The following is a 72,089-nucleotide window of genomic DNA, read 5'->3' as shown; positions in this document are numbered from 1 at the left end:
ATATGATGGATCGGCGTATTCCTTTCCGGATCAGGATCGTAACGTCCGTTTATGTAGGCATATGTGCTCTGCTACCCGTGCAAAGCCGGGGCGGGTTTCTGGTTTTTAACATTACTTAATCGATTCGCGTCAAATCAGGCATGCAATTAGTTATATGATATTCGACATTTACGTTTTGATTTAAGAAAGACACTTTTATTTTCAAAATAACAAACCTTCAAGCGTATTTCTACCAAACTGATGGGTACTCAGCCATTGTATACTTAAGTATTATTATTTTCGTTTTACTATAGCTTTGTAGTGCCCATGGTTCCCTAGCAGGGTTCACTGTTCAACTCCTAGTGCCAGTAGGCTACAAGGGGACCATGGAATAATTAATAATAATAATTACTGTTTAATTTAAAACTATATTATGGTAGTTAATAATTAAATAACTTAAAATGTTTTATAAGGTTTCGAAAAATGTAATCATAAAACGTAGTTGTGCCGTAATAAAAAAAAACGCCGAATGCCTAATTGTCCACAACGCCAAATCACGAAGTGATATCAACGTCGAATCACGAAGTGACCTCAACACCGAATCATAAAGTGAACTCAACACCGAATAATGAAGTTACCACAATGCTGAATCATGAATTTATTGTCCTCAACGGCCAATCCTTAACTGACCACAACGCTGAAGTCTATATTAACTACAACGCCAAATGCTTATTCCGAATCTTGAGTGGGCCACAACGTCAAATTTTAATCTAGTTACTTACCTCCCAAGCTTTTAAACTCTGTTCTGAAACCAAAGTAGGCCTATGCATTTCATTGTGAACAAGTAATTCTGAAGATGTTACAACTTCAGTATTTTCTACAAGATAAAATAGCTTTCTGCCTAGCAAATAAACTGGTGCTGAATTTTTAGATCACATTTTTCTCTTATCTAAGTTATTTAAGAATAATTTGTAACATTTTATAATTTTAAAGCGGCATAGGCTTGCTTTAAACAAATAAATTATAATATGAATTAAAATGTAAGCTGTATTTCAATATGTGTTTACACCAGAACACGGTTCGTTCCTAGAAATATTAAACATTTCACTTGTTAGTATTTAAACGAAGTAGAGCATGTAATAAAATAGTGATGCGGACAACGATGATGGTATTACTTTGGACATGTTGGAGATAATATTGAAAATACCAAAACAATATTCTTACGTTAATATTAGTGTCTTCAATTTTTTTAAGAAGGGTGCTTGGTGGAAATACATATGTGCAACATGTAGTACTTAAGGATTTGGTAATTTTACTTGTAAACAACTTAAGAATAATTGCTTCGTAATTTAATGTTAATTTTAAGCGTTGCCATGCAGAATTAAAAGTAATGCTCGGTAATATCTAAAAGTGTGCATCTCTTATATGAGAGTTCCGAATTTTTCAAAGGTCCATATAGTATCGTAAAAAGATAATGTATTGTATTTTGACGAGATCCATATAAGAGGTGATGGAGTGAAAATACCATAACTTGTTTGACACTTTTGTGACTCGGAGTTCTAATATATTTTTTTGATAAATAAAACCAAAATGTAAAGAGATGTAACAGCGATAATATATAAACAGGAAAATAATAATCACAACATATTTTTTCACTGTTCAAGTTATAATATGTAGTGTTTTATACAATATAAGTTAATATATTGTAATCGTGGTGCTGTGCTCAGGATAAAACCATAATTATTAATAATAAAAGTCCGGTGGAAGCGTCAGGCTAATTATCTAAAAGGACTTGCCAGAGGGGCACAGCCCACTTACAAACACAATTTAAAATTAACCTCCCTGACAGTAGGAAAGGTTACGTGGATTGTGGTTTCAAGTAGCAGCAAATGAAAACAATCGTATGGTTTGGTTTCATTAGAGGCTTTTACTGTCGATTAGTAGTTTGGTATCTTTTCATTGCCGGTTTCTTACATTTGAAAATATCTTACGGCATTACCGCCATTACAAACAAAACTGGTAACAATGTTAGATTCTTATTTTTGATACATTACATTGAGTACACTAACGAATAAAATAAAAAAAAAGGTTGGCCGGGGGGGGGGGGATCATGCTATACTAAGTTCAACTGTTTAGGAACATTGAGCTCGCAGGCTCATAAAACAAATATATGTGTTTAAAATACAATATTGTATAATAATAAGGAAAAAGTCCTACAACTGGCGGAGTTATAAAGCTGTTCTTCACTTCTTTTTGAGGGGTGCCGAAAGATGGAGGAAGACTCCGTTATAGAGGCTCATGAGTTACATTTTGAAGTGCAAAATCTGGCGCCGGAACTGGGCCACCATCTTGAACTGGTCTGGGGTCCTTGAAGCACTCTGGAATTCTTGAGTACTCTGGGATTCTGGAACCTTCTGGGATTCTGGAACCCTGCCTATAACCAATAATCCAAATGGATTAGCTTGGTTAGCAGGCAGTTATTGCCGGGTGAAGTTAAGTCCAAAAAAAAGGCAACCTAACAGGTTTGTGTGGGACGAAGTGCAGCTTACCTTAGCTGGCAGGGTGAAGTAGATAGTGGCTGTCCCTGGGGGTGATCCGGGGACGCGCGGCGCAGGAGCTCGCGGTAGCAATAGAAGAAATAATTATGACGAAAACCAAAAAAAAAATTAAGTTAAACTTAACTATTTGGGCAGCTACTAAGAAAAACTAAAAAAAAAAAAAAAATCTAGGCGACATGGCCTGGCTCAAAAAGCAAATACATTATTTCCGAAAGCGGATCACGATAGCTGCTGGTCGTTACTGTGACCTGTTGCGAAGATGCGCGCTGGACGAGAGCTGCCCTAAAAATCCCTGAAATGGCGCCGGGGCGCTAACTTAAAATTAAGCCCGGTCGTCTGTTCCTCTGGAGGAGGGGATCGGGGAACCCGAAGTGCTCCGAAGGGCTCCGAAAGAAAAAAAAGGCTCCTGCGACCTATCGACTGAGTGTGAGATCGACTGTTTCTCCTGGTGGGGATAGGATGGTCCGTAGTGCGCTCTCGCTCTCAGCTGGTTCGTCCTTTCGCCTATAGATGGTGTGGGCATGCGGATCGGAGTCTCGCAGAGACCATTGCGGCACTTGGTGGCCGCCATTTTGCAAGGGGGGGGGGATTTTTGGCCTTGAAGTTGGTCATTGCCGCGGCTGGCCGATGACCGCTGTGGACCATGACAGGGTGGGGTGTATGTCCGGTGAATGACCTGCCCTGGGAGAGTTCGCCGGCTAGACGTTGGGACATGCGGCGGAGCTTGAAAAAAGGACACCAAAACGTGTTAGAGACCGCAAACTTCAGCACACCTCCGAGAAGGGGTGGAGGCGACCATGGGAAGCTTAGGGCGGCTACTTTCGTCACGTGTAGTGCTAAACTCGTGACGAAACGCAACGGCCAGTGGATACCATTGCTGATGATAGCCCTGTAGTCGGCTAGACCCAGCAAATTTGGTGGGAAACGGCGGTGAGAGCACTATACTGCTCAACAAGCTAACCTGCCAGTACACTCGACCGAACAAGTTTGGATGGGGCGAAAGCAGCGGGCGAAAGAGTAAAATTAAAGTTATAAAAAAATTTAAAATTTTGTAAAACTAAGAAAATAAAAAAAATTCGTGCCTAAAGTAGCACTGATTCGGCACATACTTCCCTCCTGAAAGACGGAGTCAGGGTGGCCAACTTGAGCCACCACAAACCTAAGTGACTTACCCTGTACCAGGATCTACTGTAGTAAACTACTTACAACCGATAAGAATTCTTACACGTTTAAATAAGAGCTAAAACTTACAGATAACTTATTGAATAAGTGGCGCCACTTAATACTAGACATCTTAATTGAATACACCTTAATTTAAACATCTTATAAACTAGTACCATGGTTTTTTATATTACTTATAATTATGACCTAGGGTTTTTGATAACAACACTGTGTTTTGAGTTTGGCATGCCGAAGAATTGGAGCTGTTCCTCGCAGGAGGAAAACAGTGAAGAGAGCCCCTACTTTAGGTTCGGGTGCACTTTCTTCAGCTGAGATATGTGCGCACGCGCGCGATATTCGCCGGAGGTGGGGTCGGCTAAAGCGACCGTGACTGGTGTGAGGTATCGTTGTATCTGCCAGGGGCCATTCCAACGATACGAAAGCTTGGCTGATCTCTTGTCGATCGCCTTGCTGAGTGTGTGTGCTCTGCACAACACTAAATCGCCTACTCTGTAGGGATTGGAATAACGTCTTTTGTTATATTGTTGCCTGCTTGCCTCGTGGGCCAAGTTCAGGTTTTTACGAGCTCTACTCCAGACTTCCTTAATGTTCCTGGGGTCGTCTGGTAGTAACTCTTTTAACGTCCATTGATTAGACAGTGGGGTGTTGGGCTGGTATGTAAACATGAGTTCAAACGGTGTTGTTTTGTGACTTTCATGTCTGGCGGAATTGAATGCCATTTGCAACCACACGAGATTGGAATCCCACCTATCCTGCGAGTTCGCATGGAATGCTATTAAGGCAGACCGGAGGTTTTGGTTGAAACGCTCCGCATGTGAAGGCTGGGGGTAGTAGGGAGTCGTGTTCACATGCTGAATCCCGTGTGAAAAGCACATGTTTTTGAAAATTGTCAAATTGAAGTTTGTGGCGTTATCGGAAACGATGATGGAAGGAACTCCAGAAATTTTGAAAATGTTGTTTCTATTTGTTTCCTCTCCGACATAATTGATGTAGCTGTGTAGGTCATAGAACTTTCTACAAACACAATTAAACTCAATGGGTCTAGGTTTGTGAGGTGTGTAATGTGTGGTTGTATTTCCTCGGCGCAAGCAGCTCGGAGTCTTTTCCAGAGCGTGGCCACGTCGCCGAGGTATGATAAGCCTCGAAACTTGAGTTTGTATGTTAGCTCGTCACGGAGGAGGTACTCCGGGGTGGGCATGATTGCAATTTAGTTTTTTTTTGAAGTTGGTACAATCATAAAAATACAAAACAAATAAACTAAATTTTTGGTGTGAGTTTTTCAAAACTAACCCACATAGAACTTAAACTTATTGTTTAAAATTACCTTAAACTCTATACATAAGACACTCTTAAATTAGCTCATTTTAATAATATCATCAGTACTACAGCAGGTCGGGAAGTATGTGCCCAAAATAATGAAAAATATATTAGTTTAGTCAACATTAATTTGGTACTTCTGCTGCTCGAGAAAAGAAAAGAACAAGGCCACGGCGGGCGGACAGTGGTCTGCGAAGGTCGTGCAGGACGCACAGGGCGGTGAACTGAAGACGAGACCACGAACGTGCGCCATGAGAGATAAGCGGCGCGCAGGGACGGGGGAGGGGTGGCTGGGATATGTCCTCAAGATAATCTCACAGCTGGGGGTCCGACGTTCGCGGGCGACCTCGGGCCGCGTAAGAACGACGTCGCTGGAAGTTAACTGAAATTTTAACTTACAAACTTACTAGTAAAAACTTAAGCCAGTTTTAGGACTTACAATAATACTATATAACGAAAATATTAGTGACAAACAAAAAAAATATTATACCAAATAAATTTAAAGCATTCTCATAAATCAAACCAAAATACAGTTAACAATTTAAGAGTAACCATAACCACACAAACTGCTACCATATTGTAACCGTAACCACGCTCTACTACCAATTTGTAATCGTGGTGCTGTGCTCAGGATAAAACCATAATTATTAATAATAAAAGTCCGGTGGAAGCGTCAGGCTAATTATCTAAAAGGACTTGCCAGAGGGGCACAGCCCACTTACAAACACAATTTAAAATTAACCTCCCTGACAGTAGGAAAGGTTACGTGGATTGTGGTTTCAAGTAGCAGCAAATGAAAACAATCGTATGGTTTGGTTTCATTAGAGGCTTTTACTGTCGATTAGTAGTTTAGTATCTTTTCATTGCCGGTTTCTTACATTTGAAAATATCTTACGGCATTACCGCCATTACAAACAAAACTGGTAACAATGTTAGATTCTTATTTTTGATACCTTACATTGAGTACACTAACGAATAATAAAAAAAAGGGTTGGCCGGGTGGGGGGGGGGGATCATGCTATACTAAGTTCAACTGTTTAGGAACATTGAGCTCGCAGGCTCATAAAACAAATATATGTGTTTAAAATACAATATTGTATAATAATAAGGAAAACATCCTAAAACTGGTGGAGTTATAAAGCTGTTCTTCACTTCTTTTTGAGGGGTGCTGAAAGATGGAGGGAGACTCCATTATAGAGGCTCACAAGTTACATTTTGAGGTGCAAAATCTGGCACTGAAACAGGGCCACCATCTTGAACTGGTCTGGGGTCCTTGAAGCACTCTGGAATTCTTGAGTACTCTGGGATTCTGGAACCATCTGGGATTCTGGAACCCTGCCTATAACCAATAATCCACATGGATTAGCTTGGTTAGCAGGCAGTTTATGCCGGGCGAAGTTAAGCCCAAAAAAACGGCAACCTAACAGGTTTGTGTGGGACGAAGTGCAGCTTACCTTAGCTGGCAGGGTGAAGTAGATAGTGGCTGTCCCTGGGGGTTATCCGGGGACGCGCGGCGCAGGAGCTCGCGGTAGCCATAGAATATATAATTATGCCGAAAACAAAAAAAAACTAAAGTTAAACTTAACTATTTGGGCAACTACTAAGAAAAACTAAAAAAAAACTAGGCGACATGGCCTGGCTCAGAAAGTAACTACATTATTGCCGAAAGCGGATCACGATAGCTGCTGGTCGTTACTGCGACCTGTTGCGAAGATGCGCGCTGGACGAGAGCTGCCCTAAAAATCCCTGAAATGGCGCCGGGGCGCTAACTTAAAATTAAGCCCGGTCGTCTGTTCCTCTGGAGGAGGGGATCGGGGAACCCGAAGTGCTCCGAAGGGCTCCGAAAGAAAAAAAAGGCTCCTGCGACCTATCGACTGAGTGTGAGATCGACTGTTTCTCCTGGTGGGGATAGGATGGTCCGTAGTGCGCTCTCGCTCTCAGCTGGTTCGTCTTTTCGCCTATAGATGGTGTGGGCATGCGGATCGGAGTCTCGCAGAGACCATTGCGGCACTTGGTGGCCGCCATTTTGCAAGGGGGGGGGATTTTTGGCCTTGAAGTTGGTCATTGCCGCGGCTGGCCGATGACCGCTGTGGAACAGGACGGGGTGGGGGGTATGTCCGGTGAATGACCTGCCCTGGGAGAGTTCGCCAGCTAGACGTTGGGACGTGCGGCGGAGCTTGAAAAAAGGACACCAAAATGTGTTAGTAAATTTCGCTCGTGAATTAAAACCGTCAGTGGCCTCTTCAGTGAGCTTAATTAGGGGGTGAGAGGTAGAGTGGCCACTTCTAAAACCAAATTGGTTATCTGGAATGACTTCGTGTTCGTCCGAATGGTGTTGAAGTCGTTTGAGTAAAATTTTTTCGAAAATTTTACTCATGCTATTTAGAAGGCTAATAGGTCGCCTGTTTTGTGGTAGGGACACATTTTTTCCCGGTTTCGGAATGGTTATAACTTTAGCTAGTTTCCATGACGATGGGTAGGATTTAAGAATAAAAATAGCATTTATTATTTTAAGAAAATATTGTATAGTTTGAAAAGATAATTTCTTTAAAGTGTCAAAATTTATTCCGTCAGGTCCGCCTGCTTTATTTTTTGGTCGCGAGTGAATAGCTTCTAAGAGCTCTTTAATTGTTACGAGTTCCGGCTCGGCTTGTGGAACGATTTGTAAATAGTTATTAACAGCTACTGTCGTGGTCCTAGTAAACTGAGGCTCATTAATGTCCTTGTTTGTTGAAAATTGTTTTTCAAAAATGTCTGCTATAGCATTTGCTTTATCTATCGCGTCATATTTAATGCCCGCATTTGTAACAATGGCAGGTGTAGAGATAAATTTATTTTTTCCTCGTAAATTGCGTGTGAGCCGCCACATTTGCCGAGGTTGAGTTGCGCACTCTGTTATTAGGTTTCCGTATTTTTCTATTTTTAAATCTTTAAGTTTTCGCGAGACTTGAGCTTTAAGGCGATTGTATTCAGTCCTAGCTTGCGGTGTTCTCGTTCGTTGATAAGTGTTGCGCGCCTGACGTTTTAAAACGATTAGCATGTCTACATCGGGGTAATTTATTCGCGTAAATTGTCTTTAATTCACGATTTTCGTGTGTTTTTTTGCGCACGTCTGTAACTGTGTCGGTGAAAAGTTTTACGTGAGTTTCGAGCTCATCGGCTGTATCTATCTCTGGAGTTTCTGAAAAAGTTAATTCCAGGTCTTCGCGAAATTTTTCCCAGTCGGGAATACCAAAAGTTCGGCTAAATATCGCTGCGCAAAATTGAGCATTAAAGTTAATTGAATTAGTACCGGAAAATGATCTGAGTCAAGCTCATCTAATTTTTCTGAAGTGACCTGCGCGCCTGGTATGTTTGTAACAGCTATATCTAATATTTCAGGCATGCCACCATTCGTTGGGAAGCAAGTTGGCGAGCCTGGAGCAAATATTTCGTAGTTATTTGTTACTGAGTGATCGAATAATTTTCTGCCTGCTGGGTTAGTATTTTTGCATCCCCAGTCTTCGTGTGTGCTGTTTAAATCGCCTGCGATGAAAAAGTGTTGCTGTGGATTAATTAATTAATTTAAATCCCTAGAAAGTAGTGACTTATCTGGGGGTTTATAAACTGCCGACATGCAGACATGCACATTTTTATTACGAATATTAATGCTGGTGGCCTCTAGATGCTCTAAGCCAGTTATTTCTATTGGATGGTGATGAATCCCGTGTTTAATTAATATGGCTGTGCCGCCCCCACGAGTGGCGCGGTCAGTGCGGTAAGTGGTGTAACCACAAATAATAAAGCGATGGTGCGGTGATAGGTGAGTTTCGGTAATGAATGCCACATCAATCCCATATATTACAAGGCACTGTTCCAACTCGTAAGACCGAAGGCGGAGACCACATGCATTAAAGTTTAGGAGTTGTAGTGTTTTCCCCATGTTTACTGCCATTTACTGGAGCACTGTCGCGAGTGCTTCCAATAGAATGGTCTGGCGCTGTTTGATGCTCTCGGTGGAGCGGATGCACGTGTAGTACGGTTCGAGGGCCTTCACTAAATTCCAATAGTCGCGCATGCGCAGGAACTCTGCGAGTTCCGCGAGACTTGAAATGTTGTTCGTTGCCTGTGCTTCTAGAGCGGTTTCTGTTCTATGCTGACTCTTCTCGACGCGAGCCTGCACAATTTGCTCCGCCGAGCGCCGCGGTGCGCTTTCGCCTGACGTCGCTGCCGCGTAGGACGTGGAAGCTACTGCCTGAGATTTGTTTTTGCCCGGTTGGCTGGCCTGCTCGCTGGGCCGTGCGCTTCCCGGAATCGGCGCGCCGCGCGGACTGCGCTCTGCAGCAGGCCGAGGCACGTGGTCCCTGATGGGCGCGGGGGGAGGGCGCGTCGGTGCGGCCGGCTGCGCGCGCAGCTCTCTGTGCTGCCTGTTCCGCGGCGGCCTGTCGCCTGGACTCCGCTGGGCACTGTCGCCAGGCCGCGGTGTGGCCTGTCTCCTTGCAGTTGGAGCACACCTTGGTGCCTCCTCTGGGACGGGGATGCGAACCCGCGCACCTGATGCACTTAGTCACCTCTGAGCAGTTCCCTGTGGTGTGTCCGAAGGAACTACACCGCCTACACAACGGGATGTCTTCTGCGCGGGTCGTGTAGCGCTCGATCTTGACGCCGCTTGTGTAGTACAGTCGCTTTACTGAAAATATGTATTTCTCGCTTGGTGCCACGACCACCACGAATGACGGAGCTCTTTCCCTGAATTGCGGTCTGTGAGACGCCGACTAAGCTGCTTGATAAAGTTTACCTTAAATCCGAGCGCGGTGAGCTCCTCAGAGATCGCGTCTACCGGCGTGAATTTACTGAGGTTTTTTATTACGACCTTCTCGCCTCGCTCGCTGGGCTGGGAGAAGGTGTGGTAGGCACATCGTTGGCCTTGAGCCACGCAGTCGCCGTGTCCTGATCGGTTGTCCCGTCGAAAGTTATTCGCACTTCTTGGCGCTTCGTCAGCATCATCGGGTATTTGACGCCGAGTCGCGCGAAGGCAGGGCCCAAGCTGCCGATTGCATGACTGTTGCGGATGACGAAGGGGACGCGTTTGTAGGGTGGAGCCTCGTCAGTTTGTGTCGGTTGTTGCGGTGTCGGTGCCGCTTGCGACGCAGTACTGTTTCGCCTGCGTTGTTTACGCTCAACAGTGGTGAAGCCACTGTTGTCGTCATCAGTTGTGGTGGGCTCGAGCCCTGACGGTGTTTTTTATTTGAACAGAGTGTTCCAAGTCTGAGTCGCTGCTCTCGTGCAGCCGCTTTGTCGCAGTGCCGACCTCCACCTCCTCGTCGCTGATCGCCATCGCAAGTAGGTAGCAGGGCACACAACAGGCGTTTTGACTGTATTAACTAGCGTGTTTGCCCGTAGATTGCGATGCGTCTTAACTAGCTGTCCGACCTATCACCTTAAACACTGGCCACTGACCTGAGCTTCGTTATCGGAAACCAGGCTAGGCTAAGAGATAGGACTACCTACTCCAACCAGTGCTCGGTAAAGAATCGCTGTAGCACGCACAGAGACACTCGTATTTCTGGCAGCTCGTCCAATTTAATTTTAAGAATATTATTATTTCCAGAATAAAATTATTAAGTTATAGCATTAAATATTCATCATAGGCTACTGACCATGTGCCTGACCATGTCTAGCGGCGAAAATGCCCAGGCTGGCAGCATGTGTCGGAATTAAGGCCCCCACAACCCCCAGTACACTCGCCACGCCGCTCGCTGAACTTAGTCGTGTTTTTGGCCCAGCGGGGCTCTAATGAAACCAGTCGCGTTTTGGCCCAGCGGGGCTCTAATGAAACCAGTCGCGTTTTGGCCCAGCGGGGCTCTAATGAAACCAGTCGCGTTTTGGCCCAGCGGGGCTCTAATGAATTACACACATGTGTCCTGACATTTACTGACCCTTAGATTAATATATTCAGTGAGCAGACTCACTATTGAATAATAGGTGTCTGACCATGTGCCTGACCATGTCCTGCAGCGCAAATACGCAACATTGGACTAGCCGATGATTGACATGCTCAGGCTGGCAGCACAATGAGTCGGCACACACGACCGCGGCAACTGGGGCAACCTGGGTGTTGCGGTCGTATAATTATATACAATTAATTATTCAACTATTCGGCTGGCTGGCAGCCTGGCGGGAAACGACTAAAGTCGCCCCCAAAAAAACCAGTGCCACCAAAACCAAATGCGGACAAAATGTCCAAGCTCCCGCCCATTTGCATAGTAGCCTTTCTACTCTGTCCAACTCTTCTTCCGAACCATCCTTCTGTTCCTGTAGCGAACCTGCACTAATAATGCATGAAATTTTGCATCCCGCATGTCAGTGCCCAGGGTTTGCCCTCTGTCTATGGAGGTTTTACCTGGGCCCAACTTAACTCTAGTTATAGTCTAGAATAATCAAGTGAGGGGAGTTAGTCATGGCGCCAATTGCTGCCATGGCTGGCCAATCCCCCTCCTTAGCAAATATGCATGTTCCCCTCTCTGCTTGGTACCCCCTGCATGTGTAGAGCGTATAGGCTTCGGCCTGAGACACACTTAGAGTCTCTCCCTAACCCAGACCCCTCCCAAACATACTTAGTAATAAATTAGGTTAGGAAAAAAATTAAAAAAATAAAAATAATAAAATTGCGCGCCTGCGCTGTGATTGGCCGGAGCCTCCAGCCAATCGCAGGCCACTACGGCGGCCGGTGCGCCAGGAGTGATTTCGGTCGTTTATACTTCTGATCCACGTCCTGATCATAGTTTCCAAGGGATGAAATATGCGGATTTAAGCTATTTACGCATTTATCGTAAAATTTTTGGGTTGTGCGGATATAAAAGTCTTGCAAGGTTTCAGTGTTAGTTTCACTGTGCAAGTTCTCTACTGGACAGTATATTGGGGCGTCTGCAGCGATTAGAATGCATCTATTCTGAATTCGCTGCAGTTTTATTAGATGGCAGTATGCTGCAGTAGCCCAGACTGGGGCTGCATACGTGATTATCGGGCGTATGAGAGCTTTGTAGAGCAGTAAGCCATTTTTAACTGTGCTGCCACATCGCCTGCTCATTACAGGATATAATGCGCTCTTTCTAACCTGAGCTTGGGTGCGTTTGATGTCAATGTGCTGTCTCCACAGTAGTTTTCTATCCATGTGGACACCTAGGTATTTAACTACGTCCTTGTGAGGGATTACCTCATCAAATAGGCGTAGTTGTGGCCTGTTGTCGGCTGGCGGGAGGTTTTTGGGTGTAAACACAATCGCCTCAGACTTGGTCGTGTTTACTTTTATGCGCCAGGCTGTACACCACTGTTCGATTGCAGTGAGCGCAGCCTGGAGCCTGGTAGTGGCTAGTTGTAGGTTGTGAGACCTGCTATACAGTACAGTATCGTCTGCATAGCAGCCTAGCTTGACTAGTCTATGTGCAGGGCGAGGCATGTCCCGCACATATGTATTAAATAGTACAGGGCCTAGGATGCTGCCCTGTGGCACTCCGGCTTTAATTAATTTTAGATCAGACGTTGCCCCTTCAGTTGATACACTAAAGGTTCTGCCTGCTAGATAGGATGCTATGAGTTTAGTGTAGCAATCTGGGAAGTTTGCTTCATACATTTTATATATGAGCCCTGCATGAAAAACTCTATATCAAAGGCCTTTTCTACATCTATAAACGTAGCAACTACGTAGTCTTGGATGTTAAATGCGATGGTTATCTCTTCAGTAAGACGGACCAGTTGATGGTTAGTCGAATGAGCACTGCGAAAGCCAAATTGCTCGTTCGGCAGTAGGTTCTGTTCATGTATGTGTACATTAAGTCTGTGTAAAATTATACGCTCTGCAACTTTAGACACAGTACTTAAGAGGCTTATTGGCCTATAGTTCTGGGGCAGTGTATTGTCTTTGCCCAGCTTGTGGAAAACTATTACTTTAGCTTCCTTCCACTGGGAGGGGAAAATATTCAGTCTGAGCATTGCATTAATGCATTCAGCCAGATATTCTAAGGCTTCGTCTGGGAACTGTTTGAGAACAACTGCTTGTATGCCGTCGTTCCCAGGGGCTTTTCGCGGCTTCATATTCTTGATAGCACGCTTAATTTCTTGGGCCTGGGTGGGGAGAGGCTCAGAAATTGTGGGCTGGTGCAGTTTAGCGCGGAGTTCGCGGTAAATTTGCGCTGTGAAGGGCCTGTCACAAGGCTGCAAATTGGGTTGGAATGCTGTTTCTAAGGTACTTGCGAAAGCAGGTGCCTTGTCTTGGGGAAGAAAGGCAAGTCCATTATTTGTTTGGAGGGGTGGGATTTTATCTACTTTGTTTAAAATTTGCTTAGTTATCGTCCAGGCACTTCCGTCCTGTACATTAAGCTTTGCGATTTTGGCTTCCCACTGGCTGCTTCGCCACAACGAGATTTCATCTGAAATAGCAGTTTGAAGCTCATTGATTCTGCGTTTAATAATGTGCGTTCGTCGCCGTGTGTATTCGCGGCGCAGTCTGTTCTTCTGCGATATCATATCGCAAATGTAGGCTGGCAGCTTGTCATGCACTAACTTAACCTCTTTTTCTGGGATGCACCGGCCTATTCCGTCCTGAAATGTCGTGGTAAAATTGGTTATAGCGGTTTCTATATTATCACTATTATTTATTTCATCAATATCTGAAAGATTTAAATGACAAAAAAATTTAAAACCGACCCAATCTGCATTTCTGTAGTCCCTAACTTTGCGAGGTGGGTTTGATTCGACATTTGCGTCGTCAAAAATTAAGTGAACAGGGAAGTGGTCAGACGTTAAGTCGTGTACAACTTCGAGTTCGAATCCCGAGTTCACATGTTTATTAATGACGATGTCTAGTACATCGGGGAGAATTCCCACATGCCCTGTATCGTGTGTGGGCTCTAAGGGAGCATGAATTTGATAGTTGTTATTTTGTTGGTGATTATATAGGATTGTACCATTTGGTGTGGCTCGCCTGCTGTTACACTCTCTGTGTTTAGCATTTATTTATGTCTCCTAAAGCGAGGAAGGTCGGGGCCGCCCTATACACGGCGTCCAGATCAGCCTCGCTCATGGTCGCGCATACATAGAAACAAGTTTTATGTTTTGCCTGTTAATAGTTAGATAAATTGCTATTGCTTCGAGATTCTGAAAATCGGGGAGCTGCCACTCTGTGTGTTTTATACTTTTATGGACAATAAGGGCTACTCCCCCGCCTCTATGTTTTTCTCTGTCGAGCCTATAGATTACGTAATTTAATATAGTAATTCTATCAGTCGGAATTAAGTGGGTTTCATTAATCGCAGCTATTTTTATTTTATATTTATCTAGATGGTGAATTAATTCGGGTAGTTTATTTTTAATGCCACATGAATTCCAGAATAGGAGGGACTTAAGACTATGGGCCGCGGTTGGTATACAACACTGGGCCTGATTATGAGCTGCCATTAAGCTTGGCAGCGAGCTTTTGTACGAAGCTCATCATGGCGTGGACTTTGTCGGGCAGGGAAATGGCTGGGTCGCACCATATTACCATCAGCTGGCACATGGAGACAATGGTATCGGCCAGAGTCGAGTCCGTGTTGAAGGTACTCGACTTTGTCAACACTTGCATGAAGTCAGCTATGCCAGGTTGGGCTGGCTGCTCCGTGCGCATGGGCGGGGCTGATGGCTGCTCCGGGGCCAAGTCGATCAGCATGTCAGCCTCAGGTGCAGGTGCTGCCTGAGGCTGCTTGGGCGGGGGAGTACGCTGCGCCGGTGCTGCTGGAACCAGTCTAGTGGCCAGTGGCTTGGGCTGGGCAGGCTGCTTTTCGCGAGCAGGCTGCTGAGCCCTCTCCTGGGGCTGCTGCTGGGGTTTGCCCTGGCCATTTTTGTGGCCAGTGGCATTTTTCTTGGGCCCCTATTGTCCCTTTGGCTTACGCAGCCAAGTGTTGTTGGCCAGGACTGGATACTCCAGCTCGTTGTACCCCTGGCTGCACTGCTGCAGTGGCGTCCAGGGGTTGACGCCAGCCTGGGCCATTTACTGGCCGAAGGTGGCGGGCGGTGGGTACCGGGGGGGCCCCATGGATTCTGCCTGGGGGGGCCCTGGTAGCCTGAGGGGCCTGGCTGTTGAGGCTGGGCTTGTTGCTGCAGTGCAGCCCTCCTATTGTCCCGCATGTCGCGGCGAGACTGCTGCTCGCGCCTCTTGCGGATGTCGGGGGGGAGGTGGCGGCGGGTCTCCTTTTTGTAGACCTGGCAGCCCTTGTAGTTAGCACAGTGCGCCTCATGGCAGTGTGCGCACTTTTTGTATTCCATGTTGCCTCTATTGGGACAGTCGGGTGCTCGGTGTGGCCCACTGCACCACCGACACACAGGCGCTGCATGGCAGGCCTTGCCAACATGATTGTAGCGCTGGCAAACGCTGCATTGGGATGGGACTGAGGGGCGACGGTAGTCGTCGACACGCACAAGCATGCCGGCGAACTCCTTTAGGCCATAGATGCGCTCAGAGTAGCAGCTCTGAGGCATCTCTATCACAAGTGCATCACACTTTTCTCGGCGCTGTCGGTTCTCCAGGAACCAGTAGTTCTGGACCTGCAGATTGAGTGTGTTGAATTCCTCCTGGAGGAACTCAGAGGGGGTGTGGCGGTGCACTCCGCGCAACACAAACTTCTTTGGTACTTCGTCCCTCTGAAGAAGGACGGAGTGTTGGGCACCTATGACCTGCAGTGCTTTGACTGCCCTGTGGTAGTCGGGAACGGAGGCTACATTGACCTGAATTTCATCACCACCGCGATTTTGGCACGTGAATTTCTCCTGCACTGCATGTTTCAGGGCGGTATATACCCTCGGGTACTGGTGCCCCTGGTCGAGGAAAACGAACAGGGGCTTGATGCGTGGCGCCCTCCTGGCACTCTCTGTCGTGGTTGGCTGTTGAGGGCGGGGGGCGGGGCCCGCCTCTTCGTCACTACTTGCACCGGACACCTCCGTGTGCAGGCGTTTTGCTCGTTTTCCAGCGGCCACTGTCCAGCCGCTGGATTCGTCACAGTTGCTCGGCCCTGAAGGGGCCTCGCTGGCTGCCATCTCGACAGCTTCACTTGTCATGTCGTCTTGTCACCTGGCGCTCGGGTACACCCACTGACCGTCCCCCGGGGCTAGTTAGCCGGGTTCGGGCTAGGCTACAGGGGATCTAACTCCCCGGGTGTTGCCGAGTTCGTTGGTCGTCAAAAACTTACACCTGGCGCAGGTTACTTTTACCGCCTGTGCGCATGTAGCACACAGGCACCTTTCAAAACCGCTGGGTAGCACTAAGAAGTGCTAACCACAGCTTGGGCGTCGTCGATCTAGAAGTTCACGGCGAGCAGCTCCGGGACACGTCCGTCCACCTCCGCAACGCAGCTGGAACTCCTCAAGTCGACCAAGAACCTCACGCAGCTTTACCGAAAAAGCCAGACCCCGACCAAACGGTTGCGGACTGGCGAGAAAATTCTGCCCTATACTTTAACATAGCGAGGGCAGGCGTGTTTTTAAAATGCACAGTTCTCCTAGTGCACTTCACACAAGTATGCTGGCAGCTCTTACACACATCTACAGTTAATTCTACACGCACACAAAACCATAGAAAAATAAGCATAGAAGTTGGGGCTAAAGGGCTCGCGATGAAGGAATTGGATAGTTTCGCGAACCAACCGACTGCCCTTACTGGCGACAGGCAACAAGTGCTGTGTCCTTTTCCTGAGTGATTCCTGAAGCGCCAACTCGCGGATACACAATTTAAATTAAGTATTCGTAGCTTGAAGTGTAGATGCTGTGATAATGGGTTAAGCAATGACGGACGAACTAATTTCTCTAAGTGCCGACAGCCATTGATAGGCGACAGGCGACCTGAAGCTATAGTTTCTCCGGAGTAAGGCCCTTGTCTCAGCTCGCGGGTAATTAACGTAACTTAACACATTTAATGCCCACACATGCGCTACAACACATGTCATTTAGATTTAGAATACAAAATAGCCTTAAGTTTCAGCTGGCTGGCAGCTGGGGGGAAACGACTAAGGCGGCCCTAAAAAACCAGTGCCCCTAAACACCACAAGCGGACACAACCGTCCAAGCGCCCAACCTCCGCATGGTAGACTTTTTCTACTCTGACCAACTCTTCTTCCTGAACCATCCTTCTGTTCCTTTAACCAACCTGCTCGTAATTATTGCATGCAATTTTGCATCCCGCATGAAAGTGCCCAGGGTTTTCTCTCTGTCTATGGAGGTTTTACCTGGGCCCAACTTATCTAGTTATAGTCTAGTATTAAGAAGGGGAGTTAGTCATGGCGCCAATCGCAGCAATGGCTGGCCAATCCCTGAAAAAGCACACGATGCATGTTCCCTTGTCTGCATGGCTTAAACCCAGCATGAATAGGCGTAAAGGCTTCGGCCTGGGACGCACCTAGAGTCTTCCCTAACCCAGACCCTCCCAAACAACATACACTTAGTTTTAGTTAGGTTAGGAAAAAAAAATCGTATGTGACATACCCAAACCAGAACACCGCCTCATGAAACTATGCTGCTATGCAGACGACACGGTTCTGTATAGCAGATCAAATAATCTACGCCTAGCTACGACTAGACGGCAAACCGCACTGGATACAATGCAACAGTGGTGCACAAAATGGCGCACTAAAATTAACACCACCAAGTATGAGGTTGTAATATTTACACGCAAAAACCTACCGCAACCAAATAATAGGCCACAGATTACCTTATTTGGCGGAAATATACCGCACAAGGACGCAGCTAAATACTTAAGAGTCATTATGGACCGCAAACTACTATGGCGAAACCATATAGACACCAAGCGCGGCCAAGCATATGGGAGAATGAGCGCACTCTACTCAGTAATGAGTAGGCGCCTGGGGGGCACTATGTACAATGGCTTGGCCCTGTATACTGCCCTCATCAGACCTATAATTACTTATGCTGCCCCCGTGTGGGCCACAGCAGCCAAAACACATTTACTAAAACTGCAGCGAATACAAAACAGATGCATTCGTATCGCCACAGACGCCCCCAGATACAGCCCAGTAGAGGCACTCCATCGGGAAACGGACATGGAGACATTACACGATTTCTACATTCGAACTACACAAACATTTTACGATAAATGTGCGACAAATCAAAACCCACTTGTTTCATCCCTCGGACAATATGACCCGGATGAAATAATTAAGTTTAAGCGACCGAAAATGGTACTCGCGCACCGACCACCGGTAGTGACATGTCATTGGCCGGACCCTGCGGCCAATCACAGCGCGCCTACGCGGCCACCCGGCCACGCTCGACGCAGCTTAAATTTTTTTTTTTAGATTTTTCTTTTTTTTTTTTTATTTTTCCTAACCTAACTAAAACTAAGTGTATTTGGGAGGGGTCCGGGTTAGGGAGGGACCTAAGTGCGTCTCAGGCCGAAGCCTATACGCCTTAGTCATGCTGGGATTAGCCATGCAGGGAGAGGGTCGCATGCATCGTGTGCTAGGAGGGGATTGGCCAGCCATGGCAGCGATTGGCGCCATGACTAACTCCCCTCACTCTTAACTCTAGACTAAACTACTAGATAAGTTGGGCCCAGGTAAAACCTGCATAGACACAGGGAAAACCCTGGGCACTTTCATGCGGGATGCCAAATTTCATGCATTAATTTCAGGCAGGTTCAATACGGGAGAAAGAAGGATGGTTCAGGAAGAAGAGTTGGTCAGAGCAGAAAGAGTCTACCATGCGGGGTTTGGGCGCTTGGACTTAAATGTCCGCATTGTTTGTTGTTCTGCAGTTCTGGATCTTCTGACCAGGGACGCGAGCGCCCCTGGTGGTGGCTGGCCACACCGGGCCACCCACTCCGCCTCCAGTAGCACCTAAACTAAAAGAAGAAAATTAGAACACCTTACTTACTAAACATACACAAACAGAACATATTTCACTATGTGTACGCTCTGCTAGTGCGGAGCGTAGGCTACATTATTTAAGATATCTTAAAGCTAATAACTTAATATGAATTAAACTATTATATTTTTGGTATTTTATTTGATTTTTTTGTTTTTATTATTTTTAATTTTTCTCTCTTAGCCTAATATATTATATTACTTTATTTAGTATCTTAATATCTACGCACTTAAATATAGTGGTAGAACTGCCAACATATAAAGTCACAGGCGAATGGGAACAGAGCACTCGTATTGTTTTAAATATTCAAAATTTTAAGTAGTCATGCCCTGCAGCAGTGGTACCCATCGGAAAGCAGCATGCCACTCGTATCGGCAACCCCAGCTCGATCGGTGTTTATTTGCACTAACTATCCGGGCAAACACGTATCACAGGACACGACTTCTACCACTAATTTTAAATTATATCGTCGCGACGCACCACAGGCCTACCATGCCCGGCAGCAAGCAGCATGCCACTCGTATCGGCATCCCCAGCTCGATCGGTGTTTACTTTCACTGAATGCGAGGGCAGAGGGCAGGTTTAATGCAGTACGACACTCTTTGTCGCTACGTTTGGTAGCCTAACTATTTATTATTGTAATTAAGTATAAATTAACTTGAAGTTTCATTTTAATTCACGAGTAGTATTTTCATTGGCCGGACGAGTCGGCCAACCACAGCGCAGCTACGGGGGCCTGTGAGCCAGGATTGAAACCGGCATTTTATATTTCCGATGCAAATCCGGATCTTTGTCGCCAAGGGAGGAAATAAACGGATTTTCACTTAATTTACATTTATCATAGAATTTCTGAGTAGTCCTAACATAGTAGTCCTTTAATAATTCGAGTTTTAGCTCCCTATGCATGGCCCTGACGGGACAATACACAGGTGCTTCAGTCGCGATACGAATGCTCTTGTTCTGTATTCTCTGTAGCTTTTTCAGATGGGATTCTGCTGCTGTTGCCCACACTGGTGCCGCATAGGTAATAATGGGTTTAATTAGCGCGTTATATATGGTTAATCCGTTTTTAACTGAGCTACCTCGTCGTCGACTCATGACTGGATAGAGTGTCATTAATCTCGTGAATGCCGCCTTTCTTTTTGCTTCTATATGGTCGCGCCATAGTAATTTACGATCCATATGTACGCCTAAATATTTTACTACGTTTTTGTGCGGTATTTCTGCATTGAATAGCGTTAATTGCGGCCTATTTTCTAGTGGCGGGAGATGTTTCCGCGTAAAAACAATGGCTTCGGACTTTGTAGGATTAACTTTAATTCGCCATTTCGTGCACCAATTTTCTAGTGAGTTTAACGCAGTTTGAAGCCTTTCTGTTGCAAGATTTAAGTTGCGTGACCTACTAAACAATACTGTATCGTCGGCGTATAGGCCGAACTGTACTAGGCGATGCTCAGGTTTAGGCATGTCGTGTATGTAAATGTTAAATAAAACGGGCCCCAGTATGCTACCTTGCGGAACGCCTGCTCTGATTCGTTTCTCGTCTGACAGTGCCCCCTCTGTAGTGACTCTGAACGAGCGATTGGCTAAATACGAGGCTAATAATTTTATATAGCAGTCGGGGAAATCGGCTTGGTATAGTTTATAGATTAAGCCTGCGTGGAAGACTCTATCAAAAGCTTTCTCTACATCTAGAAACGTTGCTACATTATAGCTGTTCCATGTAAACGCTGTTACTATTTCTTCCGTCATGCGTACTAGTTGTTGCGTAGTGGAATGCGCGCTGCGAAATCCGAATTGTTCATTCGGCAATATGTTGCGTTCTTTAATATGAGTATTGAGTCGTTGCAATATTATGTACTCAGCTACCTTTGACATTATACTTAGTAAGCTAATTGGCCGATAGTTTTGTGGCATTGTTTTATCTTTACCAGGCTTATGAAATACAATTACGTTGGCCTGTTTCCATTGTGAAGGGAAATATTGCAATTTAAACATGGCATTTATTAATTCAGCTAAGTACTCTAAAATTTCATCAGGCAGTTTCTTAAGGACAACTGCCTGTATGCCATCTATTCCCGGAGCTTTACGCGGTTTCATACGTTTAATAGCCTGCTTAACTTCCTGCGATTGAGTTAGATAAGGCTCTGAAGTTAAAGGCTGATTTAGTTTTATTCTTAATTCCCTATATATCATTGCATTAAATATTGGGTCGCAGGGCTCGATATTAGGTTTAAATGCTTCTTCTAATGTGTCCGCGAATGCCTGTGCTTTATCTATTGGTGTATAAGCGACTCCAGTATGGGTTTGTAATGGAGGAATTTTATCTGTCTTGTGGAGGAACCGCTTTGTCATACTCCAGGTGCTACCATCTTGCACCTGGAGCTGGGAGACTTTCGCCTCCCATTGGCTGTCCCTCCACAGAGTTATCTCATCGGAAATTATTCTTGTAATTCATTAATACGCGCTTTAATGTCACGCTGTCTACGCCTAGTATGTTCGCGCCTTAGTCTACTTTTCTGTGATATTAAGTCCCTTATGTATGCCGGCAGCTCTCCCTGCTTAAACTTAACCTCCTTTACTGGGATGCACGAGTTTATTGCAGTTTGTATATTTACTGTGAGTTCTGTTACTGCTGTTTCAATACTTTCTTTAGTTTCTAGGTTGGCAGCATCGGCTGCGGGCACGTTATCTAATAGATGCGTCTGAAAGCCTCGCCAGTCAGCTTTTTTATAGTCTTTGATTTTTCTCGGCGGATTGGTGTCAGTGTCCGCGTCATCGAATATTAAATGTACTGGGAAGTGGTCAGACGACAGTTCATGGACGACTCTGAGTTCGAATCCCGTTTGGACTCTCTTATTTAAAACGATATCTAGTATGTCGGGGGTTTGCCTTAGTGCTCCGCTATCGTGTGTGGGCTCTGAGGGAGCATAAACTTGATAATTTTTATTAGACTCATGCCGTTGCAGCAGGAAGCCATTGGCTGTGTTGCTCCGACAGTTCCAATCCTTATGCTTGGCATTAATATCGCCAACTGCTAAAAATGCAGGAGCTGAGCCATATAATATGTCCAGCTCATTCAAAGTGAGAGACCTACCCGGCCGTGCATACATGGAAATAAGTAGGGGAGAGTAGGGTATAACGGGGTACTTAGTATAAATCGCTTTAATTTATTGTTTTAATATTGCTGTATCTGTCTGAAAACATCAGCATGCGTAGATTAGAATGTGAGTTTAATTCTGCATCTAGTACCGTGTCTTCTGAAATATTATTCTTGCAGAGATATTTATTTATTTGAATGTATGCACACTACCCTGTTTTACCCAACTGGTTGGGTAAAACGGGGTACAGAAAGCAGATTTTTAAAATGATTTTACATGTGCATTATAAAAAATTCTGAACAACATGTAGTATGACAAATAAATACAAATGTCAGTAAAAATATGAGAATTTAAAAAAAAAATCAATTATAAGCCTTCACCTTACATTTTCCTCTGTATTTGCAGTAAAACTTCACAAAAACATTGGTTTGCGGAAAATCACAAACATTGTTTGAACAACAATAACACAACACTGTTAATTTTGAGGAAGTGGTTAGTCTAAAAGCATAATCTAACTATGTATAATACAAACTTGCATATGCGGTGAACCCAAATATCTGACAAAACATATGATTGTTTAATTAGCCTAATATGGAATAGTAGGCCCATCAGAACACAAAATAAGGCCAGAGTCTTTATTCCAAACTGGCAGAAATCACATTCAAATGGCCTACAGTCATCTGTGTCTACACCAGCACATCCTTCATGGCTCCAAGAATGACACTTTAATCATTGCACCCAACTTTCGGCTGATTTTGAAGTGGAGAACTGTTCAGCGCAATAAATGCAAGGAACGTCATCATCATCAGACACACGCAAAGTTACTGTTGGTATGGATTTGTTGCTGTCTTCTTTATTCTTATGTGTTTTAGAACTGTTTTGAGATTTAGACACACCAGCATTTTTCTTTTTTAAAGATGTTGGTGAAGCTGACTGAATAATAATTAGTTCGTTCTTATATGGCGAGTCGGTCAGCACAGCTGCCTTGCCACGTCGTCGTCCTCTTCCTTCTGCAGGATTCTTTTTGACATGGGAAATCGGCATCACTGTAGTCGGTGGAATTGTGAAGCTACTGTTTGATGAAGCATTTCGATTGTTTTTATCAGATAGGCCTAAACGAGATTCAGTTGGTGAAGATACCAAACCAGATGTCCCAGGAATATTACCAACACTGACATTTCCATGGGACTCTGAAGGCATTGTGTAAGCTCGATCAGTTGTTGCAGCAGTCACTGGAATATCACCTACACTGTCATTTCCACTCGGTTTTGAAGGCCTGGAGTTAGCTCGGTCAGTTGTTGCAGCAGTCAGTGAAATATCACCGACAGTGTCATTTCCACTCGGTTCTGAAGGCCTGGAGTTAGCTCGGTCAGTTGTTGCCGCTGGCTAAAACATCCAATCTGGGAAGATACTTGCATCAAGGGGAAATATTCCAGTTCTTCTGAAACCATTTACCGCAGTTTCTATAGAAGCGGCCTTCATAAATGCAGCGCCATAGAGTTTCCCGATCTGGTTAATTGTAATGGGACGTCCAGGATGTAAACGAACCCATTTCCTTGCTTCATCACTAAAATACTGCATCAATGGGGACATGAAGGAAACATCTAAGGGCTGCAACCTATGGGTGCAGTTGGGGGGAAACACAATAGGACGACATGGTTTTTTCGAGCATGGTTTTTATTTTTAAAAATAGAAAAAAAGATAAAGTCAAATTACAATTTAATTACGTGGGCCTACAACATTTTTACGTTTCCAATTTTTTTCCTCACCGATACAAGACTTTTGGTTGACTGTATAAATGTACTGTAGGTAACTCTGTATAACATTTAGTATGCATAACAAAACTGTTTTTAATTTTAAAAGTCATTTGCACAATTGATCGAAAAGATGATTAAAACAGGAAACTGGTTCGACAGAACGAGGTACTACCCCGTTTTACCCATTACCTGTGTACCCTGTTTTACCCTACATGCAGGTTCTCAAGCAAAAAGACAACAGAAAATCTTAACACCCGTCAATTACATCGGTTACTATGGCACAACATAGCAAATATAACACTTTACTTGAATACAACTTACCATAAAATATATCTGCAACCACTGATTAAATATTGTATAGCCAATACACGCTAAACATTTTAGTGAAACATCATAAATTTGTAATTTCCATTATTACGCACGAAAGAATACTGTGCGACACTTCATACTACCTCACTCTAGTGACGACGTATAGAGGAGTAACTTACCAAACGTACACACAGATAGCACCACGTGTACGGAAAATAACAGTGGTACCCCGTTCTACCCAACTACCCTGTTTTACCCAACTCTCCCCTACTATGTGTTGGTTGTTGATTTTAATATTTATTGCAACAGTTTCTAATTCATTAAATGCAGGTAAATAAAATTCTGTGTGCCTAATGCTTCTGTGGACCACTAAGGCCACCCCTCCGCTTCTGGTGTCACGGTCGCGCCTGTAAACATTATAGTTTGATATCGTTAATCTATCTGTTGGTATTAGGTGAGTCTCATTGATGGCCGCGATTTTAATCTTATATTTTAGTAAGTGATCTGTAAACTCGATTATTTTGTTTCTAATTCCTCGTGCATTCCAGTAGAGGATGGTACCTAAACTACTGTCTACGGGATTAGTGTTCGTGACAGGACCTAAATTAGGGGTGTGCGGCATTGAAGCTGGCCGCTAGTGTCTGCACGAAGCCCATGGTGGCTTGTATCTTTTCCTCAAGGGACATGGCCGCGTCGCACCAGATGGCCATGAGTTGGCACATTGGCTCAAGGGCCTGGGACAGGTTTGGGTCCTCAATAAATGTTTTGGACTGGCCCACGACCTTTAGAAATGCCTTAGGGTCGGGACCTGGCTTACGAGTGGAGCTGGGCTGCAGCGGAGCAGTTGGCAACACTGCAGGCGCTGACTCGATCTGCATTCCAGTGTCCTCGTGCTCGTGATTCACCCGGGGCGCCACTGGGATTGGCTTCGTGCGTGGTGCGATGGGTGGAGGGGGGGCGGGGTGCTGCGGGGCAGGCTGTACCTGCCTTGGAGCAGGCTGTTCCTCCGGGGCCCTCTTCCCCTTTCCATTTTTATGTCCCGAATGGTGTTTTTTCGGGGCTCTCTGGGGCTGTGGCTGCCCTCTGGGCCTCCAAGAGTTGGCCACAACAGGGTATTCCAACTCGTACCTGTCGTCCAGCACCGAGTACTGGTTGGGGCTCTGCCACTGTTGAGGAACAGGGCAGCTGGGGCCGCGCCACACCTGTCTGGGGGGCTGGGGCTGGTAGCTGGACGAGCCAGCTTGTTGTGACTGAAAGTGTGTTTGCGCCGCAGCTGCAGCTCGCTTGTTTTCGCGAATTGCACGCTTTGACTGCAGCTCCCTTTCCTTTCCGAAAAAGCCAGACCCTGACCAAACGGTTGCGGACTGGTGAGAAAATTCTGCCCTATACTTTAACATAGCGAGGGTAGGCGTGTTTTTAAAATGCACAGATCTCCTATTGAACTTCACACAAGTATGCGGGTAGCTCTTACACACATCTACAGTTAATTCTACACGCACACAAAACCGTAGAAAAATAAGTGTAGAAGTTGGAGCTAAAGGGCTCGCGATGAAGGAATTGGATAGTTTCGCGAACCGACCGACTGCCCTTACTGGCGACAGGCAACAAGTGCTGTGTCCTTTTCCTGAGTGATTCCTGACGCGCCAACTCGCGGATACACAACTTAAATTAATTATTCGTAGCTTTGAAGCGTAGATGCTGTGATAATGGGTTAAGCAATGACGGACGAACTAATTTCTCTAAGTGCCGACAGCCATTGACAGGCGACAGGCGACCTGAAGCTATAGTTTCTCCGGAGTAAGGCCCTTGTCTAAGCTCGCGGATTGTTAACGTAATTTAACACATTTAATGCCCACACATGCGCTACAACACATGTCATTTAGATTTAGAATACAAAATAGTCTTAAGTTTCAGCTGGCTGGCAGCTGCGGGGAAACGACTAAGTCGCCCCCAAACAAACCAGTGCCCCTAAACACCACAAGCGGACACAACCATCCAAGGGCCCAAGCCCCGCATGGTAGACTCTTTCTACTCTGACCAACTCTTCTTCCTGAACCATCCTTCTGTTCCTGTAACCAACCTGCTCGTAATTAATGCATGAAATTTTGCATCCCGCATGAAAGTGCCCAGGGTTTTCCCTCTGTCTATGGAGGTTTTACCTGGGCCCAACTTATCTAGTTATAGTCTAGTATTAAGAAGGGGAGTTAGTCATGGCGCCAATCGCAGCAATGGCTAGCCAATCCCCGAACAAGCACACGATGCATGCTTCCTTGTCTGCATGGCTTAAACCCAGCATGAATAGGCGTAAAGGCTTCGGCCTGGGACGCACCTAGAGTCTTCCCTAACCCAGATCTTCCCAAACAACATACACTTAGTTTTAGTTAGGTTAGGAAAAAAAAAATCGGAGATTCCATGGGTTTGCCTTGAGCCTTGGCCGAGGACGGACGTGCGAAGAGGAGCTCCGCGCCTAAAGCTGTGTGTAGCACTTCTCAGTGCTACCCAGTGTTTTTTCCTGAAAGGTAGCCAGTGCACCCAGAGTGTGCAGGCAGGTAGAGAGTGTAACGGTACCAGGTAACGGTAATATTTACGACCGACGAGCTCTGAGACACCCGGGGAGTTAGATCCCTTTCAGCCTAGCCTAAACCCGGCTAACTGAGTCCCGGGGGACAGTCAGTGGGTGCTCACGAGTGTGAGCAACTGACGCGAACTACAGCATGACAGACATGGAAGCGGCAATGCCCTCCCCTCAGGAGGACAAGACACAAGGCGACTGGCAGACAGTCGCCACAAAAAAGGTGAAGAGGTCGCACCACGAGATGGCGACATCTCCCGCGACCGAGCAGGCAGAAAACCGCCCCCCCCCCCCCCACTCAACAGCTACCTGCGGCAGCACCCAAGGCCCCGCGCGTGAAACCGCTCTTCGTGTTCCTGGACCAGGGACACCAATACCCGTGGGTCTACCACACGCTGAAAAACACCCTCACTGAGCATTTCACCTGCTCAAACCGCGGGAAGGACCAAATACTGGTCCACACAGCCACCATCGCAGAGTACACGCAAGCAATCAAGGCCCTTCAGTCCATAGGCGCGCAGCACTCGGTGCTTCTGCAGCACCATGAAGTGCCGAAAAAATTCGTGTTGCGAGGCGTGCACCGCCACACGCCCTCGGACTTCCTCCAAGAGGAGTTCGCCGCCCTCAACTTTCCAGTCCAAAACCACTGGTTCCTGGAAAACAGGCAGAGACGTGAGAAGTGCGACGCACTCGTTATCGAGGTGCCGCAATCGTGCGACAGCGAGAGGATTCAGTCTCTGAGCGAATTGGCCGGTATGCAAATCCGCATAGATGACTACCGCCGCCCAAAGGGACCAGACCAATGTAGCAGGTGCCAGCGCTTTAACCATGTGGGGAAAGGCTGCTGCGCAGAGGTTGTGTGCAGGTGGTGCAGCGGCCCACACAGCGCAACCGACTGCCCTACTGGCGGGCAGCAGGAGCACAAGAAGTGCGCCAACTGCAAGGAGCCACACTGCAGCAACTACAAGGGCTGCAGGGCATACAAAACTGAGAGTCGTAGGCACCTCCCCCCCCCCCAGGTCCGCCAGCAGCGAGAAAAACAATCCCGCCGCGACTTGCGACAGAACCAGAGGGCTACCGAACAGCCCCCCCCCCCCCCCTCAGCAGCGAGCACCACAGGGCCACCGTGGCCCTCCGAGACCCAACCCCTGGGGCCCTCAGCCCCCGACCTTTGGCCAGTCTCTGGCTCAGGCCAGTGGGAGCAGGTTCGAACCCCTGCAGCACCACTGGGAGCCCAGCTACAATGAGCTGGACTACCCAGTCCTCGCAAACAACCCGTGGCAGCGCGGGAAGAGACAGCCCCAGACCAGGACGTTCAAAATGAACGCCACTGGCCACAAGAATGGCAAGAGTAAATACCCCCAGCCTACGGAGGACAGGCCCCACCAGCCTGCCCAGGACAAACTGCTGGCAGCCAAGACTGCCCCAGCAGCCCCGACAAGGCACACGCCCGCGACCGCACAGCCACAGGCAGCTCCTGCGCCTGTGCAGACCATGGCGGTCGAAGAGGCCCCAGTGCGGCCAACTGCCCCGCCCGCGCCCCGCGAACAGCTGGCCCCGCAATTAGGTCTTGCGGACTTCATGAAAGTCCTGGAGCAATCCAAGACTTTCAGCACTGACTCGAGCCTCGCAGTGACCATAATACCCATGTGCCAACTCATGGTAATTTGGTGCGACCAATCTGTCCGTCTGGCGGACAAAATACAAGCCACAATGGGCTTCGTCCAAACCCTTGCTGCCAAGCTCAATGGCAGTAACTAATCTGGACCCGAGCTGTCACACAACTCCGGCCAATAGATTTAGGTTGCAATCCCTCCTATTCTGAAATGCACGCGGCATTAAAAATAAAATACCGGAACTAATAAACCATCTGGATAAATATAAAATAAAAATAGCTGTGATTAATGAAACGCACCTAACGCCGACAGATAGGCTGACTATACTGAATTATGTAATATGCAGGCGTGACCGCTATGCATGAGGCGGCGGAGTGGCTCTTGCTGTCCACACAAGTGTACAACACTCTGTTTGCCAGCTCCCCGACTTCCAACACCTCGAGGCTGTAGGAATCAATCTAAACATAAATAGACAACAGATTAAACTAGTCTCTATGTATGCTCCACCAGGAAGGTCCCTCAGTGAGGCGGATCTGGACGCCTTGTATGGGGCGGCCCCGAGCCTCCTCGCTGTAGGTGACATCAACGTCAAGCATAGAGTGGAACTGCAGGAGCACTACAGCGAACGGCAGACTACTCTACACCCACCAACTTAATAGAAATTACCATGTACATGCTCCCTCCGAGCCCACACATGACTCCGGCAGACTGAATAGCATGCCTGATATTTTAGATATCGCCCTGAACAAACGTGTCAACACGGGATTCAAACTCAAGGTTGTACACGACATGTCATTGGATCATTTTCCAGTTCATTTGATATTCGATGGAGCCAACGTAAATTCCAACCCACCACGAAAAATCAGGGATTACAGAAATGCGGACTGGCAAGGATTTTAAAATTACCTTACAATAAATCTCCCTGATGCGACCGAAATAAACATTGAAAATGGCGATAATTTAAATTCTGCGATCCTAGTGTTAACAAACAAAATCCAGGCTGGTATAAGCCAGTGCATCCCGGAAAAGGAGGTTAGGTTAGCACACGACGAGCTGCCAGAATACATCCGCAGCTTGATTTTACAAAAAAATCGACTGCGGCGTGAATACACACGGCGTCGCACACAGCAGACGAAACGCCGAATAAATGAATTACAAACAGTAATATCCGATGAAATTTCACTCTGGCGAAGCAGCCAGTGGGAAACTAAAATCGCAAGACTCGACACCCAGGACGGAAGCGCCTGGACAATGACAAAGCGAATCCTTACTAATATTATAAATGCGAAAGTAACTCTGTCTGTCTGTCTGTCTGTCTGTTTGTTACCTTTTCCCGGCTGAACGGCTGAACGGATCGTAATGAAATTTGGCGAGGAGATAGATTATATCCTGGGGATGGACATAGGCTATCTTATGACTGAAAAAAATAAATTTTAAACGGGTTAAAAAAATATATCTTAATTTTATGTAACGTGTGTCATAGCTTTACAAACTGTTAGTGTCATTCCTCTATATCTGCCGAGCAATAGCTTTCAAGCCATTACGTTACGTTTTGCTATTGTAAGGAACTAAGTAGAGAGTAAGAAGAAAATAAATATCTTGACAATTTGTAGTGTCGCCATATTTGTTTCAATTTTCAATACCGTTTTTGTATATTACAATTTAAATTGTCATTCCAGTTGAAATTTTTTTTTGACAAATTAGTTGTTATTTATACTTTTTGTTTCATTTTGGACTATGTTTTTTTTTTACTTAATTCAAAGATTTGTAGTATGTACAGGGAGTGATATCTCTATCAATTTCTATACTCCTTTGGATAAGCGGAATATGGCCACCACAGTTTTACATATCAACAAATCCTACAAATGTTTTAAACTTTATGACAAATAAAAAATAGTTTCACAAACATCCTTAGTTTTTTTTTGGTGTGTATAGTTTGAAGTTTAATATTATGTATGTACGTAAATTCTTAAACATAGAGTTATTTATTAATTTATTTAGAAAATTATTCATAGGTAGGTAATAAGTTTTCCTTTATATCTCTTTCGATTTGGAGTGTTTCCGAGCCATTCGGGGTCCTCAACATACACCCCCCCCCCCCCAGGTGGTTAAAGCCCCAAAATTTCGAAAGATTAAAATTTTTAAAATTCTTTCTCTTTCGATTTTAAGCGTTTTCGAGCCATTCAGGGTCCTAGAACCCCCCGCCCCCCTCTGGGAAAAAGCCCCAAAATTTCGATAATTTTAGAAATTTCAAATATCTATTCTTTCGAGATGGAGTGTTCCGAAACATTCGAGGTCCTGAACCACCCCTCATCCAGGTTTTGACGGAGGAAGCCGTTCCTTTCGGGAGGATGCAAATGTGGCGACCCTTCGTGGATTGCTCGTCAGGCATGTGCGCGGCACCTGGGAGTCGTCAGAAGAGGTACTGTCTCGGCAAGTCCCCACCTCCGTTAATCCAGTTCAGAATAATTCCAGATTTAATGAAAAGATTTTTTTTTCTAATTTGAAACTTCTCCCACTTCTTGACAGTTGTGAACCGCGTGCGGTTCTTGATGTTCTGAGTGCCGCGGCACGTTTAGCTGGTTTAAAGTTAGTCAGTGAGGCGGAGTTTTTGAAAGCTCTCCTGAGCCTGTGTGGGCCGGCATTTTTGCCACTGCTCACTGACGTCATGAATCAGAATCAGACCTTCGCACAGTTCAAGACGTCTGTGCTACAGTTTGCCTGTCCGCCTCGTGTGCTAGAAACGTGTAAACGTGAACTTGTATTCAGGTTTCAAAGGCCTGAGGAGCCCTTGTTGCAATTCATTAATTCTGTTGCGGCCTATGCCGAGGTACTGGAGTTGAACCTCGCTGAGGCGGAATTAACGCAAACTATTGTTAGCAACGTGTCTCCGCTGGTCTTACAGCATAGCGCCATGCTTAGCCCTCCCTCCAATCTGAGTACTCTCCGTAAGTGGAGCGCAGAAGTGGAAAATAGATTGTTAGCTGTCAAAAAATACCACGAGGATTTTCACTCCAAGGCCTCTCCAGGTAGTTTTGTTCCTGTTTCTAATTCTAAATTCAATTCTCCTAAATTCAATTCTCCTAATGTTAAGTTTACGTCTCACGTCAACACCGTACCCGCTCGCGCGGTGCGCGCATCGCGGCCCGTTGAGTGTGCTGCTAGTGTAAGTGATCCCTCTGTCGGGGCGAGTTTTGCCGCCGGCAGACGTCATGAGTCGGCTAATGCGCCCGGCCCGTCCTCTAACCGTCCCAGGTGTGCCAACTGCTGTACTTACGGCCACGCGGTGTCTGAGTGCACGCAGCCCGCTGTTAGGCAGCGAAATTGCTTTCGTTGTAAGCGCACTGGGCATTACAGAAATCAATGTCCGGGAAACGGGCCTTGACCGGGCGTGCGAGTGGTCGCCACGGTCGTCGCTTGAGGAAAGCCGCTCATTACTCGTACAATAATTTTGTACACGTTCGTCTGTTCGGAAATAATATTCCGGCCTTAATTGATTCCGGTGCTACCCGTTCCTTGATTAGTTCCGAATTGTTCGATGCATGTTGCATCAAACATCCGTATTTAATAAGCCGTGTTTGTACCGGCTCTGACGTGAAAATTTGTGTAGCCAACGGCGTAATTGTTACGTCAGACATAGAAGTTGAAATGCACATTAAGATCGCGGGTTTCTCTTGGAACTGGCACTTTAATGTTGTTCCCGGGTTATGTCACCCGCTTATTCTAGGTTTAGATTTTCTGGGAAAGACGCGATGTTTGTTAGACGTCGCTAACCAGGAACTGGTTTTTGGTTTTCATCCTACACGTAAAATTAAACTTATTCATCATGACTCCGCTCCTATCGTCATGTCGTGCGCCGACAAGTCTGACGTCATTAGTAGGGACGCGGTCATTGATGACGTCATGAACAGGTATTCTGACGTAATTAACAACCGGATAGGCAGGTGTGACGTCATGCCCTATAAATTTTATTTAAAGGACACGACTCCTGTTAGGGCTAAAGGACATAAAATTTCTCCTCCTAAATTGTAAAAGTTGAAAAACATTATCGATAGACTCCTAGAAGTAGGAGTTATTGCTCCGTCTGTTTCCGATTTCTGTTCGCCTTCCTTTTTAGTCCCTAAAAAGGAAGCGGGGGAATTCCGGCTGGTACACAATTACAAGGAACTGAATGACAAAATTAAGGAGGACAGCTACGAGTTGCCGACCGTAGAGAGCGCCCTTCAACATTTAGGGAAAGCCGCAATATTTTCCGTCATTGATCTAAATGCTAGTTTCCAACAATGTTTGTTGCATCCTGATTGTCGTAAATATACTGCATTTTCTACCCCGTGGGGGCAATTTCAATTTAATCGTGTGCCTATGGCTGTGTCTTTTGGTAGCCAGGCTATGAGCCGAGTGCTAGATCACATTCTAAGCGACTTAAAATTTAAGTCAGTCTCAATTACATTGACGATATTATCGTCTACAGTGATAACCTGGAAAAACACAAACAACATTTGTGTCAGGTGTTTGATTGTCTCAGAGCCGCTAATTTGACAGTTAATCCCGACAAAATTCATCTGGGAAAAGATTACGTAAAATTTTTAGGTTACATTATTTCGCAAGGCAAACTCATAATGGATCCCGATAAAGTTTCCCCCATCGTAAACTTTCCTCCTCCTAGGAATGTCAGAGGAGTTTAGAGATTTCTCGGCATGACGGGATATTATTCTCGTTTTATTTCCGATTATGCCGCAGTATGTGGTCCGCTTAATACTTTACGTAAAAAGAATGTTGTTTTTGAGTTGGGCGACGCTCAACGGAAGGCCTTTGACAGTCTTAAGGCCTTAATCTCTTCTCCCCCTGTCTTGGTTCTACCTGATTTTCAATGCAGGTTCGCCCTCCAGGTAGATGCATCAAGCATCGCGGTAGGTGCTGTATTGGGGCATATTGAAAACGATAGGTTGCGCCCTATCGCCTATGCCAGTAGAACACTTACTGACGGGGAACGACGTCTGGGTACCTATGAAAAGGAAGCCTTAGCATGTTTGTATGGCGTCGAGAAATTCGCGTCATATCTCGATTGTCACGAGTTCGATCTTTTTACGGACAATCAAGTGCTCAGTTGGCTGTTTAACCATCCGAATCAGCTCGGTAAACTAGGGCGCTGGGTGTTAAGACTTTCCCGCTTCAAATTCAAACTGCATCATATTTAGGGTAGTGACAACGTTGTGGCAGATGCGCTTTCGCGAATGTTTTCGCCCGATGAATTTGCGACTCGTGTTTCGTCCGCGGATGAAACACAGCCGATTTGTGCAGCTGTTTGCAAAATATTTCCGGAATCATTCCTTAGCATTCGTCAGTGTCAACAGGAGGATCCTTTGTGTGTTCAAATCAGGAAGGATTTGAGTGCCGGTAAGGCCGTGCCATATGTTGAGGAGCAGGGTGTTGTTTACTATACCGGGACAACTGGTAGACAAAGGAAGGCTGTTGTTCCTGCATCCCTACGTCCTATGGTTCTAAAGTATTTTCACGATTCCTTATTGGGTGCAAATTTGGGCATCAACAAAACGTTCCATCGAATTAGTGCACATTTAGCTTGGCCTGAATTGCGAGCTGATGTACAAAAACGCAAGCGAACTTGTCGAGATTGTCAAGTCTCAAAACCGCCGCAGTGTGCCAAAGTCGGCTTGTATTATGCTGATGCTCCTGTTGCCCCCTGGCATGTGCTTCACATTGACATTTTTGGTCCCCTAACACATTCTAAAAAAGGTAACAATTGTATTTTGGTTATTCTGGACATTTTTTTCGAAATTTGTGTTGCTAATCCCCTTAAAGAACATGAAAGCAAGCAGTATTGTTAAAGCCTTGCGAGATCAGGTATGGAAATGTTTTGGTGCTCCTGCCATGATCACGTGTGATAACGCACGTTACTTCCGCTCTGTACTGTTCAAAGACATGTGTTTTCAATGGGCCATTAAGCCTATTTACAGTAGTCCTTACTGTCCCCAGGGAAACCAATCAGAGCGTGTTAATAAAGTGCTTAAGAGCATTCTCACTGCTTTCTACAGGGATGATCAGTCGCTATGGGACAGCGATCTTGATTTTATCAACGTAGGCCTTAATTCAGCTGTGCATTCCGCTACTCGATTCCCTCCTTCAATTCCGTTTCTAGGTAGGGAGCTGACCCACCCTCTCCTTAACCTGTGGGGACTGCCACCCCTGGAGGCTGCCTCGGATGACGAGTCACTGGAGGCCGTGCTGGATAGTGTGGCTTGTAATCTCACGAAGGCTCGTCAAGCAGTGGCTAGTTCATATAACGCTTCCCGGAAGCCCCATGGCTTTTCTGTTGGACAGTTGGTCCTTGTAAAGAATTTTGTGCTTCCTAATTTAGCTGAAAATATTAATGTTAAATTAATCCCACCTTACGTGGGACCGTTTGTTATCAATAAATTTCTTGGTGAGAACACTGTCTTGATGTATAGTACTTCTGGATCTAAAAAATTTAGAAAGGCCCATGTGTGGCAATTGAAAAAGTTTAATGCATAATTAAAGGGTTTGCTGTTGTTTTGGCGTGCACGTCTGGTTTTGTGTTTCTTTTTTTTTCAGTTTGGTATGGTTATCGTTCCTCCCCCCCTCCTTCCTCGGCGCGGATGCCGTGCCCTCAGGAGGATCTGCGCAGCTACGGACCTGAGGCTCCTCCGCCTGCCCGCTCCGTCGTGGTCACTGGTGCCCGCCCGCTATTCGCTGCGCCTACGAGGCCGCCCGCCTCTTTCGCTGTCTGAGTCCGTGGATACGTCCATGCGACTCCGTCATTCGGAGTTCCGCATCAGCATGCTGCTGTGCGGCTCTTCCCTGGCTCGCCCTGAGGCGCCTACTGAAGTCGCTGCGGTTGATGGATGCTGTCCCTGGGTGAGCGAGCGGCCGGCTGCTTTGCTGTGTTGGCGTGCCGGCGTGCGGGTGTGAGACTTCGACCCGCCAGCCTGGAGCCGTGATGCATGCCGCATGCGAGCCTGTACGATGGCAATGGCACCTAGTTGCTCTCGTCCCCTGTCAGCATGCAACCCGCTCGACAGGGGTGCGAGGTGAAGAGTCGACCCTGCCAGGCGCCATCGGCGTCAGCTGTTGCGGGGACGCCTGCTTCGGTTACGTCCGGAATTGCGCCTGTCTGTCGACGTACGAGCTTGAGAGCTCGTTGCTACAAATTGTAACAAAAAATGAACTTTCCTGGGACGTCCCTCAAGATCAAGAAAAGTCTTCAGCGCTGAAGATGCTCCCTTTGGTCGTTGTACTAGACCTATGTAATCCTTCAAGAATCTTTGGCCATTATATACGGCGTGTAAACTTTGTATGTTTAGACTTAGACTGACAGTTGAAATTGTGTTCGTCATGAAAATAAACATTATCATTACATTACAGTAACATAATGAAGATGTAGAAGATGGAAAAGGGCGGCGGGTACCGTGGTTTAAGGGCAGGGGAGTTGTAGCGATTTGAAATGCGCGCGTCATCGCGGGCCTCCGGCACTTCGCTCCCCTCCTTCTCCCTCCTTTCCCCCACCCCTCCTAGTGTTTGTTCAATTTGTACTCGTTTCCCCCACCCTTTCAATATGCGCATGCGCGCGCTGCGGCGCGAGTTTATAAAATATGCGGCAGACATGTTGAGGATCTTCTTCTACTGGTAGCCTTTGTGAGGCTTGGTTGTCAGCAGTAGCTGACCAGTTGTTAATTTCACTAGCATGTAGTCCGAGAGCTTCGACTTAGTCTTCGTGCATGTGCGACCTCAGGGGAGAAATGTAAGTTGGTTTGAGTCGTCAGTGAGGCGGTGGCCCTCACCCTAATGTAGAATCAGTTATGTTTAAATTTGTTCTTTCTAAATTCCTTTTCGGCCGCCACCATCAAAAATTGTTTTGATTTCTGCTTTAAATTAAAATTTAACTTAACTTGTGTTTTTATGTTTGTAACTGTCTCCCCCTGAGACGTCGTCGCACGTATTTGTTTGTTAATGCTTTTTAAAGAATAATGAAACTTCTTTCTTCCGTGTACCTGCACTTTGCAGTAATTTTGTAAATGTAATTTTTTTGTAATATAACTTCATACGTGGAAATTATGTCCCTTTTTGACGATCATTGATTGGATCGTTCACTGTGTAGCCGGCTTACCCATGCAAATTATAATTTTCAACTAACTCGTTTTGTCAGTAATGTTAACGTAATATTTATTGTGTATTAATATTGAATTTGTTCTTGCTTTTTGTATTTAACTTTGCATTGACGTAACTGTATTTGCATATTAACGTAATATTAATTATGAATTAATATTGAAGTTGTTCATGCTTTTTGTATTCAACATTGTCAGAAATGTTGACGTTATATTAATTTTGAATTAATATTGAATTTGAATAAAATGTCTGTGTACCTGAAACCTTTTACCTTGATTACCAAACTGTTCCAATCACGTAAATCCCAGTCCCATGCCAGGTTCTGGACTCCCTCAAATCCCTAATAGGCCCCCACCTATTACACCCCAAAATTTCGAAAGTTTAAAATTTTTAAAAAATCTTTCTCTTTCGATTTTAAGCATTTTCAAGCCATTCAGTGTCCTAGAACCCCCCGCCCCAAAATTTCGATAATTTTAGGAATTTAAAATATCTATTCTTTCGAGATGGAGTGTTCCGAAACATTCGAGGTCCTGAACAACCACCCCCCTCCCTTTTCTCAAAAGTGAAAGCCACAAAATTTCGAAAAATTGGAGAAAATTGTATTAAAATTAAGTCATTATGAACTAAAGTGTCCGTGGCATGGTGGAACTTTTACCCAAATTCGACTTCGCACCCAATTTTGTGGGAGAGGGGGGGGGGGGGGGAGTGCAAAACTCCAAAATTACGAAAAATTTCAAAAAATTTCTTAAATTAATTATACTTTTTTACTATTTGGAGTGTTTCCTAGCCATTCGGGGTCCTCAAACTACCCTCCCTCCACAAGGAGTCAAAGACCCAATAATAAAATAATTTCCCAAACTTTCTAAAACCTATTCTCTTTCGGTTTGGAGTGCTTACGAGCCATTCGGGGTCTTCAACATCCCCCCCCCCCCTTCACAGGGGTCAAAGCCCCAAAATTTAGAAAATTTCAAAAATCATTCTCTTTCGATTTTTAGTGTTTCCCTGCCATTCAGGGTCCTCAAAATAACCCCCCCCCTCTGGGACAAACCCCCAAAATCTCGAAAATTTCAGGATTTTCAAATATCATTTCTTTCGAGATGGAGTGTTCCGAACCCATGGAGGTCCTGAACCTCCAACCCCCCCCCCCCCCAAGCTCCCTTTTCTCAAAAGTGAAAGCCACAAAATTTCGAAAAATTGGAGGAAATTGTATTAAAATTAAGTCATTACAAACTAAAGTGTCCGGGGGATGGCGAAACGTTTACCCAAAGACGTGTTCTCCAACAAATTTGAGGTAAGGGGATTAGGGGAATGAAAAAACCCAAAATTTCGAAAAATTTCTTAAATTTAAGAATACTTTTTTTACTATTTGGAGTGTTTCCGAGCCATTCGGGGTCCTCAAACTACCCTCCCCCCACAAGGAGTCAAAGACCCAGTAATTAAAAAAATTCCCAAAATTTCCAAAAACCTATTCTTTTTCGATTTGGAGTGTTTACGAGCCATTCGGGGTCCTCAACATCAGCCCCCCCCCCCTCAGGGGTCAAAACCCCAAAATTTAAAAAAATTCAAATATTATTTTTTCGATTTTTATTGTTTCCCAGCCATTCAGGGTCCTCAAAATCACCCCTACCCCTCTGGGGACAAAGCCCCAAAATTTCGACGATTTCAGGAATTTCAAATATCATTTCTTTCGAGATGGAGTGTTCCAAACCATTCGAGGTCCTGAACATCCACTTTTCGCAAAAGTGAAAGCCCCAAAATTTCGAAATATAAGAATATATATAATTGGATTTTGGTATGTATGACGTCGATAAACTCTTACACCGTTTGACCGATCGCCATGAAATTTGGCACATCGAAGTGTTTTTACTATCCATTTTTTTTGTAACTCGCCGCTAGATGGCGCTGTAGCGCATCAACTTCTAAACCTTTCAACGGATCGCCATGGGTAAACAGAAAATCATAGGTCACAGATACACAAACAGTAATTATGTGTCATTTCTTAATGTCCAACACACTGGACGTATCGCTATCCATTTTGCTGTAACTCGCGAACAATATATCACCCGGTGTTCAGCCCGGGCAAAGCCGGGTACTGCAGCTAGTTTTAAATAAATCGGATAAAATCCCGCCCCTCCAAACAATGGCATAGTCTTCCAGCCACGTGACAAGGCACAAGCTTTCGCTGACACACTGGAAACAGCATTCCAGCCAAACATGCAGCCTTGCGACAGGCTATTCACAGCGCAAATTTACCGCGAAATCCGTGTTAAATTGCGACAACCCACAATCTCTGCGCCTCTGCTCACACAGGCGCAAGAAATAAAGCGCGCTATCAAGAAAATGAAGCCGCGAAAAGCTCCCGGGAATGACGGCATTCAGGCTGTTGTTCTCAAACAACTCCCGGATGAAACACTAGAATATCTAGCCGAGTGCATAAATGCAATGTTTAGGTTAAATATTTTCCCCTCGCAGTGGAAAGAGGCTAGAGTTATAGTCTTCCACAAGCCAGGCAAAAACAAAACACTGCCACAGAATTACAGACCTATCAGTCTGCTAAGCACTGTGTCTAAAGTCGTGGAGAGTATTATACTACACAGACTGAATCTACACATTCACGAGAATAACATACTGCCGAATGAACAGTTCGGCTTTCGCAGTACACATTCGACAGTGCATCAGTTAGTGCGCCTGACTGAAGAAATCACAAGCGCATTTAACGTACAAGATTACGTTGTTGCTACGTTTATAGATGTAGAAAAAGCCCTCGACAGAGTATTTGTGCGGGGCTAATCTACAAACTCTACCAACCAGGATTCCCGGACTGCTATATCAAGCTAGTCGCGTCATACTTAGCAGGCAGAACCTTTAGAGTATTTACTGAAGGAGCTCTATCTGACCTAAAACAAATAACGAGCAGGTGTTCCACAGGGAAGCATCCTAGGCCCCGTGCTATTTAATGTTTATGTTAGCGACATGCCACGCCCCGCACACCGCCTAGTGAAGCTGAGCTGTTATGCAGATGACACAGTGCTGTATAGCAGGTCCCACAACCTCCAGCTAGCTACGAACAGATTGCAAATCGCGCTCACCGAGTTTGAACGATGGTGCACGACTTGGCGCATCAAAGTAAACACAACTAAGTCAGAAACTATTGTGTTAACCCGAAAAAATCTCCCGCCAGCACAACACAGGCCGCAATTACGTTTGTTTGACGAACTAACACCACATTAGGATGAAGTGAAATATCTATACATGGATAGGAAGCTACTCTGGCGCTACCACATTGACACTAAGCGAGCGCAAGCGCAGGCTAGGATTAGTGCACTATATCCAGTCATGAGCAGGCGATGCGGCAGCAAGGTTAAAACCGGCCTACTGCTGTACAAAGCTCTAATTCGCCCAATAATCACATATGCAGCCCCTGTCTGGGCAACAGCTGCCCCTACACACTTACTAAAATTACAGCGAATTCATAACAGGTGTATTCGAATCGCTACAGACGCCCCACGCTATTGCCCTGTAGAAGCCTTGCATCGTGAAACCGAGTCGGAAACTTTGCAAGACTTTTACACTCGTACCACACAAAATTTTTACGATAAATGCGCAAATAGTTTAAATCCGCATGTTTCCTCACTCGGGAATTATGATCACGACGAAACACAAAAATACAAACGCCCAAAATCCATCCTGGCGTACCGACCACCGTAGTGGCCCGTGATTGGCTGGAAGCTCCGGCCAATCACAGCGCACCTGCGCTCAGCCGAGCCCGGACCCCAACTCTGTGGTTGCGGACTGGCGAGAAAATTCTGCCTAAGAATCGCGCAGCTCGACACTTGTATTTCTGGCAGCACCAAAATTAGTATTAAGTATGTTATTTTTTAAGCCATAATATTAAGCTTTAATACTAGCATTAATAAAATTCTGAACACGTGCCTGACCACGTCCTGCGGTGCAAATATGCAACATTGGACTAGCCAATGATTGACATGCCCAGGCTGGCAGCTCAATGTGTCGGGCATACATGGCCGTGGTAGCTGGGGCAACCTGGGTGCTGCGGCCATATAATTATAGCTGTAACATGTACTTCTGTTTCAGCAAACCTGGCTGGCTGGCAGCCTGGTGGGAAACGACGAAAGTCGCCCCCTAAAAACCAGTCATGCCCAAAAACCTCAAATGCTAAAAAGTCCAAGTGCCCGCTCTTGCTTAGTAGATATTTTCTACTTTTCCAACTCTTCTTCCTGAGCCATCCTTCTACTCCCGTAGCCAACCCGCATGTAATTGTAACTCCCCTCGTGCCTCAAAATTGAATTATTGTGAATTAAATAAAAGAGCCTTGGAAACAAGCTGGATAAAAAAAAATAAATTAAATAAATTGATTTACCAGAGGCGACACGAGGTGGGGAACAAACACAATTTAGGAACTTCCTGTAACAAGCAAGGAGGAAGTTGGGGGATCGTTAAAATCAATAAATAAAAACTACACGATTAACTTGATCTATAGTTACCCTGTTTTATTTGCCCTGATGAATTAGCTTGTTTGCATTATTTTACACACACATAAGGTTTTGCATAACAAGTTTCAAAGATTAACAAAAGGAACACGAAATCGGGGCCGGCCCGGCTTACTGAGAATAATTTACATTTTTAGTTTGAACTATAAACATTTGAATTATGAGTTTTACACCCAAAGTTGGATGGATCTGATGATTACATTGATAATTAGTTCGATTAGTTTTACATTTTCTTGAGAAAAACACTGGTCGCTGGTGGGTTGGTCATCCGGTTAAGATAGTTCGTAGCTAGGTAAGGGGGAAATGTTGAATTTACATTACCACCCCGGGGTCTTCAAACGATCACTTCGGGTGGTAGAAAAGTTTCTTCTAATGTTTCTTCCCACGGAACAGGGAAGGGGGGGAGGCCACGAGATGAGAGCATCAATCTCTCCCGGTCATCGAACCCTGTCTGCAACAGTCCAAATCAAACCTGATTAGAACTGGTATACAGGCAGTCTATAGGGCAGAAAAATTTAAAGGGAAAAAGGGGGGGAGGGTCGCGAATTATCACTCACCAAAACAGGGGAGTTGCCCAGCACGCTGCAGTCGCGGAGTCAGCCAGGATCTGGAGCTCGCGAATTGCGCGGCAGGATGCGGATGATTTCTTCATAATAATAAATTTCAAAGAGAAAAATTTCTAAGGCAAATAACTAAACTATGCAGACAGACTAATCTACTAGAAATGACTTGAGGGATAGCATCCCTTATACAAAGCGACTACATAGCGGTCGGATGAAGTCTTGACGATTCGCCGATACTCGATGGAGGTCTGTCTGCGAACGCGACGCGAGTTGATCTGTGTCGCGGCAGTCCGCGTTTCGTAATTAAAAAGTGCCTACCGGCTCTAACAGGTGGAAGGGGGGGTGTCTGGGCCGCCGTAAAATACCGAACTTGCCCGAATACGGGCGGAGAAAAAAACTCTAGCAGGAGTCTTGAAGTTGGCCACACTGGGTGACCGTAGAGAACTCTGTCGGAGGAGGCTGAGTTGAAAAGAATCGACTCGCGCCTGGCGTCCATATAACTCAAGGGAGAGCGGTGCTGCTCTCTGGTGCCTTAGAGGGAAGGCAAGCGGAGAAGTTCGCGACTTAGTCGCTAGGTAGTGTTTGCTGTCAGTTCTGGCGCCTTTGTTTTTGCGGGTAGACCTTGAGAACGGTCACCGGTGTCCAGGGGGTTACGACCGGTCATTGGTCTTACTTGGAACAGAGAAAGGGGGGGGGAGGGTGAAAATGCAACGACGCTGAGAACAAGCGTCACTTCGTGGCTGCAGAGGAGCGAACACAATACCAATACGTGATGAAAACAGCCAATCTCAGCTCGTCTCTGCGAACTGGTCGCCTGCAAGCTACAGGCTTGCTTATGCAGTTAGGGTCACGAAGGGAAATAATATTACAGGCTTGAGGCGTGACTGAAGGCGGGGGAAATGGTAACCGGTCTGCCAGTCAGGGATTAGGCCAGCAGAATATCCGATACGCCAATGGGAAAGGGGCTCCAGAGCACTGAGACAAAGTTTAACTCAGAGGAGTACACCGGACTAACAAATTAAAATTACACTATAGTAGAGCAAATAAAATTTCCACACAAAAATTTAAAATCATAATAAAAATTTAAAATATATTGTGTCGAATTTACAAATTAACGGCACATACTTCCCCCCTGAAAGACGGAGTCAGGGTGGCCAACTTGAGCCACCAAAAACCTGGGTTCCAGAAACTTACCCTGTACCAGGATCTACTGTAGTAAACTACTTACATATAAAAAAATATCTTGATCAAATCGAAGGTATATTATAATTAATTAATTAACACTTAACGATGAATGATGTAATGAGGAAAGTTGATCTCAGATGTTGGGAATGGTGTCACGTGACAAAACTCTAAAGATGGGCGCTGTGAGGCGGGCCGAAAAGCACTGAGGCCGAAACAAGGGAAATGCGTCCTTGAGCACTCAGTGACTGATGGGGATTGTTACCCCTGTAAATGGGTATGGTAACCCGTAACTTACAAAATATATTTGGGAATAGAACCCCTGTACAATTGTCTTTCCATAAAAGGCCGAAGGCATTGGGACTTTGCCCTGCACAATCAGGCCATGGAGAAGACTGTCAAATTTGCTGCTTCCCCGAAGGTAAAACAGATCCTCAGTCCCAGAGTGACACAGGGCCTAAGGGTAAGATTCCCTTGGCGGGTTTTTAAATTATCGGGGTTGGAACCCTAAAAGATCAACAATCCGTATGAATGAATGAATTTAAAAAAATTAAATATTCGACAAAGTTAGAAATTTTAGCGCGTACAACTCTGATGTTCAATATAACTAACTAATATTTATTATTTAAAGGTTTTCTGCAAACCAAACAATAAATTAACGACTCTTCGCACTCAAAATTTAAATTATTTAAAGAAAGGTAAAATGCAATAAACCAACAATTATCAATCAAAAGGGTTATAAATTATCATGGAGCGGTTAGATCTTCCATGACTGCTGATAGGTTTCACACTGCCTGAGAGGGGGTTTGAACATAGGCCGTCCAAAGGTGACTGCTGGGGATCTAACCCAGTAACACTCTATGGTCATAGGATTTTTCACCTAGAGGACCGAGTCTCGGCTCGTTGGCTCGTAGGACCCTTCTTTTGCGCTGCTCGTTGGCTAGCTTGACCTAGCTCCTATTTTTTAAAAAAACACATAAAAGAAACCAGTTTGCCGTCTGGAAGTCACGTAGCTCTTACTTAAATAAACCATATCATCGATAGCGATGTAAAAGAAATACAGCTTTGGGGGTAGAATGCAAAGGAAACAAAAAAATGGCTAGATGTGACAGCTTCTGTGCTCAGAATCTATGTACGTCGCTGTACATCACATTTACGTACAAGGAAAAATAAAGAAATAAACACATAAAGGTTTTAACGCTAAATCAATTTAAAACAAACTACAAATATTATTCTTGCTTAATTTATGAATTATGATTATTTAAAAAAATTGAACTTAATCAAAAATTAAATAGATAAAATCGTCGAACAAAATTCATGAAGATTAAAAAAAACTGTCAGAGAAGTATTACTAAGTTAAAAAAAAAATAAAACAATTTACGGCATGCAGCTTGTTCAAGACTGAACTTACATCTGGAAAAATTAAAAATTAAAGCATCTTAAATTACATAGAGTGTGCTAGCCTAGAGACGGGATGCTAAAACGTACCCAAATTAATTTAGTGGACCTCTCGTTGGAGGTTGAAAGGATTTCACCACTCTCGGTGATTACTATAAACATTACAATGAGGCTAGTCACCTCGTAGGTACTTAATTTCGGGAAATACGTATTTTAATATGCTTCATTATATTATTATTATTTTATCACTATATTATGTTTTCAAGTATTATTACTTTAATAAAGTAAGACGTGAAATTCTTATAAGGCAAATGTCTTTCAGTATAGTTTGAAAACATTATTATGATGGGGGGGAGCCCTTGATATGTAAATTAAAATCTATATTTAAATATTATGTGCGTGTTTATTAGTAATGGCGTTAGTAGCCTAAAAAAGAACTCTTAACATATAGCTATTTGTTCATATGTAAACTTAATAATTAAATTTAAACACATTTAGCTGACTACTGCGGGATAACAGTGGAAAACAATAAACTTATTTGACGCTCAGTCATAAAGTAACTACGGCGGGCGGAGATAAACAGAGCCCGGCGTCACGACAAAGACGTCAGCTGTGGTCACCCCTCGAAGATAAGCGGGCGGCAGAGGCCGCTCGAAGAAGGAGGGGGGGGAGGAGGAAAACAAACATGACAGCTCCCATGTGGCTGTCGGGAAAAGGATGTAAGTGGAACAGTTGCTCACGTAAAAATTTGCTATGGTCCAGGATTAATTGGACAAAAACAACAAAAAAAAATATATACTTCGCGGGCATTCACCTCGCGCTACTGGGAAAGTAAGGTTCCAGGTGAGATTACAGTTGGACACCCCTACAAAGGTCGCACAGGGCGCACAGGGCGCTGAACTGAACTCGACGCGACCACACGCGCCGTGAGAGATAAGCCGCGCGCAGTGACGGGGGAGGGGGGCTACGACCTTGTCAACAGCACGTTCGGGGACGCGCGGTGGGGGAGGGGGACAGCTGGCTGGCTGAAAGACGTCTCGCGCGCTACGCGCTAGCCTAAGTCCACACGGGAATTTAACTCAATATAAATTTAAAAAATTTAACTCATTATAACTAGGGGGTGTACCAGCGATCAGTTTACAATATAATTACAAAAATGTTATTATCAAAAATTAATTAAAAAAAAGTTTTGTACTTTTATTTTTATTTTAGATATGCTTATATTGAATAGACCAAGGTAACCACGCTCTGCTACCAAGTTGTAACTCCCCTCGTGCCTCAAAATTGAATTATTGTGAATTAAATAAAAGAGCCTTGGAAACAAGCTGGATAAAAAAAAAATAAATTAAATAAATTGATTTACCAGAGGCGACACAAGGTGGGGAACAAATACAATTTAGGAACTTCCTGTAACAAGCAAGGAGGAAGTTGGGGGATCGTTAAAATCAATAAATAAAAACTACACGATTAACTTGATCTATAGTTACCCTGTTTTATTTGCCCTGATGAATTAGCTTGTTTGCATTATTTTACACACACATAAGGTTTTGCATAACAAGTTTCAAAGATTAACAAAAGGAACACGAAATCGGGGCCGGCCCGGCTTACTGAGAATAATTTACATTTTTAGTTTGAACTATAAACATTTGCATTATGAGTTTTACACCCAAAGTTGGATGGATCCGATGATTACATTGATAATTAGTTCGATTAGTTTTACATTTTCTTGAGAAAAACACTGGTCGCTGGTGGGTTGGTCATCCGGTTAAGATAGTTCGTAGCTAGGTAAGGGGGAAATGTTGAATTTACATTACCACCCCGGGGTCTTCAAACGATCACTTCGGGTGGTAGAAAAGTTTCTTCTAATGTTTCTTCCCACGGAACAGGGAAGGGGGGGAGGCCACGAGATGAGAGCATCAATCTCTCCCGGTCATCGAACCCTGTCTGCAACAGTCCAAATCAAACCTGATTAGAACTGGTATACAGGCAGTCTATAGGGCAGAAAATGCCCGGAAAAAAAAAATTTAAAGGGAAAAAGGGGGGGAGGGTCGCGAATTATCACTCACCAAAACAGGGGAGTTGCCCAGCACGCTGCAGTCGTGGAGTCAGCCAGGATCTGGAGCTCGCGAATTGCGCGGCAGGACGTGGATAATTTCTTCATAATAATAAATTTCAAAGAGAAAAATTTCTAAGGCAAATAACTAAACTATGCAGACAGACTAATCTACTAGAAATGACTTGAGGGATAGCATCCCTTATACAAAGCGACTACATAGCGGTCGGATGAAGTCTTGACGATTCGCCGATATTCGATGGAGGTCTGTCTGCGAACGCGACACGAGTTTATCTGTGTCGCGGCAGTCCGCGTTTTGTAATTAAAAAGTGCCTACCGGCTCTAACAGGTGGAAGGGGGGGTGTCTGGGCCGCCGTAAAATACCGAACTTGCCCGAATACGGGCAGAGAAAAAAACTCTAGCAGGAGTCTTGAAGTTGGCCACACTGGGCGACCATAGAGAACTCTGTCGGAGGAGGCTGAGTTGAAAAGAATCGACTCGCGCCTGGCATCCATATAACTCAAGGGAGAGCGGTGCTGCTCTCTGGTGCCTTAGAGGGTAGGCAAGCGGAGAAGTTCGCAACTTAGTCGCTAGGTAGTGTTTGCTGTCAGTTCTGGCGCCTTCGTTTTTGCGGGTAGACCTTGAGAACGGTCACCAGTGTCCAGGGGGTTACGACCGGTCATTGGTCTTACTTGGAACAGAGAAAGGGGGGGGGGAGGGTGAAAATGCAACGACGCTGAGAACAAGCGTCACTTCGTGGCTGCAGAGGAGCGAACACAATACCAATACGTGATGAAAACAGCCAATCTCAGCTCGTCTCTGCGAACTGGTCGCCTGCAAGCTACAGGCTTGCTTATGCAGTTAGGGTCACGAAGGGAAATAATATTACAGGCTTGAGGCGTGACTGAAGGCGGGGGAAATGGTAACCGGTCTGCCAGTCAGGGATTAGGCCAGCAGAATATCCGATACGCCGATGGGAAAGGGGCTCCAGAGCACTGAGACAAAGTTTAACTCAGAGGAGTACACCGGACTAACAAATTAAAATTACACTATAGTAGAGCAAATAAAATTTCCACACAAAAATTTAAAATCATAATAAAAATTTAAAATATATTGTGTCGAATTTACAAATTAACAGCACATAATAATGCATGAATTTTGCATCCCGCATGTAAGTGCCCAGGGTTTTCACTGTGTCTATGCAGGTTTTACCTGGGCCCAACTTATCTAGTATTAGTCTAGAATAGTCAGTGAGGGGAGTTAGTCATGGCGCAAATTGCTGCCATGGCTGGCCAATCCTCTCCTAGCACACGATGCATGCACCCTCTCCCTCATGGCTACCTCTGCATGATTAGAGCGTATAGGCTTCGGCCTGAGACGCACCTAGAGTCTGTCCCTAATCCAGACCTGTTACCCTAGTGATGAAATGTACGGGTTTCTGCTTATGGCACATTTATCATAAACATTTTCAGAAATTCTGACATAAAAATCTTTCAGAAGTTCCAGTTGAAGCACTCTGTGCATGGCCATGACGGGGTAATGCACAGTGCATCAGTCGCGATACGAATGATCGTATTCTGTATGTTCTGCAACTTCACTAGGTGGGGTTCAGCAGGTGCTGCGTATGTTATAATCGGTTTAAGTGACGCATTATAAATGATAAGGCCATTTTTTACGGAGCTACCTAGTCGTCTAATCATGACTGAGTAAAGGGTCATTAATCTAGCAAATGCTGCTTTTCGTTTCGCGTCTATGTGATCGCGTCATAGTAACTTTCGATCCAAATACACGCCTAGATATTTAACTACGGTTTTATGTGGCATTTCTTCAGCAATAGGGTTAAACGCGACCTATTTTCTAGTGGCGGAAGTTGTTTCCTAGTGAATACTATGGCTTTGGATTTGGTCGGATTATAATTCGCCATTTCGTACACCACTTTTCGAATGTATTTAACGCAGTTTGTGGCCTTTCTACTGCAAGATTTAAATTAAGGGACCTACTAAACAGTACTGTATCGTCCGCGTATAGCCCGAATTGTACTAGTCGATGCTCAGGCTTTGGCAGACCGTGAATGTAAATATTAAACCAAAAGGGCCCTAAAATGCTGCCTTGCGGGACCCCGGCTTTAATAAATTTAACGTCAGACTGTGCACCTTCTGTCCTGACTCTAAATGAACGATTATCTAGGTATGAGGCCAATAATTTAACATAGCAATCGGGGAAGCTTGTTTGATATAGTTTATAAATTAGCCCTGCAGGGGCTACCCTATCGAAGGCTTTTTTGACTTCTAAGAACGTTGCTACATTGTAACTATTCCATTTAATGGTTTTACTATTTTCTCGGTCATTCGAATCAACTGATGTGTGGCGGAATGCGCGTTGCGGAAACCGAATGGTTCATTAAGCAATATATCATTTTCTCTAAGATGGGTAGTGAGTCTTTGCAATAGTATATACTCGGCTACCTTTGAAACTGTACTAAGGAGGCTAATTGGTCTACAGTGAAAACGATTTCGTTAGCCTCTTTCCATTGTTTGGGAAAATATTGTAATTTAAGCATTGCGTTGATTAACTCGGTTAGATATTTTATGATTTCTTCAGGCAATTTTTTAAGTACAACTGCCTGAATTCCAAGTTTCCCGGGGCTTTGCGAGGTTTCATCCATATAATAGCTTGTTTAATTTCTTGTGATAGAGTTAAGTACGGCTCTGAAGTTAACGGTTGATTAAGTTTTATTCTAAACTCTCTTTATATTTCGGCATTAAATCGTGGGTCGCAGGGTTCGAGATTAGGTTGGAAAGATAATTCTAGGGTATTCACGAAGGTTTACGACTTATCTATAGGCGCAAAAGCGACCCCAGTGTGAGTTTGCAGAGGAGGGATTTCATCTCTCTAGTGGAGGTACCGCTTGGCCATGCTCCAGGTGCTGCCATCTTGCACCTGCAGCTGGGAAACTTTCCACTCCCATTGGCTGCTTCTCCACAAAGTTACCTCATTGGAAATTATATTTTGTAATTCATTTATGCGTGTTTTTATATCGCGCCGCTTACGTCAACTATATTCTCACCTCAAACAATTTTTTTTTTTTAGTAATTAAATGTTTGGAGTTAATTATCTTATCGCGGAATATAGGTTTTCGCTATTTTCAATATTAATTTCGGCCGCGTCAGGAAGATTTATCGTTAAGTAATTTTTAAAACGTTGCCAGTCCGCGGTTTTTTAATCCATAATTTTACGCGGTGGGTTTGAATCTATAATTTCATCATCAAAGATTAGGTGGACAGGGAAAGGGTCGGACGACATGTAATGTACAAACTCGAGTTCGAATCCCGTGTTGACACGCTTATTTAGTGCGATATATCAAATATCGGGTAAGCTATTAATGTGCCCGCCTACATGCAGTGCAAAGTGAGCTGCAGAGGTTTAACAATTAATTGTTTTTATCAAAACTATTTGACATGCGATTACCGATTTCGGGCATGATCCTAAAGTTGTTTAAGATGTCTCAGACATATAGTCTATTAGTAAATGCATGCCGAATAAGCCTAATTAGCGTACTTTCAGAGGCACGCCAAGCTCACAGTTTTCATTACTGTTGCGTAAAACCAGTTCTGGGTAGTGCACCAATCCTTTCTCTTTCGCTGAGTATGCAAATTGCACTCGGTCACAAATGAAAATCTTGAGAAAACCAGTGATTTCTACGACGTGTACTGCGCGAATGTGCTTCCCGGCATATGCCGACCTTGAATGATAAGACGGGAGGAAGGGGGGGGGGGTCTCCGCGCTGCCCCTTCTTCCCGTCCTCTTTCACTTGTGCTTCGCACGACTGGACTGAACACCCCGGCTAGGGCGGGCCTGTGGACACCAGACCGGGCTGAGTACACGCGTATTCCTCAGTTGTGTTGCGGCCGAACGGCATGGAAATTCAGCGTGACTACAGGCGGGGACATAAGGCAAGGTTACGACTGAATGCACCTCGGAAGAAGAACAAAACCATTAAAGGATGAAAACGCCAAATCGTTGGGAATAAGTAATATTTCATTATATAAGTGATATATTCAAATCAATTTTATATGGCTTTGTCAGTTATGTATTTATTAATTTTATATTATATGAGGCTATTAATATTTTTAATGGTATAAATTTATATGCAATTAACACTTTTAACCAAAATATGCATTTCACCATTTTAAAAACGTCAAATTGAAATAAATAATTTGACGTAAAATGGAAAAAGTATTTAAAAAAACTGCAATGGCGAATGAACTTAAGAATAAGAAGAGCCTTTGTGTTTATACCCGGGAGGGGTGGGGAGAGGGGTGTACTTGGTAAGCAGAATTTGGTACCCAAAGCAATTAGCTACAAACTGTTCGGCGTTTGCAAACGTGCTTAAGCATTGCAGTATTTGAGACAGTGTAAGTTTTATTTGGACATAGAAGCTTGTCACTAGTCACAATAGTTTTTTGCCGGCTGTCCGTGGCTTACAGTGACAGTTTGTAGTGGGAACACCTCTACACATTTGAAAACTTTTATACAGCTAACATGAATAATAAGAGTCATAAAAAGCATTTGTTGCATGTTATTATTGGCCGTATGATTAGTGCACACGTCTATGTTTTTCCAGTGATTCAAACGAGAAACGTCAACATACGTGCAAGGGTATCACGTGTTTCTGGAAGTCGTGTCACCAAAACCTCTCTCTGCCCTAGCGTTACGCATAGCGGAAAATGTTATCGTCTGTGCATACTCGTCTCTCGTTACATTCTCATCAAGCACCCAAGCCTGGCATTCGGACTGCATGCCTGAGTAGATTTTTGACATTATAGCCCGCAGAATAAAACCACTTGGAAATAAATGTTCACATCTTAGTTTCTTTTGCTTATGAAGAGGCGACGCCGGGCGTTTCGGCGTCTAGGATCTTATTCACAATGCGCAGTCCGCAGTTTGACAACCGGCACCCGGTAGGCGGCAGTCGGAGATAAACTGTTCCACAGTCAGCAGTCCAGCAGTCGCCAGCGGAGCAGTGGGATATCATCGAACTTCATTTCGGACTGCCAGACCGCCAGCTGCCAAAATATTCTCACCAATTGGAAAATCTTTCACGATGATGTTTACTAAACTACTCCCTTGGTCATGTTATGTAATTTTGACTGGCGAATCCGGACTGCTGACCGTCAACTGTGAATTGCCTACCGATGCTACGCTAGCTGCAATCCTAAATTTTGCTTGTTAATTTTTACTTGTGAATTATACAAAACAATTTTTCCACCCAAAACACTGTAACGAAAATATTTAGCAAATGTCTCAAATTTTAAAACTTATTTTTTATGTTAATAAAATTTTAAAGCTTTGATGAAAATCGGCCAGTTGTATACAACGTTTATTCTATTTACGATATTCATGAACACTGACTTTTTTCATGTTTTATGTATAACGAATACTATATAACAAACATTAAATAATCGAAAGATTATCAGCATTTTTTATGATACTTTCCTTTAATGCAATAATAACATGTTAAGGCTTATTGACGAAAAAATTGTTCGTTAAATTCTTGCAAATTTGAGGTAACATTCCTTTTTAAAATTGATGTGCTTATTTAAAGTAAACGTGTAATTAAAACGTATCACTAGTAATGAATTTATTTTAGGAATGTGTGTCTGAAGGAAGATGATCCGAGGATAAATCTTTCGCACATACTGTATGCTGATGTAGAATGTATCGCCGACCATAGTTCTACAGCAACAGTATCCGAGAAGAAACCATTGGAGTAAGTAACGACAACTGCACTTTGAAAATATGTCTTACGAGATACATATTGCTTATTGCACGCACCATGTAGTTAAAAGAAAATATACCCACTTTGTTTGTCTTGAACATGAAATATTCGTAAAATATCTATACACAAATTGAAGTAATTACTGAAATATTAGCGTGTTTATCATATAAAGTTCAATTTACAAACAAAAATGTTGTGCACCTCGTGCACAATATTCAGCATGGCTAATACAAAAGCACCCCGGCAATACAATCCAGGCTGGAATCGGAATGTGGTTGTCGCCGTATTTCCTTCATTATGCAAACGTGGGTTTTCTTGCAATGTTCTCTTGCGTGCTAGCATCGCAGTCTATCATCACTCATTTTAAGGCTCATATCATTACTTAACGTTCAGGGGGTCTACGCGCACATCCTACTGTGTGTGTCTGAAGTGAATAAGAAATCAATCATTTAGCTTGGGTTCAACCTCAGCACAGCACATTAATATTAATAATTCCTCTTTTAGATATTAAAATAATGAGCTATTCCATGAATCAATACAGATATGCGAGAAAATACTTGTTTCCTGTGAAGCGACGCGTAATATTAGTGCACTAAGATAATACGAATTTTTTAAAGGCCATTCAATATACATTTAGCATATTAACCCTCATCTTTAGAACTTGTTTCAGCCATTGTGTGTCATTCCACCACATGTCAAAACATATCCTCACGCAGTGGCAGTTCGCGCCTCTTGCAAGTAGAGGTCCACAGCATGATGACTTGTACATTAGGCCTAGTATTAATTCAAAATGTAATTTTTACATTACAAATTAAATTTTTTATGTAATGTTTGTGAATAGGTCAACGTCGAAGGTTTACACACAACTACAGCCAATGCTGATGGATGAATATGTTTGTCCAGTTACAGTGACAAAAAGAACAAGGGAGCCAGATGGTACAGTTTTATTACCATCTTCAAAGCATGAAGATGACGAAGATAAAGTAGCTGCTATTGACAGCTCCTCTAAAACGCATTCAAGTACACCGAATAATACTCAACATACTGATAGCAGAAGCAGTGGTGAAACACCAAATAAGGCACAACTTGACTTACTTCATGAACCAGCCGACACTGAAAAAACATTGGTGTTGACGTCGTCCCAAGTGCTCCTCCGGCTCATTGAGGCCATTATTGCCCGTTGCTGCTTCAGGCTTGAGTGTGCGCTGGCGCCCGTGCGCAAAAGTGTAACAAAGGTTTTGTTTATGTAATTATGTGAGGGTGTAAATTTATATTTGTCTTGTTGTGTACCTGTAGATGTGTTTCCCGGGCGACTGAGTCGCGTCTCCCCGCCTGTGACCATGTGGCTCCACGCACTCGCACACAAAGGGAAGAGGGGGGATTCATGTGCGCGCGGCAAGGGGGGAGGCCGCTGAGACGTCGCGGAGCATGGGTCGAGTCAGTCGCCTGAGTGGCATGAGAGAGTGCGGTCGCGAAGTTGTGAGTGAGAGTCGAACGTCACCGTCTGTCACGTCACCGTCGTTCGCGTCGGCAGTTACGTCATAGTCTTTCGTGTCATCGTCATTCGCGTCACTGTCAGTCACGTCACCGTCAGTTACGTCACAGTCGTTCGTGTCATCGTCATTCGCGTCACTGTCAGTCACGTTACTGTCTTTCACATCACCGTCAATCACGTCACCGTCAGTCACGTCACCGTCGTTCGCGTCGGCAGTTACGTCAGTCTTTCGTGTCATCGTCAGTCGCGTCACTGTCGTGTCACCGCCAGTCAGGTCACTGGTAGTGTCGTGTCGCGCTCAAAGTGCGTGGAGCCGGGCCTCGCCCTGATGGACTGTCACAGAGGGGAGCTGTGACAGCCCATGTACAGTGTGTGACGTGTGCATTAAACCCAGCTTAACGTCATAAACTCTATTATTTCACCCGAGTTAGGGTAGTTTCCTTGCCACGTGGCACGTACCCTCTCTACCGGAGTAGCTGGGCAGCGACTCCGAACCAAGGGAACGGCCCTAACGTCGACAAAATGGCGCCCAACTAGTGTGGCTGACCATGAGCTATTACATAGAAACGGACATGAAAAGTGCGGATTTTCAAAACTTTCGGGAGCCGCGAGGATGCTGCAGGGAGTCGAGCGTGGACAAAAGCGGCGCAGGAGCGGAAGCCGACGCGCCAAAATGGTGTGAGATTGCGCCGTCAAGCGATAAGAGCGCGTCACACAGGTATCGGGTTTCATTCGGCCGCGCGAGTGAGTTCGCTCTTCCCCCTTTTCCCCTTCAAGGGATCGCACCAGATGAGTGCAGCCGAATTGCGCCCTTCGGGTCGAGCGGGAGCCAAGTCCAGCCGAGCGATGATGAGTACAGCCGAGTCGGACCATTCAAGATCACTGCGCCGCTGGGTAAATGTCCGCGGGACGAAGAGCGTGCGGAAACGGGACCTCCGACTGTGGAGGGGGGGAGGCGGGCCCTGCCTGTCTGTTCCCCGCCACCTGACATCCTGGTCCGCCGCTCGGGCCGGTCAGCCGCGCAGGTCGCGGAATGCTACACACCTGTGCGCGTGAATATGGACGGGGTCTGCCAGGTGTGTCATAAGCCACACGGAGAGGGCAGCTTGCGAGGGGAGGGCACTACACTATGGTGCTCGTGTACCCCTAAGGAAAAGACTGTAAAAAAGGAAATATATAACCATGACACAGAGCGGGCCGTGATAAGGGAGCGCGTGACGTGCGCGATGGTAGGCTGTCCCGGGCGACCAGGCGAGACAGCGCGGTGCTATGTGTGCGGCACTGTCAGACACCGGATTTGCACGACTGCACGCGAATTCGCTAATTTCAGGGACGGACTATTTCTGTGCGCAGCCTGTAACGACGGTGTGCGGCGCTATGGGGAGGCACAACCGGAACCGGTACCGCGAAATGAAAGCGTGGCGGTGTCACTGCCTGTATTCACGGGGTGAGCACATGAAGATCCGCATACATTTCTGCAAGCATGCTGGGACAGACTATCAAGACACGCGGTGCCCGAGGACGAGTTCACAGACAGAGTTAGTGGACAGCTCCGGGACAGTGCCCAAGCCTGGTGGACGATGGCAGGCGAATACCGGATGTCTTGGACCGAAATCGTTACTCGGTTCGAATCCCGTTTTGATGACGCGCGTTCCCGTGCCAGCTGTCGGTACCAGCTGTACTGTCAAACACAGCGGGCCGGGGAAAGCGTGGAAGGCTTTATTTATCAAAAGCTACGCCTCCACCGATGTCTGACGACAAGCAGCTCAGTCGCCGAAATACTGCCAGTGATTGTGGAGCTACTGTCACCGGAATTACGACCTTTCATGCGTAACGCCGCGGGAAGAAGCGTGGACGATTTCCTAGCCATGGCGAGAGAAACAGAGAGAGACATCCAGGCCATACAGAGTGCAACGGAGACCATGATGCAGTGGAGGCCCAACCCCACCCCGGCGGTGCTGTCACCAGAAGATGCTGGAGCGATGGTGCGGTACACTGGCCCGCCAGCACCGCTGGACAGATCCGCCCAGTCGCCGGGGTCGCGGGGACACAACCTTGAGCCACAGGGCCAGTCGCGGCTGACCTGGCGGCAGGCTGACCGAGGGGAGCGACGCGGAGGCCCGACAGCCCGCGAAGAGCGGCCTCCCCGCTGCAGGTACTGTCCAACAGAAATGTACCACTGGCACCGTGAATGCCCCGTCAAGGCCGCTGGAGAAGGGGGAAACGGAGGTGACACAACACCATCGGGAAACGCCTAGGTGAGGGCGATGAGACAGCTGGGCCCCACTCTCCGAAACTCCAACCAGCCACGCCGCCCGACCTACCTAACGTCGGCGGGGGCGGTCCGCGCCGGCCCGACGGGCCATGCCCCGAGTCATCGGCGAGCTATGCCGCTCGCCCCATGTCGTCGGCGTCCCCGCCAGCAGCTGCGGGCGCCAGTTATCTACCGCCCCTACCCACCTGACGTCGGTGGGGGCGGTCAGTGCCGGCCCGACAGGCCTGCCCCGAGTCATCGGCGAGCTATGCCGCTCGCCCCATGTCGTCGGCGTCCCCGCCAGCAGCTGCGGGCGCCAGTGAGCTACCGCCCCGCCCACCTGACGTCGGCGGGGGTGGGCCGTGCTCTGAGTCTTAAGCGAGCTCTGCCGCTTGCCCCACGTCGTCGGCGTCCCCGCCAGCAGCTGCGGGCTCCAGTGAGCTACCGCCCCGCCCACCTGACGTCGGCGGTGGCGGTACGCGCCGGCCCGATGGGCCGTGCCCCGAGTCTTCGACGAGCTCTGCCGCTCGCCCCACGATGTCGGTGTCCCCGCCAGCAGCTGCGGGCGCCAGTGAGCTACCGCCCCGCCCACCTGACGTCGGCGGAGGCGGTACGCGCCGGCCCGATAGGCCGTGCCCCGAGTCTTCGGTGAGCTCTGCCGCTCGCCCCACGTCGTCGGCGTCCCCGCCAGCAGCTGCGGGCGCCAGTGAGCTACCGCCCTGCCCACCTGACGTCGGCGGAGGCGGTACGCGCCGGCCCGATGGGCCGTGCCCCGAGTCTTCGGTGAGCTCTGCCGCTCGCCCCACGTCGTCGGCGTCCCCGCCAGCAGCTGCGGGCTCCAGTGAGCTACCGCCCCACCCACCTGTCGTCGGCGGGGGCGGTATGCGCCGGCCCGATGGGCCGTGCCCCGAGTCTTTGGTGAGCTCTGCCGCTCTCCCTACATCGCTGGGGGCCTCGACAGTAGATGCGGGGCTAGAGGATACGCTGTCCCGGCTCGGGCGCATGGGTCCCGAGGAAGGCAGTCTACTGCGCATACCTGTCTGGGTGGACGGCCGGGAACTGGAGGCGCTGGTGGACACCGCCGCCAGCCACAGCTATAATTCCGCCCACCTCGTCGCCAGTGCTGACGTGACAGCTGAGGCTGGGACAGTCCTGCTGGCCACCAGGGGAGCTTGCTTGCCTACGTCTGGGCGCGCCCAGGTAAAAATCCACATAAGGGACCATGTTAGCCAAACGGACGCCATAGTGCTGCATGATCTACGAGAGGAGCTTATCCTGGGAGCCCCCTGGCTTGCACAGGTCGATGCTACAATCGAAGTCCGTGCCGGGCGCTTGCACGTTGGTACCCGCGGCCGTTGGACTGTCTACGGTATCCACCGGCCTATTCCATCCCCACCTATCACAGTTATAGGTATGGATGAGTTGACCCACGGAGTTCCAGCCAAGCACCACGTCGACATCGATGAGGTGATAAGGGCTCATTCGCAAGTGTTTGCAGCTGCGGACCAGTTACAGAGGACTACAATTACAGAGCATTGCATACCCCTGGTGCCCCATACCCCTCCGTTCCAGAAAGTGTTCGGGTTCGGACCCCGTGAACAGGATGCCATACAGGCGCAAATAGAGGAGATGCTGGCGAGTGGCGTCATAAAACCTAGTAATTCACCTTATAATAGTCGTATCGTAATGGCCACCAAGAAAGATGGAACGCTGAGATTTTGCGTAAATTTCAAAGCAATAAATCACCTCACCATTCCGGCACCACCACCATTAATCAACATCACGGATACCCTCGCTGGCTTGGGGAAAGCCACCATCTTTTCAAAGCTTGACCTCAAGTCGGGGTACTGGCAATTGCCAGTATGCCCCGCCGACCGCCCTAAAACAGCCTTTACCGCCCCAGACGGCAGGCGCTTCCAGTTCTGTGCGATGCCGTTCGGCCTGATGGATGCTCCTGCGACCTTCCAGATCATGATGGTCCGTGTCCTGGATGGCTACATCGGCAAGTTTGCCCAAGCCTACCTGGACGATGTGATCATCTGGTCATGTTCGTGGGAGGAACACGCACACCATCTGGCCTTGGTGTTTGAGCGGCTCGCCAGGCACGGGCTGACGTGCGCCCCGAGGAAGTGCCACATTGTGGCGGAGGAGATCGAGTTTCTGGGCCATATTGTGGACGCAGAGGGATGCCGCCCGCTGCCCAAACAGCTGTCCATTATTGAGGGCAAGCAGGCACCCAAGACACGGAAGCAGCTCCAGAAACTCATGGGGCTGTTGAATTGGTTGAGGTCATTTGTTCCCCACTTCGCCTCGATTACCGCGCCCATGACCGACCTGCTTTCACCTAAGCACAAATTCCGGTGGACCCAGGCCGCCGACCAGGCCCTGGGCGAGGTAAAACAACAGCTCCGCAACTGCCACACCCTGTCGCGGCTGGTGCCGGACAAATCACTGTTCGTGCAGACCGATGCCAGCCAGGAAGGCATGGGGGTGGTGCTGTACCAGCTGGACGGCCAAGGCCAGAGAGACGTATCATCGAGTACGCGAGTGCCAAGTTTGGCCCAGCGGAAAGACGATACCATGTCAATGAGCAAGAGTGACTCGCTGTGGTGTGGGCACTAAAAAGATACCGACACTACCTCGAGGGGCGCCCCTTCATTCTCCGCACGGACAGCCAGTGCCTCAAATGGCTGTATTCCGTGCAGGAGGGCAAGTCCAAGTTTACCCGGTGGGCCCTTCTCCTCCAGAGCTTCCACTTCACGGTGGAACATGTTCACGGCCGGGAAAATGAGCTCACTGACGAGCTTTCCCGGCATATGGACCCCAGAACCATAGTCTACGATGACCAGGGGTGGGACAACCTACTACCCCCAGTTCCGATTACCAACTATTCGGACCCGGCCCCCGACGATGCCCTACTGTACACGCTGCCTGGGCCCAGCACACCAGAGCCGGCCACCCAATTCGCCACCATGGCAGAGCTGGTGGCTCACGTGCGTGACGCCCAGCAGGACGACCCACAAACGCGAGCCCGACTGGCCGAGTGTGGCGACCAAGCATTTCCCTATCAGCGTAGTCTCGATGGCATGCTTCAGACCCGTGGTGCTCGCAGAGGAAGCCGCTGGAGTTTTCATGCACCCCCTGCTGCACGGCCAGCCATCCTACTGTTCTTCCACAGTCATGAGCTGGCGGGGCACCCTGGGGCTGAACAGACCCTGCGAGAAATCCGCAGGACGTTCCACTGGCCGGAGGTCATTGCCGATGTTAAGCAGCTCGTGCGTGAGTGCCAACGCTGCCAACAGTGTAAGGCACGTCACCTGATGGCGTGGAGCAAAAGGTTCCCCGACGCCCTGACCACCCATTCCACGAGGTGGCCCTTGACATTATGGGCCCCTACCCACGCACCTCCCGGGGAAAGCGGTTCATCATTGTAGTCACTGATGTGTTCACGCGATGGACCGAGGCGTTTGCTGTCGCCAATGTCAAGGCGGGAACAATCATCGCCTTACTGGACCGAGAAGTGTTCCCACGGTATGGGTATCCGAGAGTGCTGCTCACGGATAATGGAGTCTAATTTACGGGTCACAGCTGGCGGAAGGCATGTGGGCGGTGGGGGGTCCATCATCACACCACCCCTACCTATCATCCCAGATCAAATCCCACTGAACGCCGCAACCAAGACATTAAGACCCAGCTCCGTATCCGCCTTGACGAGGACCACACTAAGTGGGACATTCACCTCCCCACCCTCTTGTACTGCCTCCGCCGGCGCACGAACAAGGTCACGGGATATTCTCCATCTGAGCTGCTCCATGGTCACAACTTGGCATTGCCAGCCGAACTGGGCGTCATTCACACAGAAGAACCTTTCCCAGTAGAGGACCTACGGGCTGGGGCACGCAGGCATCAGGCCCAGTTTTTGGATCATCGAATGCCCCAGTCCCTAAATCCACCCCTGCAGATCATTCCAGGTCAGTTTGTGCATGTAAGGCTCAAGCATCTGTCAGCCAAGGGCCGTGGGTTTTGCGCGGGCCTCGCGCCCAAGAGGTCCAGGCCCAGGGAGGTGGTGGCTCGCTTGGGGACGACCACTTACCTGGTGTGGCAGCCGAATGGCTGAACGGCCAAAATACACCGATGCCGCAGCAGCCGTCAACCGCAGGAGCCGCGGATAGTTTTACAGACCAGGACAGCCCCAGTGACCAACCAGAGACACCACGAGGAGGCCGTTGTGCCAATTCTGACCCGATGCCCCTAGACACCGACCCTGGAAGAAACCACTGCAGTGGGGAAGGAAGGAGATCGGACTCACCTCAGGTGCCGACGAACTTCGGTGACGAAATGGTCACTGGCAATACCAACCCAGCGGGTTGCGAGGTTTCTTTAAATCCCAAAGCTCCAGTATTTTCCCGAGAAGCTACGTCCACCCAACAAGCATATGGGTATGAGCCCAACGGTTTCACCATGGACCACCTGGATGAGCTTGCTGACAGGCTGGACTCCAGATATGCCCAAAACTCCATCGTTAACATATTCCTCACCCCAATCCCTGATGAAGAGGACCCTGAGTTACCAACCATTGACACCATCCCTAAAATCATATTCCCCGAGGAAGTAATGGAAGGGTTAAACGGGGATGGGTACCACCACATAGGTTATCCACCTGAAGGGCCCTGTGGTCCCGAGGAAGGGGTCACCATTGAACTCCTTGATGAGGTGAAAGAAGGGGACAGATCCCCACCTATGCACCCAGACACCGCACCGAAATCCCAGGTTCCGGAAATAGCCCGCCATTCCACTCGTCACTGCAGGCCTCCCTCCTACCTGCTAGACTATTGGCAATGGGAACTCACCCAGCAGGTTACTCCTACTTCCGCCCATGGGATGCCAATATGAACGCCCGAGTGCCCGAGAGTTAATGGTGAAGTGCGTGTGATCGTAGCATCAGCGGGCAAAATGACCTTGGGGAGGGGGGGCATTTGACATCGTCCCAAGTGCTCCTCCGGCTCATTGAGGCCATTATTGCCCGTTTCTGCTTCAGGCTTGAGTGTGTGCTGGCGCCCGTGCGCAAAAGTGTAACAAAGGTTTTGTTTATGTAATTATGTGAGGGTGTAAATATATATTTGTCTTGTTGTGTACCTGTAGATGTGTTTCCCGGGCGACTGAGTCGCGTCTCCCCGCCTGTGACCATGTGGCTCCACGCACTAGCACACAAAGGGAAGAGGGGGGATTCATGTGCGCGCGGCAAGGGGGGAGGCCGCTGAGACGTCGCGGAGCATGGGTCGAGTCAGTCGCCTGAGTGGCATGAGAGAGTGCGGTCGCGAAGTTGTGAGTGAGAGTCGAACGTCACCGTCTGTCACGTCACCGTCGTTCGCGTCGGCAGTTACGTCATAGTCTTTTGTGTCATCGTCATTCGCGTCACTGTCAGTCACGTCACCATCAGTCACGTCACAGTTGTTCGTGTCATCGTCATTCGCGTCACTGTCAGTCACGTTACGGTCTTTCACGTCACCGTCAATCACGTCACCGTCAGTCACGTCATCGTCGTTCGCGTCGGCAGTTACGTCAGTCTTTCGTGTCATCGTCAGTCGCGTCACTGTCGTGTCACCGCCAGTCAGGTCACTGGTAGTGTCGTGTCGCGCTCAAAGTGCGTGGAGCCTGGCCTCGCCCTGATGGACTGTCACAGAGGGGAGCCGTGATAGCCCATGTACAGTGTGTGACGTGTGCATTAAACCCAGCTTAACGTCATAAACTCTATTATTTCACCCGAGTTAGGGTAGTTCCCTTGCCACGTGGCACGTACCCTCTCTACCGGAGCAGCTGGGCAGCGACTCCGAACCACGGGAACGGCCCTAACGTCGACAGTGTTATTTTACACTAATGTTGGTGGCAGCACGAATCTACACAAGAGTTGGTGTAATTTTACACCAACACGTGTACTTGCGTTAAAACATGCACAGTAGAGGGAAACATGCAACAACATAATGTAAAAATACAATACCTCTGTTAGTGTAAAACTATTCTGGGTGTTACTGTAGGGCCGCGACGTCTTGGCGTGTCGTTTTGCGGGGAAGCGGGGAAGAGCAAATGAGAAGGGAAGCAGCTGCGCGCGCACATCAGCCGCTATGCGGTTCATAGCAAAAACATCAGGCGCCACGCTCTCAGTCTGAAGTGAATTATGGAGCCCGACGCAGGACGTTCAAGATACAATAAAGTAATACATAGTGGGGAGAGAGGAATTATATGTAGTGTAATCCAGTGCTGTGATGAAGAAGCTGCCAACAAATGTCTGCTAGTACCTCTTGCAAAAGCAACCGAAAGAGCTGCGCGATACACAGATATAAGCCAAAGATCAGTTTCGCGCATCCGAAAACACAACAGAGAGACGCCAAATAAAAAACAAACAACACCAGGCAAAAAGAGGTAATTATAACTTTAAATAATAATACTTACATTATAAGTTTTTCAACGCATTCCCCGTAATTTCACCCGCGGTTTGTTTGTTTTGCATTTGGCCATTTTCCAGACTTTCTGCACCGCTTGTTAGAATATTTGTTAGCTACAAGTGTAGCCGATATTGCTACACATTATATTGCATTATATTACATGATATTATATTACATTATATTACATTACATACATTATACATAGATACATATACATTATATATTGCATTATATATTTTATGATATATATGATTTTATGATATATATTAATGTATATTATATTAATATATTATTTATTTACAATTTATATGTTTATATTTACATATATATAACACTCCTTTATTTGACCGTGAAACAGCCTCTCATGTGTAATTATTCATTTCAGGCCAAAAAAACTGGGAAACATTTGTTGTCAGTTGATGACTTTGATAGAAGAGTGATCAGAGACACTATCCACGAATTTTATGCAATAAAAAAACTGGTTCCCACAACAAGGAAACTACTGCCAGTTTTGAAAGAAAAAATCGGGTGGAGTTGGGGAAAGACTTCGCCGCATAAAATACTCAAAGAAATGGGATTTGTGTGGAGAAGAAGCCAAAATAAGCGAATGCTTCTTCTCGAAAGATCTGACGTTGTTGCTTGGCGATCATGGTACCTGACTCAGATGAAACAGTGCAGGGAGGCTGGGAAGAAGATATTTTACATGGATGAATCCTGGGTTGACACTAATTTAACCTTTCAGAAATGTTGGCAAAATAAAGGTGACGTTGAAGGTGTAATGGCAACAGGAAATGCAGCGCACAGACTGATAGTTGTAAGCGTTGGTTCTAGGCAAGGCTTCCTTCCCGGAGCCTCTCTTGTTTATAAAGCAGGCACAACAACAGGAGACTACCACGGCCAGATGAACTCTGGAAACTTTGAAAAATGGATTACGGAAAAAGTATTTCCAAATTTGCCACCCGCTTCAGTCTTGGTTATGGATAATGCTCCATACCATTGCAAGCAGGAAGACAAACCGCCATCTAAGTACGACAGCAAGTGTGCAATGATAGCTTGGTTGCAGAGAAAAGGTATAGAATGTGACGATAAAATGCGGAAAACAACACTTGCCGAACTTGTTGAAAAACATCGACCAAGAGAAAAACGTTTCAGAGTAGACAGGTTAGCTGAGCTACATGGTCATCGTGTAATTCGTCTGCCTCCCTATAATTGTGAATTAAATGCTATTGAGCTCGCGTGGGCCAAAATGAAGTGTTTAATTCGTGAGAACAATACTTATGGTGAACTTTCGTTGCAAGCGCTGCAGTCGCAAACCACCAGGGCCTTAGATTCCATCACAAGCACCGACTGGGAAGGTTACTGTTAACACGTGGTCAGTAAAGAGGACGAGTATTGGAAAAAGGACTGGGTCAGGGAGGATGTTTTGGAAGGTTTTATAATAAATGTGCGTAATGACAGCGATGACAGTGCATCTGAAAATAGTGACGCAACTTCTGACAGTAGTGATGAATCTGTTCTTGCTGTCCCATTGTGACATTCATATACATGCTGCTAGTCAAAACTGTTTATTTCAGATTCTCTAAACGGCACCTGTGTTTTCGTACCATGTGCGTCTCTGCCTGAGGACGGGAGCAGATAGCAGTTCCCGAAACGTCGCTTGTTTCTGTTTTAGAAAACTGTTTCGTCTTTTCGTTTTGTCGTGTTTTTGTCTCGTTTTGACTGTTGTGCTGAATTTTTTGGGTTCAATATTTTTGTGCTGTCATCATTTGTGTTTTTTTTTCTCGTTCTCTTCTGTTTTTGGAAAACTATTGTGTTTGTTTCGTCTTTTCGTTTTGCTGTGTTTTTGTCTCGTTTCAACTGCTGTGCTGAATTTTTTGGGTTCGGTATTTTTGTGTTGTCATCATTTGTGGTTTTTTTTTTCGTTCTGTTAGTTCATATTTCTTTGTTTTTCTTTGTTTGTTGACCATATTCCTGTTGTGGAGTATTGTGTGGTGTTTATATCCTGACAACAGCAATGTTTTGCTTAATTTGTGTTTTTGTCATTTGTGTTTTTTGTAGTTTTCTTCTACAGACATACACGTGCTTAGCAATGGCATATGTCCAAAAGCTTACATCAAGTCATGCACTCCCATTGCACTAATCTTTCAAAGATAATGGCCAAAATTCATACTTTTATGTTTGAGAGAGTTCTATTAATCTAAATACAAATGTTTTAAAACATATTTGTCAAAAAAAGTGTTTTTTTCAGAGTACTTCGGCTTTGTCTGCTAGGATATGATGTTACTATTATATTATGTTACTATTGTGTTATGACTGTGTTATTTTTTTCTGTTTTAATACTATTGTTGCCAAACAATGTTACTATTATCGTGTTTTTAATGTTAACATTATTTCACACTGCCGTCATTCATCTTAACTTAAATCTCTACTGGCTGCTAAATAGTGTTATAATAGCATGTCATTCGTGTTATTTTCTGAGTCAAAGTACTAAACGTTTTGTCAGTAGGATTGTACGTGAAAAGAATATACGTTTATCTATGGGTCAATGGTTTATAAAATACCCGAGGATGGTTTGATAGAAATATGGTTTTCGGCCCCCTCGAAATGACTAAAATAGTTCTTTCAGAGTGCTGTTATGGAAAAAATACCAACCCGAGTGCATAAAAGTGGTAAGATTCTTGACGTGCGTGAAAGTGTCATGTCGATCGTCTTCACGTTTCAGCCAAACCAAATGGAAAAGAAAGCATCAGTAAGGGAGTTACCTGCAAGTCTTAATTAATTATGTTTCCTACAGCAACCCACAATTACAAATTTAGTTCTTAATGTACTGAAACTATGTATATTTCTAGCCCAGATTAAGCTAATAATTTATTTTAATTTATATTTCTTCGTTCCATGTATATATTTTATTATTTGAAAACTCTTTGGATTTAATATGTATATCTATGTACCTAATTGAAACCCTATGACTAAAACGAACGTTTGAGACGGGCAATTGCAAGGACCCCTCTAGGAACAATTGAAATTTAAACGGTAAATTGCTAATTTGACACCGTGTTTATTAATGTAAAATGTTATTACTATATGATTTTATTTTGAATTTAATGTGAGATTTTGTGTTCCGCGCTATTGTTGCGCGCGGAATTGATGTGTTTTATTAAAAATAATGTAACTAGCATTAGTTCTCGGCCAATCAGGAGAAGTATTTTAAATGTGGCACGCATTGTTAAATTACTTAAATTAAGAAGGTTTTTAAGAAGTATGTAATGGCCTATTAATGAATGGACACGTATAAAAAATCGTTGGAAATTTATCCTGAAAAATAGCTAATTAGAATTAGGCATCCGCACCAAAGGATGAAATGAACTGATTGTTTAAGTGTCAGTGTATAGTAATAGGGCTTTATCCAAAAGGATAAAGATACTGTGAGTGTATAAATACGTAAGTAAGAAATGACTGTGTCTGTTACTCCATTTCGTTAGTACAACACGTATCACATCCATAATTAGTTATTATGCGGCCTCATTTCAAGGAAAACATTGAGAAACTGAAATATTGTAAAATTAACTTAGTACGTGAATCTAATTTGACACTCTATTTTAACACACAACTGTAATTACCCAGTGGTCTGGGAGAGAGCATCAAAGCTCTACCGACTTAAATTACTTTGATCTAGCCGAGGTAAAACTTATGTAAATCATAATTATATACTGAATCAGTGTATAAGATTTCGAACCCGAACATAAAAGACACTTGATTATTTAATAAATATGCGCATCGTCACTCCAGACATTTTCCAATATATATGTGTTCTGCAGTGCCAACAATTGTTATGATTTTGAAAGGAATAAATATTTTTTACTTTTTGATATAAACCTGAGATTCTTTGACTTTCATTAATAAATAATTAAAATTACCATTGTGTTTTTATGATATTGTAATCTAGGTACTTATTACCAACTGTATCAGAAGTATAGTTTGGCCGGTCCGAGATCAGGCTTCAGGCTGTGGTAGTGGTGTCGGAGTCCGCGCTCCTCAGGGTTCAGGGTGTGGTGTCTGTGGTGTTTTCCGCCATCTTGGATTGTGACGTCACGGCGGCCATCTTGGATGGTCGTGACCTTGACCTTTGACCTTTACCTTGACCCCGAAGGCCATTTTGGATCCGCCATCTTGGATCCGCCATTTTGGATGACGTCATTGTGTGTGTTCTCGAACATTCCGACTTTGTGTTTTCCGACAAATTGGATCCTATTAATGTTGCAATTTTTGTTACGGTCACTATCTTGAAATTTGGACGCCATCTTGAAAATCTTTAATTATTATCCGATTTTAATGAAAAAAATTCCAAAATTCATGAAAAAATTCACTAATTCGAATTCTGATTGATTATATCGAACACCGTCCTCGGTTCGAACCCGGTGAGTGCAAAAAAAAACTAAAAATGGCGACAGGCTCCTTCCTCAATGGTGGATGCAGGCAGACTGACTCCTACCACTTTTTTTTTCAAAGCATATATATCGTCAGCTGGTATGACGACATGTCCGCCATCTTGTCTTCGTTCGCTGGAGATCACCATATTGTTTTCGTCCGCTAGAGTGTGCTGATACCATGTTAGTATAATTATCTGGTCACCACACCTTTGACCTTGACCTTGAACTTTGACCTTGACCTTTGAAATTTGACCTATACCTTGAAATTTGACCTTGACCTTGGACTTTGACCTTGACCTTGAAATTTGACCTTGACATATGACCTTGAACTTTGACCTTGACCTTGTAATATGACCTTGAACTTTGACCTTGACCTTGAAATTTGACCCTGACCTTGAAATTTGACTTTGACCTTGAAATTTGATCTTGACCTTGAAATTTGACTTTGTCCTTGAAATTTTACTTTGTCCTTGTCGACCATCATGGATCCGACATTTTATGTTCAGTACATGCTACCAGGAGCTACCACCTGCTGGAGTACGCCATCTTGTGTGTGTACTTGTATTATAGAGTACATTTCCATCTGTATAATTTTATTCTTACCCACTACAGTGCAGTAATCTTGAAATTCGGCCGCCATCTTGAAATCATGTAATAATGTAGCTAGAAAAGCGGGAAAAATTCCAAAAATCATTAAATAAATCACTCATTAACATACATATCGATTCGATCAGCTCCAGTTCTTGGTTCGATCCTCGATCGATGCAATAATGTTTAATTTTATGAAAAAAATAATAATTACAATAAACCATGTTAAACATTCTTAAAGAGACATTAAATCATCTACAACCATCATCCTATCAGACATCAAGACCACCATATTGGAAATTCGTAATTGTAATGCTAGAGATTCGGGAAAAAGTTCAAAATTCATTAAATAAATTTGTAATCCATATAATGATTGATTGGATCGACTAAGGTCCTTGGTTCGATCCCTGGCCGATACAAAACAACTTTAACTAAAAAAAATACTAACAAAGTGTTAGGTTTGAGAAAATAAAAACACCACAAGTTCTTTTAAAAAAAAATTTATTACATAAATTCAATACACTACTGCAAGTACAAAAAAACACTGACAAATTACTAAAGCCTTTTGGATTCCTCGATTCAAACAGTCTTCTTATTGTACGGACTAAGCCTTTTACATGACTTTAAATGTCTATCCGATCCGGTCATCACCGCAGCCAGAGACGGACTGCAGTTCATATCACTTATATAGTCTCATTAGCCGGTACAACACATGAGTCAAATCAATAACCATGTTGATTATAGGTCTCGGAGCATTTTTTATCATGACGATGTAAGCTATCGAGACGTGAAATTAGTTTATTGCACTTATTGCACTGAAATTGTATTCTTTGAACATTATAAGAACAACCGCTTCTTTCATGTCTGCGAGCATTTGAGGTGATAGTAAATGATGCACCACAGTATTTGCACTGATGCGAAGTACGCTCTTCATTAATTGAAGTATTCAATGCTCATGAAACTTCAGCTGATGGTGGAACAGCACATATCGAAGTCTCCACCAGTGTTGTCAGAGGCGTTGCCAACGGGATCTGCTCCAACATCGTCGGCGCTGACGTCATGGTTCCCGTAGACGATGGTACATCCTCCATCGAGTTCGACGTTAAAATCGGTAAAGATGCCATTGAAGTCTCAAGAACAGGCAATTACACGACTTATGCACCAGAAGAAACAAACTAGGTGATCCGTACACCGTCGACGGCAGTAACAAACTGAGCGTCCTGCTGTCTAGGACTCGTTTATATACATGAACCGGTCGGAATAATACGCTAGTCAAATCAAGATCAATTAACTAAAATACTAGAGTCAAAACAACATTAAAAAATAGAAGCACCATCAACAAAAAAAAGGAAGCACATTTGGAAGCACCATCAAAAAAAGGAAAAACATAGGAAGCACCGTCAACGAAAAGGCAGCACATTTGTAAGCACTGACAACGAAAAGACAGCACCGCCATCGAAAAGGCAGCACATTCGGAAGCACCGACTACGAAAAGGCAGCACATTTGGAAGCACCGTCAACGAAAAGGATTTGGAAGCACCGACAACAAAAGACAACACCGCCATCGAAAAGGCAGCACATTTGGAAGCACTGACAACGAAAAGACAACACCGCCATCGAAAAGGCAGCACATTTGGAAGCACCGACAACGTAAAAGACAGCGCATTTGGAAGCACCGACAACGAAAAGGCAGCACATTTGGAAGCACCGACAACGAAAAAGCAGCACATTTGGAAGCAACGACAACGAAAAGGCAGCACATTTGGAAGCACCGACAACGAAAAGGCAGAACATTTGGAAGCACCGACAACGAAGAGGCAGCACATTTGGAAGCACCGACAACGAAAAGGCAGCACATTTGGAAGCACCAACAGCGAAAAGGCAGCAAATTTGGAAGCACCGACAACGAAAAGGCAGCACATTTGGAAGCACCGACAACAAAAAGGCAGCACATTTGGAAGCACCGACAACGAAAAGGTAGCACATTTGGAAGCACCGAAACGAAAAGTCAGCACATTTGGAAGCACCGAAAACGAAAATGCAGCACATTTGGAAGCACCGACAACGAAAAGGCAGTACATTTGGAAGCACCGAAAACGAAAAGGCAGCACATTTGGTAGCACCGACCACGAAAAGGCAGCACATTTGGAAGCACCGACAAGGAAAAGGCAGCACATTTTTAATGCACCATCATAAAGGCAGCACATTTTGGAAGCACCATCGAATAAGGAAGCACATTTGGAAGCACCCACAACGAAAAGGCAGCACATTTGGAAGCACCGACAACGAAAAGGTAGCACATTTGGAAGCACCGACAACGAAAAGGCAGCACATTTGGAAGCACCGAAAACGAAAAGGCAGCACATTTGGAAGCACCAAAAACGAAAAGACAACACCGCCATCGAAATGCAGCCCATTTGGAAGCACCGACAACGTAAAATACAGCACATTTGGAAGCACCGACAACGAAAAGGCAGCACATTTGGAAGCACCGACAACGAAAAGGCAGCACATTTGGAAGCACCGACAACGAAAAGGCAGCACATTTGGAAGCACCGTCAACGAAAAGGCAGCACATTTGGAAGCACCGTCAAGGAAAAGACAACACCGCCATCGAAAAGGCAGCACATTTGGAAGCACCGACAACGTAAAAGACAGCACATTCGGAAGCACCGACAACGTAAAAGACAGCACATTTGGAAGCACCGACAACGAAAAGGCAGCACATTTTGAAGCACCGACAACGAAAAGGCAGCACATTTGGAAGCACCGACAACGAAAAGGCAGCACATTTGGAAGCACCGACAACGAAAAGGTAGCACATTTGGAAGCACCGACAACGAAAAGGCAGCACATTTGGAAGCACCGAAAACGAAAAGGCAGCACATTTGGAAGCACCAAAAACGAAAAGACAACACCGCCATCGAAATGCAGCCCATTTGGAAGCACCGACAACGTAAAATACAGCACATTTGGAAGCACCGACAACGAAAAGGCAGCACATTTGGAAGCACCGACAACGAAAAGGCAGCACATTTGGAAGCACCGACAACGAAAAGGCAGCACATTTGGAAGCACCGTCAACGAAAAGGCAGCACATTTGGAAGCACCGACAAGGAAAAGACAACACCGCCATCGAAAAGGCAGCACATTTGGAAGCACCGACAACGTAAAAGACAGCACATTCGGAAGCACCGACAACGTAAAAGACAGCACATTTGGAAGCACCGACAACGAAAAGGCAGCACATTTTGAAGCACCGACAACGAAAAGGCAGCACATTTGGAAGCACCGACAACGAAAAGGCAGCACATTTGGAAGCACCGACAACGAAAAGGTAGCACATTTGGAAGCACCGACAACGAAAAGGCAGCACATTTGGAAGCACCGAAAACGAAATGGCAGCACATTTGGAAGCACCGACAACGAAAAGGCAGTACATTTGGAAGCACCGAAAACGAAAAGGCAGCACATTTGGTAGCACCGACCACGAAAAGGCAGCACATTTGGAAGCACCGACAAGGAAAAGGCAGCACATTTTTAATGCACCATCATAAAGGCAGCACATTTTGGAAGCACCATCGAATAAGGAAGCACATTTGGAAGCACCCACAACGAAAAGGCAGCACATTTGGAAGCACCGACAACGAAAAGGTAGCACATTTGGAAGCACCGACAACGAAAAGGCAGCACATTTGGAAGCACCGAAAACGAAAAGGCAGCACATTTGGAAGCACCAAAAACGAAAAGACAACACCGCCATCGAAATGCAGCCCATTTGGAAGCACCGACAACGTAAAATACAGCACATTTGGAAGCACCGACAACGAAAAGGCAGCACATTTGGAAGCACCGACAACGAAAAGGCAGCACATTTGGAAGCACCGACAACGAAAAGGCAGCACATTTGGAAGCACCGTCAACGAAAAGGCAGCACATTTGGAAGCACCGACAAGGAAAAGACAACACCGCCATCGAAAAGGCAGCACATTTGGAAGCACCGACAACGTAAAAGACAGCACATTCGGAAGCACCGACAACGTAAAAGACAGCACATTTGGAAGCACCGACAACGAAAAGGCAGCACATTTTGAAGCACCGACAACGAAAAGGCAGCACATTTGTAAGCACCGACAACGAAAAGGCAGCACATATGGAAGCACCGACAACGAAAAGGTAGCACATTTGGAAGCACCGACAACGAAAAGGCAGCACATTTGGAAGCACCGAAAACGAAATGGCAGCACATTTGGAAGCACCAAAAACGAAAAGACAACACCGCCATCGAAATGCAGCCCATTTGGAAGCACCGACAACGTAAAATACAGCACATTTGGAAGCACCGACAACGAAAAGGCAGCACATTTGGAAGCACCGACAACGAAAAGGCAGCACATTTGGAAGCACCGACAACGAAAAGGCAGCACATTTGGAAGCACCGTCAACGAAAAGGCAGCACATTTGGAAGCACCGACAAGGAAAAGACAACACCGCCATCGAAAAGGCAGCACATTTGGAAGCACCGACAACGTAAAAGACAGCACATTCGGAAGCACCGACAACGTAAAAGACAGCACATTTGGAAGCACCGACAACGAAAAGGCAGCACATTTTGAAGCACCGACAACGAAAAGGCAGCACATTTGGAAGCACCGACAACGAAAAGGCAGCACATTTGGAAGCACCGACAACGAAAAGGTAGCACATTTGGAAGCACCGACAACGAAAAGGCAGCACATTTGGAAGCACCGAAAACGAAAAGGCAGCACATTTGGAAGCACCAAAAACGAAAAGACAACACCGCCATCGAAATGCAGCCCATTTGGAAGCACCGACAACGTAAAATACAGCACATTTGGAAGCACCGACAACGAAAAGGCAGCACATTTGGAAGCACCGACAACGAAAAGGCAGCACATTTGGAAGCACCGACAACGAAAAGGCAGCACATTTGGAAGCACCGTCAACGAAAA

Source organism: Bacillus rossius, chromosome 3, assembly GCF_032445375.1.
Source record: "Bacillus rossius redtenbacheri isolate Brsri chromosome 3, Brsri_v3, whole genome shotgun sequence".
NCBI classification, from domain to species: Eukaryota; Metazoa; Arthropoda; class Insecta; order Phasmatodea; family Bacillidae; genus Bacillus; species Bacillus rossius.
Note: the sequence above shows the minus strand (reverse complement) of the source record.